We start from the raw sequence: 72,089 nt of genomic DNA on the forward strand, positions 1-72,089 counted from the left end.
GAAACAAGTAAAAAGCTTCCTGCATAAATTCACTTGCCATATAGCACCAACTCATTCCAAGCATAAGCTGTTGTATATTGCAATGAGCCCACAAGAATTAGAGGGCATATATTTCTATATGTTCTGATAACTGAGGAGCAAATTTGAAATAACCCTAAATATTTCATTCCCTTTAGACAGCTCTACACAGTCATAAAATTCAGATCTTTACGAACTAAAACAAATGACCACAAATGTATTCTGGGAGGTATTTTTACCTGCACGGTGATAAAATGATGTGCAAATGTCTATGAAGGAACTGATCTCACGTTTACAAAAACTGTAAAGCAAAGCACTTTATCAAAGTAAGGCCCACTGTTTTAACAAATTTATTCAAACATAGTAAATGCCATTTTAAAATTGGTATCTCAACATTTGAAGTTACTTACATAAGAACATTTTATTGAGTATAAATGAGTCCATATTCAGCTCACAGAACTAGCCTAGCACATTGTCATCACAAGATTCCTGCTGCAGGTAAGGGAAAAAACAAAACTATTACTATCTAAGATTTCTTAAACTACAAAACCTTTCCGCAACTTCAGCTGCTAATAAGCAACAGCTCTGGTTTTGCAATGAACCCTTGAACCTCACCAATATTTTACAAAGAAAATAATTGATAAATTAAATTAAAAAACCAATGCAGGACAATCATTATAACAACAACACAAAAATAATCAAGATTGTAGTGATAATCATGATTCTAATAATAGACACAAAAAACAAAAAAAGCATGACAAAATAAATCACAGAAAAAAAAGAGAGTGAAATGTACATAAAGCCAGTCCTTGAATAATTCAACTGTACTAGTATTTGACTCATCCACAATTTTTTTTCTTTTTTTGACAAATCTTGGTGCCATATTTCACAGCACTAAAATATGTCTGGTTTCCTCCCTGCAAGTTAAATGAAACAAGACCAACTTTCACACATTGTACATGTACAAATACATTTTCCTGATTGCTAAAGTTTACATCTTACATGTGTAGGAAGCTGGCAAGCATGGTTCACTGCGTTTACTACAATAATGAAAGTCACATTTTACAACCATTCTCATTTTTCTTCCATACACATCTGATTAGCAACCATGGTAAAAACCTGTCGTTATACTAGATGATACAGGTTTACTGTTGCCTGCAGATTGGGGGGAGAAAAAATTGTGTCCATAAATGAAATTACATTTTCATTCCTTCCCCTCCCCCCACCCCCCCCACCAATTAAATGCCATGTCTTGTATTCACACATTGAAGCTTCACATGAGAAACAAGTATTACTGTAAAAGTGGAAATTTTCGCGTATTTTGCGCAACCAGAAAACTGCGTGAAAATAAAAGCACAAAAAATGTTTTTGCTTGTTACTGGTACATGTACATGTACCACTATGTAATGTCTTGATTCCGTGGAATTAAAAACATGCAAAATATATCTTACTCGGCAGAGCGTGAAAAAATTATTCAGACTACAATTTCCACTTTTACAGTATCTTGTCAGTGAAGGCAGCTTTACAGTGGTTTGCACATGAAAAAGTCATTTTGTGTGTGTGTTGTTTGGAGGAATTAAAAATCTATGTTAACATAATAAAAAATGACAAGCTATTGTTTTGATTCCTTCAAATTAAAATAGCACTATTACAAAAAACACACGAACACAATGATTAACAAGCAATGAGTATATATATTATATATATTTATATTCTTATCCATATAAATTAAGAAATAATCATAATGTAATAACATAACAGTAAGATAAGAGATTATACATGTGGAAGAGCATGCACACATACATAAGATCAAATAAAAGCCAACTATGCATGCTTATACTGATTACATGTCGTTACCTGTAATAAAACAAAAACAAAAATGCATGAGTTTACAGCTAAATTGTAAAAAATTATGTGGAGTGCAAACCTTTAAAAATAAAAACCAAAAATTTTCTCCTGACAGATCTTACAATCTGTAACTAGCAGTGAAGACTAGTACTCCAAGCTACAGATAAATATATACAAAGTGCTACTGTATATCAAAGAATTAAGGGTGGAAGGGCGGGGGGGGGGGGGGGGGGGGGGTTGTAGAGTGGATCCTGATTATCTAGAGCAATAATGTACAGAACACAACACTCAAATAGGAACATCAAGAAAGATAAATGTGACACTGACATGAAGGTTGTGAAAGCATAAATACCACACATAACCAAAGTTTGTTGCCACTTATTTGGTGAACTATTTCATTTTAACATTACGATGTATGAGATTGCCATTTTCTCTATTTGTCAAACATGCAAGAAATACCATGACATGATGTACACAAGTTTACAAAAACATTGCAGAGTTGAAGGCTTTTGTTGACTTTAATACACTATTTTTTTTTTTTCATTTCTAACAATACTGGTCCCAACATAAGACAAAGCATTGGCATGCACATACTGAGTAGGCATAACTGCCAGTCCCTATTGATTACAATGCCTGCCCCATATGTTCAACTCCATTCCAAGAATTCATGGTGCCTGATCAATTCAATTTTGTATCTTATGGCATGGCTTGGACAGTTCCTTGTAATTTTTTTAGATCACTTTGTAGAGTGAATGAATGACAGGATGGACATGGCATTCCTGGTTCATTCATATCATCTATTACAATTGATTTAACAAACTTGATGGTGCAGCCATCTACTTACTTTTCATTCCCAGAAATAGAAGAATGTTGCTTCAGCACGTCAACATTCCTAAATTCCAATTTCATCAAATCTGCACATGAAATCTATAACTCAGTCTGGAAAAGATTCACAAGGAATTTATACATTCTCTTCATAATGGCCAGGGTTTGTAAGTGAGCCGTGATATTAAAAAGTGAAACACAGTTATGATTCCCAGAATTCTGCACATCTAGTCTCTAGCACCAATCCAACTCTTGACTTCATTACTATTACCACTTGTCATGTCAATATAAGATGGACCCCCTTCATTATTCCTTTGGAAAAGTGATCACATTAAACAATTACACATTTACTCTTGCCATCCTTTTTGCCTTTGCCCTTGTTCTTCCGTTGTCTCTGGTGTCAGTCGGTTGATCTGTCGTACCAGGTCATAGAAGATTTCGTTGACATTTATTTTGGCCTTTGCCGATGTTTCCAAAAATGTGCTGCAAGACAAGTATAAAATAACAGTTAAAGGTAAACACAGTTTCCACACACTTACAGAAACTCTTGATTTTTTGCTCTAAAATGGACACATAATGCATAAGAAATATGTGAAATAATGCTTCAATACTAGTATCTAAACATGATGTTAGTTGGGTAATGACAAAAATGCAAAATATGAGCCAAAAAGGTATACCAACAGTATTGCAATCTGAGAACAAATATGATTTTGGTTGCTACGTAATGTTTATCCAGAGTATACTCGGGCAAGGTGTCTATGGGAAATGCATGTAGCAAAATCAAACCATCCTCAAGGGGTTAATAATCAATTATCAATAATCGGCACATTGGGCCATAGCAGTATTTATTGAATTTCTGTGTGAGGGTGAATCACATGCACTTTTGTCGGGCAAACATGACTGCTAGGGCATGATGGATCGTAACTCAACATTCTACCTACCTATTTCTGAATGGGGAGGGCTCCTCAGAAAAGAAAGTTGTATGCTACGATCCAAATCATTTTACACTTTTGATCACAAAATACTCCAAAATAACTCATATACTGGAAAATTATGTCAGCCAGAAGAAGCCTTTTGATACATCAAATCGAAATAATGGAAAATGAATGCTGAATTTTAAGAATTTAAGACTTTTAAATGGATTGTCCAATTTTCCTCTAACTTTGTGATGTGATCTACTAATATTGCTGCATTCACCCAATCCAAGGTAAGGTGAAATTTCATCATACTGTTCATATACTGTATGTATATATGAGATATATGTACAAAGAAACTGTCACATGGTTTTATTGTGTGCTAGGTCCTATGGAATATAACAATTTTCTTGAACTTTTTGCATTATTATATTTGTTTTGGTAGCACCAATAAGATTTGAATAACAAATTTATAGAGGAGTGTCTACAAATTCATATCCAAGGTTTAATATGTTCACTACTAAACACCTCAGATATGATATCTTTAAACTCACCAGCCACTGAACTGCCTAGCAAGGCTCCCTCCCTGGTCCTTGCCAACCACTCTCTCATCTTCCAAGTCACACTTGTTGCCTACAAGTACCATGGGAACCTTCAGAGCAAATGAATGAGTGGAGAAAAAAAAGTAGTTAACCACACAATAAAGAACAGAAAGCCATTAGTTTCTGCATCTGCTATACATAAACCTACAACTGTAGATACCACTACTATATAAATGCATGGCTGTTATTAAAAAAAAGAAGAAGAAAAAGACTATGACATCTTTAGATGCAACATTAAACACGCTAACAACCTCTCGAGTTTGAACTCATAAATTCACATTCTCTTTAGAGATCACTTTATGATAAACCATTAAGAATATCAAAACATGCTGTGTAAAACTGCTGTGAATTGGTGAATATACTCTGACATGAAGTTGATTTATTTCTTTTTTCATTTCTTTTCTGCTGGTATTCCAAAGTTGTTTGGGGTTTTTTGTTTTTGTTTTTTCTTTAAATCATTGATGGCAATTGATGGTATACATATAACATGTCTTGCCACAATGTCACAAATTGAATTTAACTTCGCTACCAGCAGAATGAGATTTACATTCATGAGCAATCTAAAACTTGCATAACTTAACAGTGCAAAACCATCCAGCCCGTGGCATTCAAACTGAACACACACTGTGCATTCTCCCGTCATCAACCAATGCATTTCCATTTGGGTAGGTTCTCAGTTTGTGGAATCAGCTTTCACAGTATAAAGTCTGAGCTCCACTAACACATATGTCCCATGACTTACATCTTCTGTGTCTTTGACTCTGAGAATCTGCTCTCGTAAATCGTGAAGGTCATTAAATGTGGATTGTGCTGTGATGGAGTAAACCAACACAAAGCCCTGGCCATTCTTCATGTACAGATCACGCATGGCTGTGAATTGTTCCTGTAGGCAAGAAGGGAAGATGAAAATGTACAGAAGATATGATTCATGACTGACATGGTGGCTGTCCATTTGCAATGAATCCTGTTAATCCCGTTAGCAAAATCATTACTTAATGTCAACACATTTATAGGCACTAACGAGAGTCTTTCAATAAACAGAACACAAATTCAGGTCTGTGACTTTCAACACTTCATAAGATACTCACCGCAATGCAATGTACTGTACACTAATAATACGTTGTCATGAAAACTGAAGTGATAAAAATGAAATAATATGCAAACTTCCAAAAATGGAGGGACCCGCTAGCAGTGTCAAGCAAATTAATGGAAAATATCAGAACATTGCAGTGAAAAGATCAGATTCAGACCACTACCATGAAACACACATTGTACATACATGTGCACCTCTAAATATTATTTACACATTCTATTGTTAAAATCACATTTATTACTAAGAAGAAATTATATTAGATTTCTACAAACAGATGTGAACAACCAGACCATATTATTGCAATGAGTTCCTTTTAATGTGTGTATCAGCATGTGTGATGGTGCATTAAGTTAGTTTCTCAAGGAAATGACGGTATATTAAAAAACCACAAAAATAAATCAATGCCATTGTACAAATTGTAGAAGACAAAAACGGAAAAAGAATAAATCTGTGGAATGAAGTCCAAGCTGATACTATAAATGATCATGAGCTTCCATACGATGTCTCTAGTTGACGCTTAACAGCGTGTATCATATGCATTATGCGTACATGTCACTAGCATCGATAAAGAATATCACATTTCCTCTACTTCCTGTTAGCACCAGTGTAACTTCCGCTCTAAACAACACTTTTAACAGTCCAGTTTTGGTTGTAATGCTTGCCAGGACAGTATTAAGCGGAGGTATAATTGCATTTGTACAGCAGTTTTAGAAATACGAGAAGGGATTTCTTTTTTTTTTTAAACATAACAATATGGACAACCCAGCCTTTAGGATGAGCTCATTGCTAATGTAGACCATACTTACTGTGCCTGCTGTATCAAGAATTTCCAGCATGCATTGCTGTCCATCAACTTCCACTTGCTGTCAAACAAAAGAAAACAAGAATATGAATACATTTTAGATTGTTTAGTTTCAATTGTCACATTATAACCTTCAATTCTTATACATGGAAGCAAACCTTAAAATCACATTAAAGGGATTAAAAAGAAAAATTGTTTCCTTTTTTTTTTACATGCAAAGTTGACTACTGTAATTGTAATACATGTTATCATACACGCTGAAAAGTAATCATTTTACATTTTGGGTTTAGTTGGAAAGGAGTACAAATACAAATGTACTTGCGATAGATTTTCATCACATACTCCTGGTGTAATACTGTATGCTGGCAAGTAACCATTTATTACTGTGGCTGCAGTCAGGAGGGAAATCCTGTTCAAGTCAATGTTAAAACTTGCCAAATGATAGACACATCATGGAATGTCCTTATTACCCACAATAAAACAGAATGGACATACCAGTAAAAACTACAAAAACATGTGGGCATGCATGTGCAAATCATGTGGTCTGCCCCCTTCTTTAAGGAAACTATCGATTTCAGACTGTTATGAATATGACCCCACTTCGAGTCTGTTTTAAAACAGTTATCTGTATAACATGTCAAATTGGAAAAATTGCAACAGACTCCCTTTTTAGATCAACATGATCAACAGCCATGAATAGGTAAGCCCCAACTTTTCTTTATATCATTTCAAAATTGCCTTCAAAGCCCAGGAAAGGCATCTGTATAACCTACACTGATACAACTGACCTACATTGTACATTGTATGCATCAAAAGTGATATCTTGAACATTTCTGAAATCACTGCACCCAAAGGTAAACAGGACCTTTAAATAGTCTTTGTAACAGGAAATTCATATGCCAGCAACTGAAACAATGTGAAAGGAATATTATGTTTTCTTTCTTGTATGTTCAAGGCAGTGAGTGTGGTAAAGGAAGTATGCCATCTATGCCTGCAAACATTTTCTCCATAGTTCCAATGCATTCAAAACTTTCCTTCAGGCACCCCATGACCAGATTTCTTTTCTTGTTGCTTCATAAGTTTCCAGTGAACGTGGCACTCCAATGCCCGAGAAACTTACATACACATACAAACTGGAATGCCCTAAGGAAAAAATTACGCTAACAATCATTTACACAGTTGAAGTACATGTAGCAACGTCCATAAAATTGGAGTTAAGTAAAGTACACCTGTTGTCTCAAAAGCACCTGGCAAAGTTCAATTCAAGTTAAATATTTCATAAATTTCCCCTTCTGTCTTCATCAAAGAGAGTCTCGTCATCTTGGGTAAGAATGATATAAGATATTCTTGTGTATAAGGTACCAAAACTTACTAATACTGTTCTCATTGCCTTCATTATTTTTTTTTAAACAATATTGAGGGAAATAACTCATTATTTTGGGAGATTTCCAAATCACAATCCAAATCACAATACTTTGTGGGATTTTTTGGAAATAACATGCAAAGTTGAACAGTGAGACTGGCGACTTCAGAAACGAAGAAAATTTATATTGTACAATGTACACTGCACTACATGTGTTGCTCCTTGCTATTTTTACCAGTTGTCGCATGCTGCAGTTATTGAATTGGCATTGTGACATAAAAAGCATGCCATTATTTATATTTATATGCAAGTCAGCTCTTCGCAAATAATTGTGACCCACGTTTCACAATTTTTTTCACAGAGAGAAAGATGAATAAACTAGAAATTTCGCTATGGCGACTGGTATGCCTCCGCCATAATGCATGATTCTCCTAATAGGTCTAAATAGTACATGCGGACAATGTGTGACTACATTTTCACAAAATTGGCAAAATGTTAAAATGACAAGTTTGTCACAAATGTGTTGAATGCTCACCTTCCTTGACCTAAGTTTAATTGGATGAATAGGAGAGCATGTATTTGGGATTTACAGACTTTAACTTGACTTTGACCCATTCATACATTTATGCATGGAGTAATTTTCAAGGTATGGAGAAAAAGTGCAATTTCTGTATTGAATAGTAAATCGTTACCATTTTCATCTGGCCTTTGACCCTGAAATTCATAAGATAATCACTGTCAGGCAGAAGATGCATAGATATGTATTACGTTTCAAGATAACTTGAGCCACTTCCGAGATATGGAGGAAAAACTTAGTTCAGCACTTTCACTTGATCTTTGACCTTTTGACCTTAGAGGCAAAAACAAAAGAAAAAAAAAACTTTCCAGAGAATCTCTATTAGGTTAAACATGCATACACCTAGTGTAAAAAAAAAAAATCCTGCTGGCATTGCATAAACATAAGGGAAATAGTAAAATTTTGAAGTGTTGCCCTTGACCTTTGACCCCTGACCTTTGACCCATGAACCCTAAATTCTCTAGAAAATCACTGCCAGTCAGTACATGTATATATACTATCTTCCATGCAGAGACCTTGAACAATTTCCAAGGTACAGAGGAAAAAAGGTAAAGTTTTAATATTTTTGCTTGACCTTTTGACCTTTGACCTTTGACCTCATGACCTAATCTTTCACCAGAGAATCTTAATTGGTTAATACATGTATACACTAAGTTTCAAGAAAATATCTTCAGGCATTGCAAAGATATGATGGAAATAGTGAAATTCTATGTATTTTGACCTTGACCTTTTGACCTTTGACCTTGAGCATATGCACTCAAAAGTTGATAGGCACAACTTCACCCCCTAATACACATACATGCCAAGTTTCATTAGGATACCTCAAAAGGTTTTGATAGTTACCTTGTCCACAAAATTCATTACGGACGGACGGAAGGACGGACGGACGGACGGACGGAAGGACGGACGGACGGACAACCCGAAAACATAATGCCTCCGGCACCACTTCGTGGCGGAGGCATAAAAAGACACAACCGATCCCGACCCAAATTTCAAAATGTTTGCAATGAGAATGGCACTGAAATACGTCCATAGTTCAAATCACTGAACATCATGAATTGAACACCTATTTCTGTTAAAAATCAACTGTTTTCCTTTAATAAAGACAGTAGCCCTCATAGGCAGGGACTGTAGGATGAGAAATGGGTTTACAGTGCAGAAACTGATATCTTGACAAGTTTTGTAAAATGTACAGGCCTACATTCAACACAGGTCACTAATACACTTACAAATATACCAGATAGCTTATACCTCTTTTATAGGCTTTCATTTGCTGAAGTAATTGACACAGTTGATTTACAGACATTCCTGGCATTACCTTGAACATTTGAAATGGACTTACGTACAGTAGTTATGTCATACTGTACCTATGCAATTCAGAGTCTAGAACACAGACTTCACATCATGTACAAAACACATGCTCACATCTGTAGGACACACACGCCAGCACTAAAGATCTGCTTGAACCATTCGAGTCACAATTTATTCCTTGGACAGAGTGAAGGCATTCATGGAATGCGCACTGACCCATCCAGGCTAACACACAGGCCTACTGACAATAAGATGACCAGCTAGAAGTACATGTACATGTACACTCTCAGTCAGAATGCTTCTGTAAGATTACATGTATGTTCAACTCACTAGCAGTATTCAAAGAAAAATGTCATTCCATGTTCAAGTTGACTTTAGATTCATGAGTAAAATCAAACAGACCAGGAAAGTAAGCAAGTCTTGATTAAATTTAAAAGTTGCAATTTATCCTCTTTTTTTTAATTTCAAACTATACAGTACTGCATTTGATTAAATTGCAGTTTAAAGAGAGAGAAAGAAATGCCATGTTCATTAGGCTACGACTCAATTTCTGTTCCACAGCATCCTTTCTTGTAAGGAACCAACACTGATGAATTTTCAACCCTGCATCCTTTGATGTGAATTAACAGTGAAATTCTGTATGTGCAGTAGACCTATATTTTGCAGTGTTTTTATTTTCACAAATCAAGTGATTAAATACCTATGGTACAATTGTACAAGTACACAAAATTAACAACTCACAAAAAATATTGCCTTGCGTAGCCAGAATGCTTTGTCCACCTTTTTCAAAGTGGGAAATTGCACACATGTACAATGTATAATGTACATGTCACAGAAGTGCTTTAATGACAAACTCAGTGTACACTGAAGTAACTTCAGCATTTTAGGACATTTAGAATGAGTATTATATACTTTTTCATGAAGAAATTCTGAAAGTTTTTATCAAAAGCTTTAATGTGCACTGTGAAATGCATTATCAATTGTGGGCCATCCTCAAAGTTAGATCTGGATCCGACTTCTCATGGCATCCAAAGCCGCCCATCCTATCATACTGTGCTTGCTGGATCATGTAAGCATCTTCATTAAAAGAAATGAAATAAAAAATAAAAAAATGATCTGGGTTATTGCTTCCTTCATGGCCCCTTTTTCCCATGCACATTTCTGAGACTTTCATCATAATGAAAGGCTACCAGCACTTTTTCCATGAGGTCATCTCGGAGAGCAACGATGTAGGCCTACATGTATCAGTCTTTGTAGGCTTGGTGAACAGGATATGCCTGCATTGAACCAGCCTGCATGGAATCAAAATAGCAGAGTGATATATTTGACCATATATCTCCATTTCCTCCATTATCCCCTTCTCAAAAAGATTAGAGAAAAAAAAAAGTGCTATCAAAACAAATAGTATGGAAGACGTGACAGACAGAATGACACATAATATCATGATCCATTTGTACAAGTCTGTCCTGAATAGATTTTGTCTGAATCTTACATGCACACATGTTATGCAATATTTTTGTTCGAGCATGTAAAATGTCGGGGGGGGGGGGGAAGTTTTCAGGTAATCTTTTCCTGTGATTGTCTCCAATAATACTATTCAGACATATACAACATAAATTAAAACCAGAGATACTCACAGCATGCAACTCTTCAAATTGGAGATAATGGCATTTTTTGCAGCATGAAACTTTCATATTGTACTATCATGGCGCTCAATGCATTGTGTAGACAAAAAAAAAAAAAAACCTACAACTTTCATGTGCATTGTACTTTCAGAAAGTGAAAGTTGCATCCACACACACACACACACACACACACACACAAATCTGGTTTTAAAGTACAGTGACATTGGGAACATTCACAGCCTCTTTTCCCTATTTCTTGTAAATCACTTTAGACGCACCAGGCAAGTATTGATATCGTATTATGATAGGAGTTTTATTTTGAAGTCTCAATATGTATTTACAAACACTTCTGGATGTGACACACTGAGAATGTCTATATAATTTGTCTGAATTGACTACGACAATAACAGAATATGATACTGCAGTAGTCTCTGCATAATCGGGCACTGTCGTGCAGGGCATTTCTTAACTGATTCAGTAACCGGTGTACCCGATTAACCTGACAGCATACAATGTACTTCATTCACATTACAGATACCACACATTAACTATGCATCCATCTGTATCACACACACAGCACAGTATGCTACTGTCTCACACTTAACAACTCAAGTCGCAAGGCAGTCTTCCCAGAAACCCCCATTTCCCACACAAGAGTTAGTGTCTGCAGGGTAATTCTATAAACAATCTGCATGTACATTGTACAATGTAGTCCCAACATTGTGTAAACCAACCCCCATCAAGCCCCATGCACGTGTTGCTAAACATGCGTCATGCGCAGCTAGACTCCAATGCTTGGCATGAAGCCACGTGCTGCCATAAATTCAACTGACCCCATAAGTTTATGGCAATTGTATGTTCAGTTTTGATGAACAGCCTGAAGAAAAGGCTAGAGTCTCAGCAGAGCTAGCCTATCCTTCATTCTTCTCAAGAGCTAGACGCTCATAGATATGTGTAGTGATTAACTTTAAAGTGTGTTACTGTGTGTGTACTGTGAAACAAGATATATTCGCGGCATGAAATTTTCGCAAATTGGAGCTGACGACCTTTTTCGCAGCATGAAATTTTTGCGGATTGCCACTGGCATTCAATGCATATACTGTAGACAAGAACTCTCACGTGCATTTTAATTTTGCGAATCTTGGCGCTCACAAAATTTGCAAAATTAAAATGCACGCGAATATTCCTTGTTTTATAATACTTAGTTTGGGTAGAGTGTGTGGTATTTATTGCTGAAAGGGTTGCACACAGCATGCTTGTTACATTGTGCGTCTACCTGTAGTGATATGGCGAGGTGATCGTACACTGCACATCAAACATATTAAAACTCAAACCTATGAAGCGCTCTAATGTCTGTAAGCACCTTACAGTTTCTTCAACATTTACTGTATGTTTAAACCCATTTTAATGGCTTTCTGTGGAAAACTACGAAAAGTAACCAGGTTTGTTTGGAAAATTTCTACCAACTTAACCAAATTGCCTACTTGATCATCAGGCAACTACAACATGCAATGGAACTGTTTGTTCTGCTTGTACGTCAATTAAGCTGAGAACCCAACAAAGTGGTACCTAATCATGCAGGCCCACACTTCTGTTCTTGTTGTTACCCCCTTCTTGGCTTCTGCCTTTAGTACAGCACAATTTCACTTCTTGTTAAAGTTGCTAAGTATAGTAAATTGCCTGAGGGAATTTGCATGAACCTGCTTACACACTAAATATTTTAAAAAGCTTGCAAATTGCTCCAAACTGATGAGACCATCCTTGGGCTTTTGTCAGACTTGCCTCATTAAGTTCAACCTCTGCTGACCAAATTCTGCTTAATTTGAGGATACTTTCTCTTGGCTCTAGAACACTTGCAGGTGAGCATTTAGCAGACAAGCCTTGAATGTTTTTCCATATGGTTGTAAATGTCAGAAAATGACAGAAACTCAATTCCAGGGTTACGAACATTACATTCAGTAAGATAATGTGGGCTTTACATACTTCACCAACTCAGCACGATCAGTCTAAAACCATTCATAGTTTATTCTAACCTGCTCATCCTGAAGTGTTAACAATCTGAGTTTTGATTAGTTAAACTATAAATCAGTTGCTAAGTATTACACAAAATGCTTGCTGTTAACAGACATTTTTTTTTTGACATGATTATTAAACCTCCATGTGGATGTGCTGAAAAATGTATGAATTGGAGCATTAAGTAAAAGAAATTTTCTTCTGAAATGAGTGCTCAGGTCCTGTTTAAGTTGCAGACTGACAATTGTGTATGTACAACAGATTTGGCATTTACTCAAAAGGTTCACAAATGTAGCGTTATGAACATTACATTTTTAGTGTTACAGACATTTAACTTTGTCCACTTTTCAAATTCTGAATATTCATACTTCGACACAGCTCTTATCTAAGACAAGGATAATAATAGTATTTTGGGTCCATAACTACTTTGAAATAAATTCTGAAGTGTTGATGAATATGGAATAATGAAAATCAAAGATTGTGTGTTTTCACACAAAAAAAAAATCAAAAATATTGCCCCAAAATGCAGTTTGTTTGTGTTTTTAAATGCCTAAATGTACTTCAATTGTATCAAAATATCACTCAAATGCTAAAACTTGATTTCTTGCACTTGATACTAAATTTGTCTCTGCACAAGTAGCTTGTTCAAATTATTGCAGATTTATGATTTCTAGGAAAAGCATCACTTTTCATGGAATTGCCACATACTAGTACTACATTAACAGTGCTGCCCTCTAGTAACAGTTATTAAAATGCAGAGTACACAGTCACAGACATCCAAAATGTTAATTTCACTTTTCAGCTTGTGTGCTTTAAGAAGCCTTTATCAATAGGATAATAAATAAGAAAGCATCAATGGTGAAATCGGAGCAAAATTATACCATTCATAGGAAAGCCATAACTATCAAATATTGTTAAATTGGGATAGAAGAATCTAATCAACATGGCAGAAGAGCTGTCTCTGTCATGAATCTGTATCTTTGGGTAATATTACTCGGGTAAATGAAGTGTTACCGCCAAAGTATACGTACATTCTCCTCAGTTTGAGGGGTGGGTCATTCATTTTCCTCCATGGCCTTCTCAAGACATGCAGTACTTTGTCTGTCATAACCACTTTGGTGTAATGTGATACTGTGGTCTTGAACCACAGCCTGTAGTAAGGTCTGTATTCCTCTGTTTCCCAGAGGCTTTTAATAAATAATTTCTTCTTGCCACAAGCCCATACCATCTCGCAACATCTGAAAAAATAATTTCTGTGTTCACATGAAAGATCTTTTACAGTGTATCACCAATGCCATATATTCCTTAATATGTATCTGTTTTGAATGAAATTTCCACTGTTATCTTTGATTCTTTTTTTCCCTCTTTCTTTCTCTCTCTCTCTCTCTCTCTTTGATAGCTAAATGAACTGATTGAAATACATGTTTGTATGTGCAGAAACATTTTTCCCATAAATTGTTTCCTCCAAATTCAGAATGGTAGGGAGGTTCGCATGGATGAATTTACAATTGCCTTGAATTGTTGCATGTTTGACTGACAGGCCATGATGTTGGCGACACAGCAATTCAATGGAATGTCATATATGTAGTTTGAGTTCAGTGAGGATTGAGGAGACTGTTTCAGCATCTGAGCAGCCTGTAATGCTTAACATGACCAGAAACATGTTGCACAAACATGAAATGATATTTTGCCATCTACCTTGAACAAACTGTGATTTCACTTGCTTCATCATGTCAACTACAGTAGATAGAATAGACATTTTTTTTTTTTAGTCATAAAGAACACTATTAAAACACTATTATCAGAAAAAAAAAGTATCATATCCCATGCAAGTTTAGTTTTCGCAAAGTTTGGAGCTGATGTATTAAAGCTTCATTCTAGTTTTAGATCACATCCACTGACTTACAAGGAAACATTACTGAAAACCAATCAGTAGAGTGAAATACTAACCTTTTATACTGGCGATACCACTGAGTGTCTAACTACACGTAGGTAATTGGGCTTTGTTGTTCCCATATCACCAAATAAATTGATCTGTAATACTTGTAGGTCTATAGATTTTTAATGTCCCATATTTTTGGTGTTATCATGTCTCAAAGCTGCAATAGACCAAAGTTGTATCCTTTGTAATGTATACTGTAATCAATGAGGGGCGATGGTTTGTTGTTTTCATCAAGAGTCTCCTTCTATTAAAACTAACCTTCCTGTAGCTGTCTTCAATTGTGGGGTCATACTTCTCAACGAAGATCCCTTGTACAAACTGTACCGTCTGCAATATGAAAAAGAAAAGAGAGAAATTCATAAGCAAAAGGTGATGGATACTACAATATCATAACATGTGATCATCATAATACAGCAAAATTAAATTTTGATTTTATGAATTATCATCATTCATTCGCAAATTGAACTGGGATTTGACACAGAATGCTAATACATTCCTTTTTCAGACATAAAATTTATTGTGTTAACACAGCTTCAAGCTGGCAGAAGTGTGGGGCAACCAAAACTACCATCTGATAGTTAATAACTCATTATGCAACATTTTGTGCACCTGACCAGAAATCAAAATTTCAAGTTAAAAGGGAGGGAGGCAGCCCGCCCGGGATCTGTAATGAACAAACTTGAAATTTAAGTCATCACTGTACAAACTCATGGAATTAACTTTGCTTATCACTTCTGGTTCTAGCTCAGATTTGGAAACATTCCCTAATGCTGGGAGGGGGATTGGGGCCCCTTGGGTGCCCCCACGGGGAGCATGGTGCCCAGTTGATCAAATTGAGATGTTAACCCCCTGGCATCCTACCCACTAAGTTTGGTGAAAATTCATCATTGGGTTTTCAAGAAGAAGATGGAAATGTACAATATAGGTCCCATAAGGACCCCTTCCCACCCCTCTATCACTTCTGGTTCTAGAAAAGAAGATTTTTTAAGATTCCTTAATTTTGTGGGGTTTGGGCCCCCCTGGGGCCCCCAGGTGGGGCATGGTGCCCATTTGAACAAATTGAGATCCTCTCCCCCTAGGGATGCTACCTGCCAAGTTTGGTGAAAATCGGTCATGGGGCTCTCAAGAAGAAGATGAAAATGTAAATTGTTTACACATGACGCACAATGCACGACGGACGATGCACAACGGATGACAGACGAAAGGTGATCGCAATAAATCTGTAGCTCACTTGAGCCTTCAGCTCAGGTGAGCTGATAAATAAATTAATCTATATACATGTATGCTCAAAGTGAGCACTGTAAAAGCGGTTGTCTATATTTCAACATTCAGGGGGTAATCAAGTAACACAAATTATGATTTAAGCTGCCTAACCAAGAGCCAAGAAAAACATATCATGAGCACTACATTTAAAAATTTTGATGTTTGTCAGTTGCTTATATGGAAAGAAGTACAGTACATACTGCTTCCACACAAATGCTCAGAAAGGCATCAGTCACATGTATCATTACTGTCACTACTTTTCACTGAGCACTGGGAATGTGATGAACAATCATGTCATAAAGTTTATAATGTACTGAACATATCTAATATCAAAGACAGCTATTGTTTTCTCCCTACGAAAGAGGAAGCATGATGAGCACTTTGCAAAGCACAAGTGCATTTCAAAACCAAAGTGAAGTACTTGTATAGCAAGTGGCATCAACATCAGTCCAGCAAAACTTCCTTTAGCATAATAACATGTACATGCTACTCCATTGTACGAAAGGGAAAGGCCAGAAAATAATGAAACTCAATAATCGAAAGTGACCCAAACATCAGTTCATGGTAAAATCTAGAAATGTACATTCCTAAACAATGCAAATTGTTTGTACCTGACCAACATCAATTCGATTAGTGTATGATATTGATTATTCTCTTCACATTATAACGAAATATCTGAGGCATGATACATCATCTGGGGACTACAGCAGGGTGCTACATAACTTTTTGTTACCACTTGCCCGATCGGGCAAGCAGATTTTCATATTGTTGTAGAACACTTGCCCGAACATGAATTTTACTTGCCCAAAAAGAAAGTCCCAAAATATAAGAAAATGATACAGAAAATCACTTGTAAAGCCAAGGGCTTGATAAAACCCAATCATTTGCATAAACAGCACATGTGGGGAGTTACATACTTGGTTCGATTGAGTGTTGGTGTCGGATTGTTGGGACTTTTTCACATAAGTATTGGGAAGTAAAGATGGGTTCAAAACTTTTTGCTTGCCCAATTCCGGCAAGCATTTTTTCTCATTGTTCCAAAACACTTGCCCGACTTTGATTTTTACTTGCCCCGGGTAATCGGGCAAGTGCTTATGTAGCACCCTGTACAGGTCAGATCACCACATCTAAGAGGGTACACCTTCACGTGGTACTGGTCCAACACCGACGGTAAGATTAATGAGGCAATACTGATCAAAATTATCGATCCCAACACTACATTGTAGGTGCTAGCATCACACTACCGCGAAGTCCGCAGGAATTGCATGACGAAAACTTGAAAATGATACTGTAATCCCTAGGGGCTAGTGTTAGCCAATGGGCAAAAAGTATGTAGATCGCTAGCATAAACCAATGCTGCACACTGGCGCCGGTCCAACGGCCCCAGACCGGTAAAAGTCACTGTTCAGGCCAGTAACTTTTCAGGAATTGCCAAAGTTACTGGTCCGACACGACCAGTAAAAAATAGCATTGGCGGAGTCAGTTGAAAGAAAAAAAGCAGCCCCGATCAGGGAGAAATAGAATGCAATCGCATCTTTTAACAAGTTTTATGCAAGTTTTCATTGATTTGCACCAGCGCATGTTGAGAATGAGCAGTCGACGACATGGTTACTCAAATTCGCGCTCGCTTCATCATTCATAACCCCATGTGCATTGGCATTGCTCACGCACTGCCATGCAATAGTACATGCAAAGTACAATGTATGCAAAGTACAATGTATACAAAGTACAATGTAACGGCTGAAATGCATGTAATTTCCTGACCCTTGTTCGTTCGTTCGTTTGCTTGCGATCGGCAGTCATGCCAGCCAAAGAGTATAGAAGCGCACGCATTTTGTACTCTGTGGTCATTCTTAAATGCAAGATCTGATCCTGGCTTCGCAGCAGCGTGGCAGTGGACAAGTTAATTTACTTGTACCGATGTTTAGAAAAAGTAAGAACATATTCAACAGTGTCAAATAGATCTGATTGCATTCATTTTCATTTTACACATTATTTTCACAAAGGAATATTTTCATTCTTTCAGAATGGTCTCATAGTGGAGATATGCACAAAAGGATCACGAATTCGGCCCCGCCATGCACGCATGCACAAAATGCGAAAAGACTATTGGGAGAAAAAATAATTCATGAAATCATTGCAATCGGGCACCGCTGATATTTGAGGTAGAAATTGGCCTAAGCAGGATCGTGAATTCGGCCACTTCATATACCTTTCAAGAACGCATACTGTACAAAATGCGAAGAGATTATCTGAGAAAAATAAAGAACACATTTTCAACCCCTTCTGGTGCGTCACAAAAGATTACAGCCAAAATAATTTATGAAGTCATCTTAATCCCGCTGATATTTGAGGAAAAAATAGGTGCAAAGAGGATCATGAATTCAGCTGCATCGTATACCTTTCAAGAGCGCATGTACGAAATGCGAAGAGATTATCATGAGAAAAATAAAGAACACATTTTCAACCCCTTTTGGCACATGCAACATAAAAGATTACAGCCAAGATAATTCATGAAATCATCGCAATCCCGCTGAAATTTGAGGAAAAAATAGATGCAAAAAGGATCACGAATTCCGCCCTGCCATGTACCTTTCAAGAGAGCATGCACAAAATGTGAAGAGATTATGGGGTGGGGGGGAATTCATGAAATCATCACAATCATGCACCACTGATATTTGAGGTAGAAATCGGCCCAACAAGGATTGTGAATTTGGCCACTTCGTACATGTATACCTTTCAAGAACGCATAATGTACAAAATGCGAAGAGATTATCTGAGAAAAATAAAGAACACATTTTCAACCCCTTCTGGCGAATGCATCACAACAGATTACAGCCAAATTAATTCATGAAATCATCACAATCCCGCTGATATTTGAGGTAGAAATCAGCCCAAAAAGGATCATGAATTCAGCCACGTCGTATACCTTTCAAGAACGCATGAGATACACAAAATGCGAAGAGATTATCGGGAAAAAAATAAAGATGCATTTTCAACCCCTTCTGATGAGTGCATCACAAGAAGATTACAGCCAAAATCATTCATGAAGTCATTGCAATCCCACTGATATTTGAGGAAAAAAAGGCGAAAGAGGATCATGAATTCAGTCATGTCGTCGAGTCGTGTACATTTCAAGAACGCATGAGATATACAAAAAAATGCAAAGAGATTATCGAGAGAAAAATAAAGAATGCATTTTCGATCCCTTCTGCCGCGTGCATCACAAAAGATTACATTCCAAATAATTCATGAAATCATCACAATCCCGCTGATATCTGAGGTAGAAATAGCCACAAAAAGAATCATGAACTTGGCCGTGTCGTATACCTTTCAAGAACGCATATGAAATGCGAAGAGACTATCAGGAGAACAAGAGACCCGCGGGTCTAGCGCTCACCTGAGTATCGCAAGTTCACCTTTCACGCAGTCACTAATCTAAATTATTCACAGCTCTACCAAAATTTGACCAGGCATTCTCAAGTAGAAGATGAAACTGTACAATAAGGGCCCAAATTTTTTAAGATTCCTTAATTTGGGGGGGGGGGATTGGGGCCCCCTGGGGCCCTCTGGGTGGGGCATGGTGCCCATTTTTATAAATTGAGATCCTGACCCCCTAGGGATGCTACCTGCCAAGTTTGATGAAAATACATCATGAGGTTTTCAGGAAGAAGATGAAAATGTACAATTCAGGTCCCCATTTGGACCTTCCCAACCAACCCCCCCCCCCTGCCCCCAAGAGGGGCACCCCTTGATCTCCTATGAACAAACTTGAAAATACAGTCATTAATGTACTCACTCATAGTATTATCTTACCTCTATAACTTCTGATTCTAGAGAAGATTTTTAAAGATTCCTTCATTTTGGGGGTTTGGGGCCCCCCTGGGGGCCCCCTGGGTGGGGAATGGTACCCATTTTAAGAAATTGAAATCCTAACTCCCTAGGGATGCTACCTGCCAAGTTTGGTGAAAATGGGTCATGGGGTTCTCAAGAAGAAGATAAAAGTGGGTCTGATCCAAAAATCAAGGGAGCGCGACGGGACGGAATTTGAATGGGTTTTTTATTTAAAACAAAAAAAAATTAAGTGTTAGCAGCCATTTATTACTACAAATGTGTTAAGCTTACATGAAGACATCACACTGCACTATGGACAAGATCGGCATCTGTTTTGTTTCCATGGCAACGGCAAATTTTATTAGCGCGACGGGACGGACTGAAAAAATCACTGGTTTTTGTGAAGAAAATTCAAAGGAGAATTAATTCAAAGTTAATGAGCAATACAGACCATGTCATGTGGTGTTTGTTTGTCAATGTTCCAAACATTACTTGCACAAATAGAGAAACATCTAGATCTAGTAGATTTTATTTTTTAGGTAATTTTCTCAAAAGCTGTTGAAGTCCGTCCCGTCGCGCGACGGGACGGACAAAAATGAACTATGTACAAAACGAATGGGAAATTCTAGAGAATTGGCTAATTTTCATCAAAATGTATTTAAACTTTGGAAAACACATTTTTATAACATCTTAGTGTAGATTAAGCACACCAAGATTCAAACTACTAATGAATGCTGAAAAATTTGATCAACAATTATTATCATACGGCCAAAAATTCTCATTTTACAAGAATTCTTACACTTTTGGTACGGTAATCCTTGATTTTCTTTCTCGAGGAAAATTACTTTTCATGAATAATAATGTTGCAATGGCATCTCATTTGCCCAAAGATTGAATCTTTCCACCAAGATTTGATCACCAATGCAAAGGCTGTCTTTAATGACGATCTTGGCAACTGTGGATACTCTTCATTTTCCCCTCCATTTTTTTTCCAATTTCCAGCGAGAAAAACAAAAATGTGCCTCTGAGTCTGATCCAAAAAATCAAGGGACAGCGATGAGACGGAATTTAAGAGAATTTTTTGCTCACAAAGAGAAATGTTAGCATTATAGCAGCCATATGTATCAAGTTTACATGAAAGCATGAAAGTGCACTATAAACAAGGCAGACATTTGTTTTGTTTCCATGGAACCAAAAATTTTACTTGCGTGACTGGACGGAATTAAAAAAAAATCACTGTTTTTTTAAACAAAATTCAAAGGAGAATTCTATCAACATTGATGAGCCAAACTTGCCATGCTATGTGGCATTGTTTGCTACTATTCCCTACATTATACTTCAACAAAAGAGCTAACATACAGGTCTAATATATTATAGTTTTTAAGTAATTTCCTCGAAAGGTGTTGAATTCCATCGCATAGCGCAACTAGACGAAACGATATGCACTATGTACAAAACGAATGGGAAATTTTCAACACTGACTAATTTTCATCAAAATGTGTTCAAACCTGTGGTTAACACAGTTTTATAACATTTTAGTGTAGAGTACCAAGATTTAAACTACTGAGAAATGATGGAAAATTTCAGTAACAGTTATCACTATTATAGTTAAAGATTTTCATCATACAAAAGTCCTTACACTTATGGTACAGTAATCCTTGATTATATTTTTCCCAAGAACAAATATTTTTTTTTTTTTATGAGTGAAAATGAGACTCATACATTGCACGTCATTTGCACAAGCTTTGAATTCTACCTCCACGATTTGACTGACTGCTATAAAGTCTATACAAGTTTTGAGCAGCAACAATGCCACTCAGAGTAGTGGCAAATCATTTTGGGGAAGTAATTTTGTGACAATCTTAGTATCCAGACGCTGTTTTTTTTTTTTCAATTTCCATCCACAAGGGGTCGAGCATCAAACAACAATTAGGATCACAGTTTTTGACAACCATGCTGAAGTTTTTCAGTTTTAAAACTTCACCTCTTCTTTGAGTTGAATTGAAACAGGTCTATGTAATTATTAGATGAAAATTTTGAATTGTCAATTCCCCATGTGCATTCCAACATGGGGATGCTCAAAATCAATGTTTCAGTATTGAAATGCAAACAACTGTCTAAGAATGCTTTTTTCCCATTTTTCTCATAAACTTTCTGTGGCAATTTTTCTTCCCCATTTCTCAGACATGGTAAGAATCTGCATGTTGATAGATATTAATCTCAATAAAAAAAAATACAGTTAGAACACATGAACACGAGACTCAGGTTTATCTAATGCAGTATTGACTACCAGAGTAGACTGTGCATTTGTAATTTACAATTAATTTTTTTTCTATAATGGGAATTGCCTTGCTAAAAATAAGTTGGTGAATTACATCTTGGACAAATATGAAACAAAAAGAACTGTATAAAGCATAGATCTTAGTGCATTACTCCAAACAGTAAAAAGCTTTTCATGTACATGTAAAATGAATGCAATGTTCTACAAATCAGCAGAACATCAAACTTTAAGGGAAAGTACAGTATCGGTTGAGATGAAGATTGAGCTTTCACACTGATACCTTCCTTTGACCACATACAATGGTTACTCTTTTCACAAGTTTGCCAATTACATTGTAGTCTTTTCATTTTGTTCCAAGTTAGGGACACTCTTTTTCTAGCCCATTATGGTAATTCCGTCCCGTCGCGCCTACTATTGTTTACATGTGCAGTCCGTCCCGTCGCGCCTACCATTATGTTAAGTCCGTCCCGTCGCGCGACGGGACGGACATTATGTTGGACAATTATAATTTTCTTATGAATAGAGAATTATTTAATTTAGTGTCATGGATATAGAGCCCCACTAATTCATTGATACATTATGGAATATGAGTGACCAAACTCAAGTCTATCATACAGAAAAAATAATAATTTTGTGTCAAAGTACTGAAAAACATGTTTTTTCAAGAAAAAATGAAGATTTTGGCCCGAAATTTAACTATAATGAGAAAAATGAATACCAGATATGACTTGCTCCTAGGAAGGGTACTCTATGATGAGAATTGATGTTTCCCCTACTTTTGTAGTTTTTGTGCAAATTACTTGAAAAAGTAAAGTCCGTCCCGTCGCACAAAGAGGGCGCTTTTCCTGTTTTACCGCTAATTTACGGAAAAGTCTGACGTCAAATATATTAGACACATACTTTTCTGAAAACTGCAGATTCTCAGCTTTTATATGATATATAACATGAAATACAAGTGTCAATATGAAAATTTAGTCCAAGTGAACACTATTTTTGGATCAGACCCAAATGTACAATTTAGGCCCCATTAGGACCCCTCCTCACCCCCCTCCCCTGGGTCCCAAGGGGGGCACCCCTGATTCTGCCATGAACAAACTTGAAACTACAGTTATCAATGTACAAACTCATAGTATTAACTTAGCTCTATCACTTCTGGTTCTGGAGAAGAAGATTTTTACAGATTCCTTAAGTTTGGGGCGTTTGGGCCCCCTGGGGGCCCCCTGGGTGGGGCATGGTGCCCATTTTAACAAATTGAGTTCCTAACCCCCTAGGGATGCTACCTGCCAAGTTTGGTGAAAATGGGTAATGGGGTTCTCAAGAAGAAGATGAAAATGTACAATTTAGGCCCCATTAGAACCCCTCCCCACCCCCCTCCCCTGGGTCCCAAGGGGGGCACCCCTAATTTTGCCATGAACAAACTTGAAACTACAGTTATCAATGTACTAACTCATAGTATTAACTTAGCTCTATCACTTCTGGTTCTAGAGAAGAAGATTTTTACAGATTCCTTAATTTTGGGGGGTTTGGGCCCCCCTGGGGGCCCCCTGGGTGGGGCATGGTGCCCATTTTAACAAATTGAGTTCCTAACCCCCTAGGGATGCTACCTGCCAAGTTTGATGAAAATCGGTCTTGGGGTTTTCAAGAAGAAGATGAAAATGTAAAAAGTTTACACACGACGAACGACGGACGATGGACGACGGACGACGGACGACGGACGACGGACGACGGACGACGGACGACGCACGACGGACGCCGGACGAAGGGCGATCGCAATAGCTCACTTGAGCCTTTGGCTCAGGTGAGCTAAAAATGAAGAATGCATTTTCAACCCCTTCTGGCGCATGCATCATAAAAAATTACAGCCGAAACAATTAATGAAATCATCGCAATCCAGCTGAGCACTAAGAGCGAGAAATATGCAGCAAGTTAAGTAATGCATATTACTCTACTTGCGCTAATGTTTAGACAAAGTAACCAACTCATTTGATACAATCTGATTTTATTCATTATCATTTTACGCTTTAATTCACAAACAAAAATTCATTTCTTTTAGAATGGTTCTATACACGAGGAAGAGATAGAGCCTGTGTAAAAAGCATCACAAACTCGACCCTGCTGTGTACCTTCAAGAATGCATACAAGATATGCGAAGAGATTTTCAGAAGAAAATTAAAGACTGCATTTCAACCCCTTTTTTTTTCTTCTTCCTTTTCGTATCAATTCGCAAATGATTGACTTTTTATTCTTTCTGAATCTTAATGAAATGATCCACAAGGCTTTCTTGTTGAATAAACAAGGCATGATAACAAAATATTTATCTGTAAAATGTGCATTTTTTTGGGGGGGGGTTAACAGTAGTCGACAAAAAACATGAAAATAAGTTTGCAAGTCTTTTTAGTGATTTTTGCTGTTGCTGTTGTTGACTAGTAAACTTTTTGATTGGATCAGTAAAAAAATAGTAAATCTAGGTATTTACTGGTCTGACAGAGACAGGTTGGACCGGTAGAAAAAATAAGTTTAGTGTGAAGCCCTGCATAAACAGTGGAGCCCGGTTCAACAGACAACATTCAACACCAAGCCCAGCACCAGCAACCGGAAATATGTCATGATTTTGAGGTCAACCTCCCAACACCGACTGATTTTAAGTTCGGTTTTATCGCTGGTGCTAGTGCTAAGATAGCATTAGCACTAGCACTAGCACCGAACTTGAAATCACCCATTGTATCTTCTATACTTTTTCATTCAAAATTGAAGAGGACTCACAGAGCAAGCATTTGATTTAGTAATTTGAAGCAGACACAAAAGTTTATCTTAGTCTTACAAAACTCACCCTTTTGTACAAACGTAAAGTACTACATTTTGTACCATGTATTTCCATGATACTCCACAGCAAATATGAATGAAATTTGCTGAAGAATGTAGTAAGTAGTGCACACACAAGAAATGTTTACATGAAACACATGTACAAGCTGCTGTGTGCACATCCAAAGTATCCTCCACTACAGCAATAGCACTGAAGCAAAGGCAGTCTATCCAGTGAAGGCAATGTTCCTTGCCTTCATTTGCAAAAATATTACTCCTGGCAACTAGCCAAGATTGACCATGGTTCTGATGCCTCTGAAAACAGAATCAAAACAGAAGTGTTCACAACAGCATAACTTTCCTATGAACTTTGTATTGTGTTTGACACCAATATGTGCCAGTTCTCCTGGGAAATTGTAACACCTTCCTTGAGGCAATTAATGAAAGCTCTATTGATCAGCATGATAACCCACACACTGTTTACAAGCAAAATGGGCGACAATTAAAGGACAAGTTCACCTTCATAGACATGTGGGTTGAGTAAATGCAGCAATATTAGTAGAACACATCATTGAGAGTTTAAGGAAAATCGGACAATCCGTTCAAAAGTTATGAATTTTTGAAGTTTCTGCTCACTCAAGACTGGATGAGAAGACTACTATACATGTAGCTTGTGATGTCACATGAGTACAACGATATAAAGAAAGAATAAAGACAATTCAACATATTTTCACTTTTCTCGCCTAACAAAAGAACACTTGACTTCTCTCTTTCAGAAGGCAGGGGGAATAATATTACCCTTAACATATGTCAGTAACAAGTCGAAGAAATGTGCACTTTATTCAAAAAGTAAAGTTTTGTGAAATTCTCTTTTTATTTTCTTTATATGGTTGTACGCATATGACATCATACAATGTAGTAGTCTTCTCATCCAGCAGTGACTACGCAGATACTTTACAAATTCATAACTTTTGAACGGATTGTCTGAATTTCCCCAAACTTTCACTGATGTGTTCTACTAATATTGCTGCATTCACTCAATCCACATGTATATGAAGGTGAACTTGTCCTTTAATGCCCGTTCTGATGATATATTCATACTTCACAAATGTGACTGATTCATCTGACTGATTGGTAATTGAATTTTTAATGTTAGCATTTTTCAATATTTATTGCTAATTTCCAGTATATTCACAATTTTCAACCAGGTAGTTGCGTTAAATGTAACATGCCTACCTCACAAAAAGGGTTATTTCGTGGATCAAATGAATAAAGGTTTGTTTTTATCATGCATTTGCCAAAATTATGAGACTGTTGCCTCCTTTTCTTGTCGCTGTTTTGTGTCTGCGTGTCGTAGCACGCATGTACAGTGCTTGTTGCTGTGGTTATCGGCAGGTTTGATAACTGTGCATGGTTTTAGTGTAATGCCCATATACTGGGCTTCATGTTGTGTGGTTTGCATGGGCCAATATCAGCCACCGCTTAAGCGGGAGCACCGCTTAAACAGGAGAAAAACTTGTCTCCCAACCCCTCCTGATTAAGCTTTGAGCACTGTAATAGAATTGCTACAAAATCATCCAAACCAATCCTTTATAAGTTAATGCTGATGCTACAATGTACTGCATGCTGCTCAAGTGTTCATCACGATTAACATTCTTGCAGTTACCATCTTCATCCATAATGATCAGTAGTTATGAAGAATTTTTGTTTTGAGCATTGGTGACTATCCATGCTGAGATCCTAGCATAAACTGTGCCCAACAATTTTGTCTAAAAAATAACCACACTGTGTACCGTAATGATTGGCATGCACAAAATGTTACAAACGAAGTTTTATGACTGGCTCTGCCACTTAAATTACTTACAAATGTGTGTATGTACAGGTATCATCATGTATTACCATGTGTGCCAGTTAATGCCTTATTATTCAGATGGAAGGTCCCTCCTACTCATAAGGTCTGCTACTACAGTCTGAGTGTATTACTGTATGTACACAATCTGCATCAGCCACCTACATATATACATGCACATGAGTAATCGCACTTGCAAACAGAGATGACGCAGTGCTCTATTGTGACATAACAATGAGGCCACTCCTGACAGCAAAGGCTAAACACTGAGCTGGATTTTGATTTCTGTGCAAAATTGGCAAAGCAATGTCAGAAAACTTACAGTGTTGGCATTCAGATAGTGTTCTTTACAGTGAGACATCAAATAAATATGTGCCCTGTGGATGCCACTCTATTCTAAGTCTAAAAACTTGTGAGATTTAGCATAAACTAGATTGTAACCACACCCCCTCTGTGCATGAATGAGTAGGTTGCTACGAAACTTACCCAGAGAGGGTTTTCAGTGTGTGTCTGTTAAAAGACACACACCAAAGTTTGTGTCTTTTAACAAACTTCGGTGTTTGTTAAAAGTTTCGTAGCAACCTACCCAGAGAGGGTTTTCGGTGTGTGTCTGTTAAAAACGCTACCCCTTGCTCTCTCCTGCAGTTTTTATCGCCCAAAGCGGGGAATTTTTTCTTCAACGTTGTCCAGACATTGTCTGGATAAGGTCTGTTAAAACAGGGTTTTTTGAGCTAAATTTCAGTATTATTTGTATAGGTTCACCTCTATTGAAACCAAAATTACTCATACTGCAAATGAGAGAATTTCCCCTTCCAATTTGATGTTCAAGTTCTATCTTTCAGTGGTTCTGTAATTGTCGTGCAACACTTCTACGCAGTGGTTTGGCATAAACAACATGTTCCTTTATGCAAATTACGCAGCACTGGCAAAGCTTTCCAAGAGTTAACAATACCATATCGCCACACCTGGATCAGTGTTGGCTAACTTGTAACTCTCAAACACCATTTATGTGTCTAACAAAGAAATACCATGCAGTTGACTCTGGAAAGCAAGAATATTGGACTCCAGTACTTTGTGCTGGTGGATACATGGCAAAAGCATTGGGTTGGCAAAACAGGAAGGAGCACGGCAAGACTTTAAGAGGCTCCTAAATAGGAAAGCCTCTTCATAGCATATTATGTAAAACCACTCCCTCTATTGGGACAGGGGGGGGGGGGAAAGTTGCTGGCAACATGTCGCAAGAGTATGCAAAGACCTAACTCTTTTCAAGGCACAGTCCAAACAGCTGGTATGGGAGGCAGAGTTTCATTGACAGGAAGTTGACAAGTCACAATGCTATCAATAGACAGAGATTAGCACAATGCTGCCAAAGAGACTGCCTGTTGCTCTTCATGACTAATTGTTTAAACTTATGTTCAATCCAATATACTGTAGATTTCCTTCTCCTCCCAATAGCAGAAATACCCAGCAGGAATGCCCTAGTGAAAAGGACAAATATCTTGCTGACTAACCAGACAATGCTGTCTAATAATCAATTAATTGATCATGCAGTTATAGTCAATTTTTACTCACCAAAGCACTCTTGCCTACACCACCTGATCCAAGAACCACAAGCTTGTATTCTCGCATTTTGTGAAGCGTTGGTCAACAGCCACGTCCAAAGATAGATCTGTAGAGAAAAAAAAAAATGATATGACAATATTAAGGTATTTATATATCATTCCATCAGAGTTTCACATGGGAAGTAAAACTAATACTGCAAAATAACTGAAATATTTACTCGTCTGAGATGGTTTGAAGATGGCACTACTTACTAGCAATATTTTTACTAGCAGCTGTAGGCAAATTTTATCTACAATGTCTCATTCCTTTAAAATGGGACAGCACTGCAAACATGAAATACAACAAATCAAATGATCATCTCCATTACTTTGTTGAGGATATAATTCCTTAGTTTATATCTTCTAATGCAATTCAGTAGGCTCATGAAATCATTTTACAAATAAGAAAAGTATTATAACTGAGAATCTATGATTATACAATACCATGTTTGTGGGCCTTTGAAGCACAAAAAAATACTGTGGAAAATTAAAGATAATATAAAGTTTTGGTACCTCAAAAGTTTCCCTGAGTTTCCTTGCCTTAGTTTGTGTTTCAGGTTAAAGTACCTTTCATATAACTAACACTGTGAGACTTACTCGCCCCAAAGTTCACTCATGTCTTAGTAATCATGCAGTAATGGTTTCGTACCAGAGCAGAGCGGGCTCCAAAAAATTCGAACGAGCAGTTAGTTTGACTCGACGCGGTACCGCGACAATCAGTATACACGTATTGTACGAAACCATTATTGCATGATTACTAAGTCTCGAGAGCACTTTGGGGCGAGTGAGTCTCACAGTGTTAGTTATGAAAGGTACTTTAACCTGAAATACAAACTAAGACAAGGAAACTCAGGGAAACTTTTGAGGCACCAAAACTTTATATTATTTTGAATGCAAATGACAATGCACTTCACCCTCATGTTCCACAGTAAGGTCACAACAGGCTCCTAGAGCTACTGTTATTCCTGGGCTCTGTTTTATGAAGAGTTATATGATTATATCATTAATTTCTATGGTAAGTTTATGGCAGTCTGTGTGGCAAGGAAATTTATAATCTGATCTCTTCAATAATATACTCTCCCATTGTCAATGCTTGCATGTTATGAATCAACAGTATTACCATTGCTGGTATTGATAGAGACAAAGAAAAAAAAAAAGAGTTCCAGTTTCCAGTTTACCCATGATTGCAGTTGATACATTTATGGAACATGAGACACACACAGGCACACATCATGGGTTTGTTACAAGATCACACACAATTATAACTACCTTCAGTATCTGCAACTAATACGTCTACGTGTTTGTAAGTGGGCACAAGGCAACCACATTACCAATCACCGAGCATTGTTGGTGTCTTTCTTTGTTTATCAAGGCATAGTTTATACAAGCGTACTACCAGTAGTTGATTTCCTAGAGGCAATCAACACAGGATTTCCCCAATTGGAACCAAGAAATTATGTTCATGTAAGCAAATTGTTGATTTGTAAATGTTCAATTGCCAGAAAATTCCATGAGTAGCAACAACAACAAAAAACAACTACAACACTGTGTTGACTCAAGCGAAGTTGACTTCAGCAATGTCTACTGTATATCTTTCCTTTGGAGCAAGAACAAACAAGAACTAGAAATGTCGCTATGGTGACTGGTATGCCTCCGCCATTTGCATGATTCTCCTAATAGGTCTAGATAGTACATGTGGACAATGTGTGATTACATTTTCACAATATTGGCAAAATATTAAAATGACAAGTTTGTAACAAATGTGTTGAATGTCCACCTTTCTTGACCTAGGTTTCATTGGATGAATAGGAGAGCATGTATTTGGGGATTTAAGGACTTTAACTTGACTTTGACCCATTCATATGTATATATGCATTGAGGTATGGAGAAAAAGTGCAATTTCTGTATTGAATAGCAAATTGTTACCATTTTCATCTGGCCTGTGACCCTAAAATTCATAAGATAATCACTGTCAGGCAGAACATCCTATATTATAATCGCGTAAGGATGGCCCCCATGCCTTCCCGTGGTTTATTTTGTGCGGCTATCTCCTCCGAAGCCGCCGGCTCCGGGCCCCCGAGACCGGTGCCGTCGGCAGCGGGAGGGTCTCTTCTATTTCCCGTTCGGGTTTCGTCCGCGCTCCTCCTCCGTGTCGACGTCGAGAGCGGTACAAAAAACAAGGAAAAACAAAAGACAAACACCGACATGCAGCGTTTGCGCGCTGGTATCCCGCGTCAGTGCGTGGCGAAAGCTCTATCATCGTTCTTGGACGCACACACACGCACACGATATATAAAAAACGGGTTATATGCAGCTCGCGCCAGCTCGCAGGCTCAGGTCGCACACACAGAACTCTATACAATCTGTGGCGGTAGCACAGTGAGCATTCTCGCTCGCCCAGCTGATCGTTCGCGGAGACATGACACACACACTATGGGTACCGGGTACGGGCAATATATCGCAGAGAGATATGTGTATGCATTGAGCCTGTCGCTGTGTTGCATTTATTGCATATCATGATGCGTACTCGGTACACGGGAAGCTACGAATGCCGTATTTTATTTCCAAAACTGCAGGATCCTCTGCAGCTCAGCTACGTCATTCAGTTTGCTCTCAAGTCGGGTATCATTGTACTCAGACCGTTTAGCAGTGATGTCGACGGCTAAATATCCACTTAAATTTTGTTCTTGCCGATCGTTCCTTTCCATATCAGATTACAGGCCTGCGCCTGTGTGTGTATGTGTATTGACGATGGTTTATATACACGAAACACACTATCTGCGTGCACGTTGATATGGGCTCTCATATGGTAATACAGTATACGGCTCGGTCATACTTGGGCATTTACGTACAGTTCGCCATTGGCGTGCCCAAATGAAAACAGTGAATGCTGCTATTTTATTGTATTTTGCACAACTACAGGATACTGTGCAGCTCAGGTACGTCATTTAGTTTGCTCTCACTTCGGGTATCATTGTCAGACTGTTTAGGACGGCTAAATATCCACTTAAATTTTCATCCTTGCCGATCGTGCCCTTCCATTTCAGATTACACGCGCCGCTGTCCATTCGTCATAGCCGCTTTAACATGAATATTCATAAGATATGTGCGGACGTAGAGGAAAACCTCGCTTTGCCGACCACCTATTTTTGAAATTACCGTACAAGTGGAAATAAAATGGGTGGTTCTTTATGGTCCATCAAACCAAGTTTTGGTGATGAAAATAAAACAGAGGGAGCAAATGAAGACAAAAACATTTTTCTTTCCCCCCATAACGTGGGAAAAGAAATATTAAAGAAAAATACGAGGCCCTGAGACCCATGGATTCCAACGGGTGCCTACTTATTAACATAATGACTTCGGACATGTGTCATGGACAAATGAACTATTTCCTTCCCTTCCCTAGAATAAAATAATCATTCGTCCCTATAGTATACTTTTGTTCTCTTTTTGTGTGTGTGTGTTGTTGTTGTTTTTTATGCACATCCAGACCCTCTCGATCCTATTCCTCCAAATAAAGGGGGTAAAACAAAAAAAAATGACAATACAAACAAAACACGAAAATTAGTAAAATAAGGAAATAGAAAAAAAATTATTTGAAGTCAAAAACAAAAAACATCAAAAATCCGAGTCAGATTGTCAGGTCATTTTCTAAAAGGCCTTATTTCGTTGATGCAGACACGTGTTCTCACACTCTTATATCCTGTACAACTGAGCAGTGGAATACTTAGCGTACTTCCAGTGAAAATTCTATAAACACAAAACACCACAATTTTTTTGATGAAAACAAACAAACATGAAATATATAAAACATGAAGTAAGAAAATACCACAAAAGTCCGAGTCACATGAATGGGTGGTTTAATGAAAAGTCTGACTTTGTCTATATAGACACATGTTCTCGAGAGGAAATTAAAGAACATCAGAATGAGAGAGAGAGAGAGAGAAGGGGGGAACAATGAATGATCCATCAAGTGCATTTCGTTCAGAAACAAGTCATAACCGTCAGATGAGATTGTCATCGGGTGGAAGGAGCACAGACGGGTTTTTCAAATAAAAACGTCGGAAAAGGGATATAAATGATGATATATAACCCATTTGCATCTTTTTATTGAACCGAAAAGGTGTTTGTGTGTGTGTGTGTGTGTGTTATTATGTGTGTGTAATGATCGATCAAACAGGTGTATTAACATTAGGAACGGACGACAACTTATTAGATGGGATTGCGTTGGGAGGGAAAATGATTTTATAATGAAAATGTGGTAAAAGAAGTATGAATCATGATATACAATGTAAGCTTCTTTCAAGCTTACAAATGAAGAGAAAAGATGTGTGTCTGTGGGGGCCAGAGAGGATCGACTCATGTATATTAAAAAAAAACACATAAACAAACACGAAGTTCTTTCGCTTCAACTAATAAAACGGGGCGAAAGAAATATATATAAATCTAAAAATATGGGGCCCTCAGACCCGTGGATTTCCACGGGTGCTGCTAGTGCATAAATATGTACGTTTCAAGATAACTTGAGCAACTTCCGAGATATGGAGGAAAAAGTTAGTTCAGCACTTTTCACTTGATCTTTGACCTTTTGACCTTTGAGGCAAAAAAAAAAAGAAAAAAAAAACTTTCCAGAGAATCTCTATTAGGTTATTATGCATACACCAAGTGTTAAAAAAAAAATCCTGCTGGCATTGTATAAACATGAGGGTAATAGTAAAATTTTGAAGTGTTGCCCTTGACCTTTGACCCCTGACCTTTGACCCCATGAACCCTAAATTGTCTAGATAATCACTGCCAGTCAGTACGTATGTATATATACTATGTTCCATGAAGATAACTTGAACAATTTCCAAGGTATGGAGAAAAAAGTGAAGTTTTTACATTTTTACTTGACCTTTTGACCTTTGACCTCATGACCCCAAACTTTCACCAGAGAATCTTAATTGGGCAATACATGTATACACTAAGTTTCAAGAAAATATCTTTAGGCATTGCATAGATATGGTGGAAATAGTGAAATTTTATGTATTTGACCTTGACCTTTTGACCTTTGACCTTGAGCATGTGCACCGAAAAGTTGATAGGCACAACTTCACCCCCTAATACACATACATGCCAAGTTTCATTCGGATACCTCAAAAGGCTTTTTGGTTACGCTGTCCACAAAATTCATTACGGATGGACGGAAGGACAGACAGATGGACGGACGGAAGGACAGATGGACGGACAACCCGAAAACATAATGCCTCCGGCACCACTTCGTGGCGAAGGCATAAAAACGGTAAGTGAAATTCCTGCATTAATGAATCATTCAAGATTTATATAGGCCAACATTCACGTCACCGCAAGTCACCACACACGCTAATTTTACGAGAACATACACATTTGTACACATGAAGTAGTGACTGAGCAGTGTACAATTTTTTTCGGCCGTAGGCAAATTCAATTTCATAATTTATGGCCAAAGTAAGATCACATTTGAATCGTAAGGAAGCTGAAACCGGACGCAACGTGTCCCAAGCATCATATAGTGGTGACAGTCATGCCCCATGGATTTTTCTCACACTATAAACACATCTGACAAGCTTTTCTTCATAACTCAAAGAAAACCCTTTCTTGACCAGAAGCCATTTTATAGACTTTGTACAAGACCATGTTCAATACACTGTAGGGAAGCACACAAAAGGTGGCACACCCGCAGAATTACTGTACATCTACCAGACTGTACATATCCAGATGTCTCTAAATTAAGTATGCACTAGATTGCACAATTTATAGCTTTATAGTGTTGCAAAATCTCACTCCTTGATGCTCTCTGACCTTACATTACAGAAAAAAGGATGTGAATCCACACTTCACTTGTAATAGCTTGCTGTGCAACAACTGAGGTGATTGTGCGGTAAGCCGTGCGTGAAAAAAAAAACATATATGAAGACCATTTTACAATCTCAAAATATCAATAACTATCAAAAATGTCAAAAGGATCCTAGACCCTGAGATTACCATCAGTATTGAATTCTCTGAGCTTTCTAGTACATGTACTACTGTCCTGAGAAGTATACAGTGTAGGCTACATTTCAACCTTTCGTGTTTGCCTTTTGTTCAAACTTGTGGATATGCTGCATAATATTACACATTAGTTTATTCAGTGTTTGAGTCACATGAAAAACATGTGTAGCATCCCACCAAAAGCCTGAGAATTACAATATTATTAATGTACCAATCAACATCTCACTACCCACCTCTTTGCTCCTCTAGTGCTATTTATTCTTGTAAAGCAGGTCTATGCATTCAAGTTTTGTAAATGCCACAAAGATTCTTGCAAACCAACACTGGGCTACACATGTCATCAATTACTTCTGATTCACTTTTAATTTCTGAATTCTGCTCTCTTTTGAAAAGTGGAGCTTGGTCTAAGAAAGGCCCAACTTTTCAAGCAAAGACAATATACAGTGTAGGTAAATACAGGTAGTCATGGCCAGCGTAGCACTAGCATACAGTATGCACATGTCCATTATTTTTCACGCACGGCTTACCACACAATCACCTCAGTCGTTGCACAGCAAGCTATTACAAGTGAAGTGTGGATTCACATGCAATCCTTTTTTCTGTAATGTAATTTGGTTTCACCACTCCAGCAGTGGTTTTTCCAAAACAGAGATGTGCCTGAACTTACTATTGCTGGCAGTGATTCTGTAAGCAGGGAAAAGTCGTAAAATTTGATCAGTTTTCATAGTCGCTGCCATACCCGAGCTAGTGTGAGAGCTTTTTTTTCATCCCCCCCCCCCCAAACCCCAGTTGCGCCACCCGCACATATAGCTTGCATCAGGGCCCCGTTTCATAAAAAGTTGATATGATAGCAACTCTTGCTGGGATGGCAATTGTCATGGTAACAGCAAGAATCCAGCTTCCTGATTGGCTGTTGCTATTGGAAGTTGCCATTCCAGCAAGAATTGCTATCCTAATATCTGTTATGAAATGGGGCCCAGCAGATCACCTCTACTCTGGTCCTGCTCAGCTGGAATCAAGGACAAAGGGGAAATTTGGGTTAATTTGGATTCGACCCTTGGGAGTGCTTTATTACAAAAGTAGTAAATTTTTTTGTTTATTTATGAAAGAATGAAAGAATCCTTTACTTTCATGTTTGACTGATGTATGGGGAAAAGAGGTCTTGATAGAATTAAAGATTGCAATGAAGTTCTCTCCATACACATTAGAACCTTGTGTAAGCTGAGACAACACTGCCTGCACAATTACTTGCCTGCTGTCTGCACAGTAAACATCCGAGTCTGCTATGGTGCACTGGATGCACTATCTATAAGTCCGGCAAAGACTAGTGGCAGTGCAAGTGGCCAGTGGCAGTGCACTGCAGCAGTGGGAAGGATAAGGGTTGCATTGCACTTCCACTAGTAGTAGTAGTAGAGTGTCTGATCGCACACTGCCAACCTTCAGACAAAACATGCCCCTATCTTATAACACGCAAGTTTCACAGAACACAATGGAGCCACGAGCCTATGCTGTTTTGACCCAGCATTTTTGTGCCAAATTCGCCTTTATTGCCAAATCCCCAGACCATGCCATTAACAAATCCTGACAAATTTGGTACCATATGAAAGAGGAAGTTTTTCTCCAAATTTTATCAGAACGGCGGTACATGAATCCGACAATAAATTGATGTAAACATCGATAGAAGCCCATCTATCCCCATACAGCGTCTGCTTCGGTACTTATATCGCCGTGAGACATGCTAGTAGTTGAGGATATGCTGAATCCGATGGTGCGGTTAGTTTTTCGCTAGCTCCACGTCTTGGTGTGGGGATATCGCCTTGAAGATACCCCTTGCAATAATTTTTTGGTCACAGCGAACGTTTTAGGCGTGGCTTCATATGCTAGAATCCAAAGTAACTTAGCGCGAAGGTACTCATGCATATATATGTAAATTCAACACGCATTGCCGTCTACATGGCCTCTGCGGTGTGTGGATCGCGTGTGCATGCAGCGCAAGCAATGCAGCGAGCTATCTGTGTGTGTGTGTGTGTGTGTGTGTGTCCGATCAGTGAGCAGCTGCAGGAAACTGAGCTGTCGCTTGCGATAGCTCTACAACACGTATCACACGTACAGTATGTAGCACTCTGTAAATTGGATACAGCCACACTCACAAGTCACGTACGTCGTGGTTTGAAAACGGAGAACATCTAGCTCTAGACTCCACTAAAGTTCTATCTACTAGTATTAGTTTACATGTGGATTGGTAATGATCTTATCGTTGTTTATTTATATTTCGAAAGTGCACTCGCGATGCTCGAGTCACTGGCACTGAGAAGTCGATTGTGAATGTCCGCTTGCCAAGTAAGAAGTAGGCGTACTGTGTGGTTGTGGTACTTCTGCAAATTTGTATTACGAATACCCGATCGACAAAAAGGGCGTGCAGAAAATTTCAGAAGACTCTTACTTGGTCATTTATGCACGTACGAATAGTAGTAATGTGGCATTAATTCCAAGCCTGTAGAGGATGTACTACTGTAAAAGAGGATATTTTCGTGCGACCAATTTTTCGCACTCGGCGGGGTTAGAAGAGTTTAGCGTGTTTTTAATCGCGGAATCAAAACGTCAACTACTGGCACATATGACAAGCAAAAATATATGCGTGCTTTTATTTTCGCGTAGTTTCTGGTTGCGCGAAATGCACGAAAATTTCTACACCGCGAAAATTTCCACTTTCACAGTAGTACTACTAGTAGCTTACATATTTCACGCGAGCTACTTGCACCTGCTCTCAACAATCAACTGCATTTTCTTTGAACCATGCTCGCCACACCGGCTGCCCTGGCTGACAATCGCGATGCTCTCTCCGCTGCTCCCATTTTACCGGCGGGGCTACGCCTGCGATATGCGAGGTTACGTAGGGCGCTCAAACTACTGCGAATCGAATGTCTAGTAGCGAGCACGTACGTACGCACGCAGCGCACACGGGTATGACAACACAATTAGGGGGAGTGGCTTCTGTGCTGGTTACGCATTTTAGCTAACCGCTGTGCGCTCATCAACTGGTTGCTGGAGATCCGCACGCTCATGCAGCTTCTCAGCACTAATTCCGAACATGATTTGGACTGTGTTTTGCTCGTTCTCGGCGAGAAAAAGTTGTAATATTGGCGTGATTTCAAAGCTTAATTTTTTGAGATAGGAACATCATTTCGTCAATGAAATTTGAAATATGTCTCTTAGTACTGACAGAATTCTCTTTCATATGAAATTGTTCATAATCGGCTTTTGAAAGAATTTGAAAAGTTAGAAAAATACTCCAGACACCCTACTAGTACTACTAGGTTCTAACAAATTTATGGGGTCTACAGTTAGGCCTAACTGTTTAGTTAGTCTATCTAGCTAGACCGAGACACAGAAAAGTTCGCCTGTTTGGATGAGTTTTACAACACTTTTGAATACTTTGACGGTGATCCTTATTCCTTGAAGGCAGACGTCACCTAGTTGGTAATCATGTAGAAATGCACACCACGCACATCTACCATTTCCTTCCTTAATTTGTTAATGAAAACTTCTTGTAGCTATCAGAAATGTCAAGATGGATCATATCTGACGGTTTTATGAAATTTCATAGTCAATTACAGAAGAAAAGTAGCTGATTTTGACTCAAAAGTACGCCGATCGATGGCTGTGTCAGCGTAGCATGATGGATGATCGATTATGTGGAAGAGCGATATAACGATGATAATCGATCGTAGTAGTCTGTGATACAGCCACTTGTTTGGTGTTTAACCACAATAGTTACGTCGGCTCGACAGTAAAATGTGGAAGAAAGAAAGTGATCTTGATGCGTCTGTTTTTTTATCGTTTTAGTTAATTTTCTCCTGCGTGTGACTGTATATCTGTCAACATTTTTGCTGACTAAATGATGGACAGATATTATGTGTACAAAATGTCAGTAAAAGATACATGAAAAAATGGGAATTATCCATCATGAATATTGCATTTTATAATAAAATAGATTTTTACTACAAAACAAAAGCAAATACTGGGGTTGCAGTTTTTGTATACATAATTTTAAAAAAATGAAATGGGAAAAGTAAATGCTATCATAAAAACAATTACTTTCTACTAAATTTACTGTATAAGTTGAACCTATCAATTAAAAACAAATTACTATTTCAATTTCAATATTCTGTTTCAAGGTAAAATTGGCACTTTATGAGAAGTCCACAATATTAACGTTAATACATGATTGTATAACATAACATCAGTTCGGGAAACCCACTCACAAGGGGGGCCCCTCCTTATAAGTAACCCGTCCCCCTTATAAGTAACCCCGTCCCCCTTATAAGTAACCCCCGGGGCACCCCTTATAAGGAGTCTCCACGCTTTTTTGCAATGCAACGCGAAAATGAAAGGACTGCGGCAATTCGCTTGATTATGTCCATAAAGCTTCACAAGTTTCCTAGTTACTCACGAAATTTGAGCAAAATCGGATTGAGGCATCATATCTAAAATCATGGATTTAAATGCGATGTCAAACGACCCTTGCGAATGCTGAAATGCGAGCGATTACTGGCGCGAGTGTCGCCAGGCGCGGCGGCGCGGCAATGCTTGAGTGCAGACGTGGCGACTGAGTACGAGAGAGTCTCCGTACTCAGTCGCCACGTCTGCACTCAAGCATTGCCGCGCCGCCGCGCCTGGCGACACTCACGCCAGTAATCGCTCGCATTTCAGCATTCGCATGGGTCGTTGGACATCGCATTTAAATCCATGATTTTAGATATGATGCCTCAAACCGATTTTGCTCAAATTTCGTGAGTAACTAGGAAACTTGTGAAGCTTTATGGACATAATCAAGCGGATTGCCGCAGTCCTTTCATTTTCGCGTTGCATTGCAAAAAAGCGTGGAGACTCCTTATAAGGGGTGCCCCGGGGGTTACTTATAAGGGGGACGGGTTACTTATAAGGAGGGGCCCCCCTTGTGAGTGGGTTTCCCGAACTGACATGCACTTTTGTAATACTATTCTCATTAATTTATTATTTAAATTAGGCCTATAAATTTTGTAGATAACTAGAAACAAATCCCCTTTGAATTCAACTTCCTTCTCATCTTCTTTTCTCTTTCTCTCTCCCTCCTATTACCATAATAAATAGCCTAACCTTTTTCTTCCACTTTTCCTTCAACCTCATTCTATTCCCTTCAACAACTTTTGTCTTGATAAAATTAATACTTGCCACAATATTTAGAGAAAGGATCAATGTCTAAATCCTGGTATGAATAATCTGTATCAATAATTTGAAAAGTGATAATTATGATAGTGGCAATGAAAACAAAGAACTATCACAATACTATAGCTCACTTGGACCTTCGACTCCGGTGAGCTAACTAAAAAAATACGAAAAAGAAAATAGGGGCTACCATACCGCTACATGTATTGCACGAGTCAAGTTCGATATTGTTAGTACTTAAGACATCTAAGCGGCTAATTAGAGACTACCAGAATCGATTATAATCGTTGACATCGTTCTCAGCGAAATCGGTGCACTGCTAACATCGGAGACTATGTTCGCGACCGACATACTTTTCAACTCCAATTTCTCATTTTTCTTACCTTTTCGGCTTTCTAGAAATTCTAATTCCATGAAAACTCTCTGATATGGTTCAATTTAGCATCTCCAATAGCTGCACAAAATTTTATTGACAAACGGCGAAGCGAACGGTAGGTGTGCATTTCTACATGATTACCACGTAGTTTCCGCGGAACATATCCCTGACGATACAGACTGGTTTTTCGGTCTAGCAAGATCAACAGCTAGCAAGCTCCACTTCGACTGCTTGCCCATCATTCATCAATGCAATGAGAAAGATCGGATCTGACAGGAGGACGCCATAGGCATAGCACAGGTCTAGTACAGTAAGGAGCGGCCAAAAATCGGCATACATTGCATTGTAGGGCCTACGACGTTACATCTAGTATTACAACTTACATTACGAGGACAATAGGAGACGTCCTACAGTGCAATCAACAGTGACAAAATACCCACACCATGGTGTCAATTCAAATCATGCAGAAGCGTGTAGGTAAACTGGGGAAATTCATCTTTTTTCATACTTACTCGTCACCAAAACGACGTTCCGAAGTGAAAGACTCGGCCAATTATTCAGGTGATCTCCACTCCAGCCTGTGACACTCTGCGCGGCACCAACATACAGCTACTTTTGTCGCACGCGCACGTACTATACGTTGGGTGTACATGGTCCTTCCATATCCATCTGCGTAGCACGTACGCGTGCGTGTGCGTACACCCAACCGGCAGCGATATCCGTAGATCCCATACACACGCTGCATGTACCAGTACGGATTTTGGACAACACGCCATCCCATTTGGGACAACATACTCAAGTACTCTTCCGCCGCCCGCGCCCGCGACGCCCACAAGCGCAAACGTACATCACAAGCCCCGTGAAGGTCTGGGCGAGGTCTGGTACATTGGTGGCCGGTGAAACAGGGATGACGTCATCACTCAGTCAAATTGTCGGCGATTTAAATCTGATAGATAAATAAAAAGAAAGAAACTACTAACTTTGATAGCATGTAGAGTCCCTTTGACGGGACTCTAATAATCATTAGAATGTCTGGAGAGCATTCGTCCATGTGTATTACATAAAATGTTGGACCTTCAGTTTTGCCACTGCAAGTGGAAAAGTTCTTCATCTGAATGTCACACAACCATGACAGTATTTGTCGTGACCTCAAGTTCATCATGGCACTGCTCTTTGATTATCATCACCTGCGTGCGGTATAATAACAAGAGAGAAAGTGGACCGAAAACGAATTCTGGAATATTCAATTACATGTATATTAAGGGCTTTTTACACTTGTAAATTTTTGCTTAGCCCCGGACCAACGGTGGGGCTAAGGGGGGGCCTTAGCCCCACCGTTAGTACGGGACGCGTGTTTTTTTTTTTAGACGGCGCAGATTGGGGAAACTAAAAATCTATCGGGGACCCTATCCCTAAACCTAACCCTAATCCTAATCCTAACCCTAACCATCAAACCCTAACCCTAACCCTAACCCTAACCCCAACCCTAACCCTAACCATAACCATAACCATAACCAAAAACCCTAACCCAACGTTTTTCCCATAGGTTTAACACGCACCATGCCCCAATCTGTGCCGTCTTAAAAAAAAACGCCGTACGGGACTATCCTTAGCCCACTTTCTGTTTACACTCGTTTTTGCCAAAGTGGGCTAGCCCCACCGATAGTACGGTACTATCTGGCCCTGCAAAATAGCAGGGGTTAGCACCGCAATTGCGGTGCCAAGCAAGTGAGTGTAAACAGAACGAAAAAATAATCCTGGGCTAAGCGACGGAGACGAAGTCCGACCCTCACTGACCAATCAGAAACGAGGTGCTGCCGGTGCGTGCGTGTACGTGTACAGTACACAGCGTATAATTATGAATATTCGTGTGGTTTGGAAAGTCCGGGGCTAAGAAATACGAGTGTAAAAAGGTCAGTTTTCTCCTTAGCCCCGGACAAGAGATAGTACGGGACTAATTGGCGAGTGTAAAAAGCTGAAAAAATTGGTACGGGACTAACGATAGTCCGGGGTTAAGAAACACAAGTGTAAAAAGCCCTTTAGATTTTAAAGAATCGGTGATATTGATCGCAACCACTGTCATTTTTATCATCGGGCAATTCTCCGATTGACTCAATACTAGTATACTCGGGACAGTCATGAATTCTCGCTATCGCCAATGACGTAAAAAGTACCCGGATGTTGATTTAAGCGTCATTTACGGTGCATTATGGGATAGTCCGGTAGCAAAATCACTTCCGTTCGTACGCGCGTGATACGTGACTAATGCGATTTACACACACAACCGACTGTATTCTACGTGTACTTCCGGTTTTCTCGACTTGAATTACAGCTTTAATATGATTTGAAATTTCTCCATTCTTAAGAAATTGCTGTTACTACAACTATTGGTTGTTGCTGCGAAGCTGCCATGTGTTGTTCGCACGACAATAAATGAAAAAAATCTGCAGAAATAGGACCCTTACTGGCATGCGAGACGTGACGTGGCCGCGTGGGTGAAGTTTGCGGGTGACTCCACAGCGCAGTACGTGCACGCGCGACCTACTAGTAGTGGTAGTATAGTAGCACTAGGTAGTAGGCCCAGTGCTTACATACATTGTACGTACTTACTTGGAAGAAATTGCTTCGGAGACAGGATAAGTTCGAGATCACTGTTCGTTCCCGATTGTGTTCGCGACATTTCGACAGAGAACAATAAAAGAAAAAAAAAGATGGGCATTCCATGACGATATACTGTATATCCAGGCGGGTTAATATTTTCCAGCATATTTTCAGCGTATGCAGAGATGACTGATTTGTGATGTACGCCGTACCGGTATGTGTTAGCTTATGCGTTGCGTGCAGTGTGGTGCATGCTATTAATGCAAGGACGGCCGCCGGCGGCGGGGACTACAGTGTACGAGTACGGTATCGACAGGCCTGGCCACTCGCTGGCTCGGGCGGTATACAGCGGCCTACTGTATTAGTATCCGTGGTCGGCGCTGCGCTATAGGTAAGGTACACGTACGCGCACGCTAGCGTTGTGCAAATTATGCCCCGCGCCGGAAGTGCCCTTGCTACCAAGTGAACTAAATCTTGACGAGAAAGCCACATCCGGGTACTTTTTACGTCATTGGCGATAGCGAGAATTTTGCGGTATAGTATAGGTTGCCTACCTATACTTTGGTCGACGATTTCCAATAGCAGATTATACCCTCGGCCCCTTGAATGTCATCATTGCTTTTTAACAAAGAATATTCAGAGAATATTAAATCCTAGATTATGCGAATAACATGAAGTATGATTGGAATTCTATTCATAATGAAGTATTACAAGTCGATAAGGTTTTGCATGTCCCAGGGGGTTCAAGCAGGGAGGTGTTAGAAAAGGAGAGACATGCAACTCTTCGTAATTCATGCAAACACATGTTTTGGTTCAAAGCGTTACAATGGGATGTCTAGCATTCCACTATACGCTTTGAAGTCATGCTCTGCACCGCTCTAGTTGCAAGGCGAAGTTCGGAGACGAAGAACGCATTTCACCTTTCGTTGAATTACAAGCTTTCGTATTTCCCCGTGAAATTTTAAATGAAATACTCGAATTGATTAAGAGTAGTTTAGGAAAGAATTCAATATTATGAACATGTATTTCTAGTTTCTTCGTAATGCGCAAATTGAAATGAAATGAAAATTAGGCCATCTTAAAAACCTAATGTTTTTCTATAATGCGCACATTTCCGCATGTTATAGTTTTCCATCCTTTAATCTAATCTAATTTATAGGCCGATATCCTTTGATCCCATATAGAGTCCGATGCCATCGCTCAAAAATTTAGTACGGGTGTACCGACTGTATACGGCCTATGTAGGCCTATACCAGATTGGATCTGCCCCACAGATAGGAAGACAATGGATTCATGTATCATTGCATAACCATCGATCCAACACAATGACCACAGCCACTCTCAAAGAAAATAATGTATATATGTTTTTGTGATGGTATTACTTTTCGCTATCCTTCATGAGCAATAGGGTCTATAATGGTAAAGAAAGTGGATGTGGGAGTAGAAATTGCGCATTAAAAAAAAAAATCTTAACAGGGCGGGCGTCCGGGCACTAATGACACATTGATCTGTAAATAACTATTTTTGAAGATTGTACCATTTCGAGTTTTATTCGTCGGAATTGCGCGGAAAAGTGATAAGATCGTGATGTCATCGACTTTCTAGGACGACAGCATTTCAAACACTTTATATTATTATTGTGGGTTTTGCAGGTATAACGCTTTAAGTTTAACGTTATCATTTTACTGTTAAAAATGTACATTTGCATTATGTCAAGCATTATATATAAAATATTTTTCAACATTCGAATGATTAATATGGGTAATTCTAATTTGATACATGCAGATATGGGGATGAAAAAAATAGCATGATTGAATTGTACACAATTTGGTAAGAGAGAGGGAGGAGGGAGAGAGAGGGAGGAACTGGAGGTGAGACTTATTAGGTTTTCCCGGCCAATTTCGCACTTTTGTCAGTCCATTTGATAAAAGGTTCATTCAATTTGGCGAAAATCCTCCTCACTGCACATTCTGTCATTCAAAATTGCAAGTTGGTCGTTCAATTTAGCATTTCGATCAATGAAATTTGCACTTGTGCCTTTCGAATTCGTAAAACGGGCATTCAAATTGGCACGTGCTCTTCAGTCATTCAAATTCGCCAGCACTGGCCGAAAGGGGTATTTCAGTCATTCAATTTCGCGTATGGGCAGTCAAATTCTAAACATGTTCATTCAAATTAACGTCATGTTATTTCTATTTTGAAAAGGTGATAACATTAAACGCGTATTTCTATGTGACTTTTTGTTTCATCCACGCACTGTTAAGCAGCAAAAGTATCATATTTTTGACCCTATAAACTCGAATTTGTTGTGCTGTAACGCCCCTTTTCTTTCACGCATGTCATTTTTATTTTTAGGCCTACATGTACCAATACTACAGATTAACTTCATCTTCTTTACAGTCATGACAGCACAAGACATAGTTAGATACAGACGTATTTCTCAAGAAGACAGAAAAAGAACTATAGGAACATTTGATGATCATAACCTTGACTTTCTAGAACTGGCCGACACACTCGGAATAAAGCACTCAACGGCCAGATAAGTTGTGGTACAATAATCATGATGTACTATCTTCGGATTGGAAGACTCACTAAGCACATTGAAGAAAAAAAAACTGTTGCCAAAATCTCTAAAATGAGTACGAAAATATGAAATGTAATGACGCTTGCAAAACAATAACTATGTTGAAGAGAAAAAAAAATTAAGAAAGAACCAAAGCATAAATATGCGTGCTAAATTGACTGCAAAAGATGTTAAATTGGATGCCCAAAAATGAATTTGAATGAACGAGTGCAGCATGTCCGTGATCACGAGACTATATCATTCTAAATTGAATGAACGAATAACGAAATGGTGCTTGTTTTACGAATTTCAATTGAAAAAGTGTTAACTAGAATGAGGCTAAAGGTAATTTGAATGCTCCAAAATGAATTTGAATGAAGAGATCATAAAATTGAACTACCGAACATGATGATTGTCATCTATGCTAAATTTTGCTAAATTTAATGCAGCAATATTAGGAATTGGACTGACAAAAGTGCGAAATTGGCCGGGAAATCCTATATTATCCTTGTTAGTTCGTGTAAAATAATTATGTATGTACCATGTGCAGTTCTTCTCGGTAGGCCTATTCCCCTCCCAGTATTCAAAATTCTCATATTTACCGAGCAATTTACTCACTAAAAAAAAATCGAGTGAAAATATTCACTCTTAAAGGAGTGAATACAAAAAGAGAGCGAATTTAGAGTGAAATTGGAGTGAATTTTGAGTGAAAATGTTCATTTTCACTCGTTTTAGAGTGACCTCATGGTATAATAGGACTACGACACAGATCCTGCGTATTAAGAGATATTTCTATATCTATAGGCATCATGTCCAATTTAGTATTTTTGGGAGCGAAACCGGAACTTGAAAGGGCCCTTTATCCACTTATGTAATCCACATTGTAATAGAATTCTATATGCATAATTTCGGAATTCTAATTTTGTTAACCTTCTTCCAAGTCTCAACTTGGGTTTGCCCGTTCAAAATATTACTATTATTATCATTATCATTGTTATTATTATTATTATTGTTATTACTATTGTTATTATTATTATTATTTATGATAATTATTATTATAACTATTATCATCATCATCATCATTATCATTATAAAATGACCCGACTTGGTAAGTGAAATTCAACGGAAGGAATAAGTCAGAGAGAACTTTCATCTCCAGTTAGTGTCATACCAAACCACTTGAAACACAAGGTTCATAATTTTATCTTTAACCAACATCGGTTATCCAAAAACGTGTAGCAAGTTATTAGGAAATAATACGGTGGAAGCTATATTAGCGAAGTTATTACCACGCATCATATCCGGGTCTATATACGTGTCATGATTGTATATTGGCCAATTGCATGCGAATCAATGTTGCCTCCTTGGATAATGGCCGCTGTACGTCGTTTATAACGAGACAAAAATTAATGGCTATAAAAGATGGCATTAATACATTTTTTTTGGGGGGGGGGTCATCATGCAATCGGTTCAGACAAGCCTATTGCCGTCAGGTGTCTGCAAAATTAAAGACATGATCGTAATGTATAATTAGGTATACTATCGTCATAATTATCATTTCATATCTCACTATGTTATCATGCAGGTGATACGCTTTCCCCAAGAACACTGAAATTGAGTTTCCAGTTTCATCGGGCTGTATAATAGCCGCGTCGATATTAATCGAATGAATCTAACGAATTAAGCTGAGAACGTGACTAGAGGCAGGTTACTGTTTGCCACTGGCTAATTCTAATTCTTTATGAATTCAACATTCACGTATTAGCCCAGTTTCCAGTTTTTATTGTCATTGATTGTATACTCTCTAAAAAAATCGAGTGAAAATATTCACTCTTAAAGGAGTGAATACAAAAAAAGAGTGAATTTAGAGTGAAATTGGAGTGAATTTCAAGTGAAAATGTTCTAATATATTCACTCATTTTGGAGTGACCTCAGGGATCACTCGAAGATTTTGGAGTGATCCCTGATGTCACTCTAAAACGAGTGAAAATGAACATTTTCACTCAAAATTCACTCCAATTTCACTCTAAATTCACTCTTTTTTGTATTCACTCCATTAAGAGTGAAAATTTTCACTCGATTTTTTTTAGAGAGAGCCCTGTTGATCGAGAGCAAAATGTCATACAATATTATAGAGGCACCAGATAAGAATACGGCTATATTCCTAAAAGCTATATGAGTTGTATAAAGACTGAAGTATCGATACCAGATGCTGCTGAAACTTCTTTTAGCCAGCGGACCAAAGTGCATGTGGTTGTATCCTACATACAGTGGATATGAAAATCCTGGTTTCGCCTTTTTCACTGCATGGATAACTGCCGTTTGAGACTATAACGTACTCGTTAACGACAATAAATAATACACAGGCCACTATACTTGCCGAGTGAATAGCGTTCAGTGTATAAGAATTCCTTATAGGGGATGCTGTTTGAGGGGGTTCTGGAAGTGAATGAAAGGTGACAGTATTTTCCGAGAAATTACAATCGGACAGGTCTAAAAACTGCTCTAAGAGACTGCTCAGTCGTGATAACAATCAAAGACATGCACTGCTAAGCTTCTGACTTCAACGAATTAAGGCCATATTATTCTTGATTTCCCCAAGGGAAGAAAAGATGTATATAGTTCAAAACTTGCGTATGGAATGTCCTATGTATGTTTCAGTATATTTTGATGTAATAGGCGGATGTCAATTCACCCTTGAAGAGGAAATCCACCCCAAAAAATAAATGAACTTCAAAAGAAAGAGAAAATATTCCCTACAGAAAGATACAAGTGACAAAATCGGATGGGAAATAAGGAAGATATGACATTTTTGAATTTCACATTTTTTCGGAAAAACATTCTTGACCAGTCCTTATGAATATTCAAATGAGCAAGTTGACGATTTCATTCTCTCACAATTTCTTATTCATTTCATAATACAGAAATAACGACAAAAATATCATATTTCAGCTGTATAAAAACTTGCCTTAAAAAACAACAACAACCTAATATAAAAAAGAACAGACTCTGATATATCTTGATATGAGAACATTGCATGCTTTTGCTTTAGCTGAAAATAAAATTTCTTCAGAATTTCGATACGGCAATTATATTTAATAACATACATGAAAAATTGTGAGGGTATGACATCATCAATTCGCTCATTTGAATATTCATAAGGACTGGTCAAGACATGTTTTCCGCCAAAAAAGAAATTTCAAAATGTCATGTCTTCCTTATTTCTTGCCCGATTTTTGTCATTTTTGTATTGTTCTGTAAGGAATGTATTTCTCTTTCTCTTAAGGTTTATTCGTTTTTAGGGTGGATTTCCTCTTTAAGGCATATCATGCACAGAAAGGATGTTTTCGCACAAGTAAGTGTGGAACAAAATAGTTTATCTTTGAATGAGATTAAGCGACAGAAGATTCATGAACTAGAAAATTTAAGACGGTGCATAATGGATTAACCGATTGTTTTGCAGCAAACAAGCCAGTGTTACCACGCTGATTCATATTGTTTACTGGTCAGATCTCTCTGACCTCGAGAGGTCTACTTGGAGTTCGGCATAGCGCTCACAAAAAAAAAAAAAACCGGGTAAATATTTCCCCATAGAGACGTGTGTTAAAATTCAAAATTCAACAAATTCTGTAAAATAGCTTGGAAAAATATGAGGTGTTTCATCTTCAGTAACTTAAAAAAGTGAGATATATCCTTTCATCCATCAAATTTCCAAGGGGGGTTCTTCAGCTTAACCTCTGTCCAAGGGTTCGCAAAGCCAGACTACGAGTTCTCTTTCTGTACATGCACCCAATCAAATACTAAGTATAGTCCCTTCAAATTCCATTACAAAAGCTTTCACCTTCCAACCGAAATGCAGTTTGTAGAGAAATTCATACTTAATATCTGCAGCTATTTAGTGTTTTTTTTTTTTTTTGCCAAACTGCATTTCTGATTTTTAATTAATTTTTTCTCCATTTATTTTTGTTATGCGGTCAGGGACATTCTATTACATTTACAGGTGTGAGCCCTGGAGTTTCCTCCGAAATACCTTCTGAGCGCCATCTTTCGACGAAATGACACAGGCGACGAGGAGGAGCTTGAAATTAGTCGATGCTTGTTGGGGATCGAGTTTTGGTGGTACGTGAGAATACGAAGTACGCAATAGTGGCACTAACCAGAAATAGATAGAGATCTTGAAGTGTGAACGCGGTAAGGTTATGTTTGTGTGTGTGTTTTTTTCCAGTGAAGACCTTTTTTTTTTTTTTTTTTTTTGCTAGTCAGCTGAAGAAACCCTATATGGTAGGGGAGAGATAGTTTGCAGGCACAAACCCTTGTTGGTCGTAAAGGAGTCTGCGCCAAGACTACTACATGCACCACTTTGGCACTGTCCCATAGGCCCTGTGTTGAAGCTTCTCCTGCAGTGTAGTGGTGCGTGTATTAGTCTTGGCGCATGCAGACTCCTATACGACCAACAAGGGTTTGTGCCTGCAAACTAGGGGAGAGATGAGCTGAGGACTTTTTTTTTTTTTTGCTTGTTAGCTCATGAAACTCGGAAGTGCCCCCCCCCCCCCCCCCCCCACACACACACACACTTTTGAAAACGCTCCACCGGCCCTGTCATCGATGGGAGAAGACAGTGTTTGTACGAGGGCGTGGCTGTGAGGAGCTGCATAGATAGATATTAAAGCACGCCCGAAACTAACCCCGTCGCGGGGCGCTGTAACACAGTAACAGTCCGTATGGGGTCGCTGCTGCGGTTAGCCCGAAACCAAGGTTGGGTGTATTATTATTTTGATACGCCATAATAATGGGACAATGATAACCGTATACGGCTCTATGTATAGTTTGTTGAGGAATCTATAAATGAGACAAAATAGGGGAATAATGCATGTGTGGGATACAATTTGACCTGCAATAGCAAAGACATCAACAGCTGTCCCTGTCAGGGGTATACAGAAGGCAAAGGAAGCCGTGCAGTTGGGCACTATAATTAGATGCAAATAAGTCCATGGATAACAACTGGACATGATTAATTGCAACGAATATTCTAGGCTGAGATTGAATTTCCTATTCATTAATTTCTATAATATACGAGACAAACCATTGGCCATAGTATGCACACCTGCAATGTGGGAGGCAGAGATCCAAATTCCACATGAAAGTGTCCATTCCCATCAGATATTGACGGCGCACAATTTCATGTAGATGTAAAATGTTCAGTTATACACACAGGGTACTGTACACACACATACGCATTTATACCTACACATGATATCATACAAACACAGTCCTGATACATCGGTACATCAACTAAAACAACATTACAAGAAGCCCGTGAAAAATCACGTTACCCTTCCCATCCCGATTGCCAATATTCTCTCCCCACCCACAACCCTCCCCATATAACAATAACATTGTAGGCCTACATAAGGATACCCGATCACATAATCATAACATCCAGTGCAAAACATAGTTATTTATTGCCTTATAGACTATAGTAAATGAATTACACGATGGTGAGGATATTTTATCCAAGGGAACATTATTGAACACGGATGCCCCACGCTTGTATAGGCGAACTGTTCTTGGCTTTTACAGCGATGGATTATAACGGTGGTGTAATCTTAATAACATTCCACAGTTTTGAGCTATATGACCATGACCAAATTCATGCCACAGACATGGTCCTGCATGCATCACTGCTATATGCCGGTCAAGTTCGAATGTCTGTGAATTCCAAAAAGGTCAAAGGTCAAATGGTCTTTGAACTTTACCCGATTTAGACTTTAGGCCGCATGTTAGTTGTGGTGTAGGCCTTTAAACTTCTTAGAGCTATAATGACCACCAAACACTCGCACCCGCCGGTAGGCCTATAAACATCATCTACAGATTCCAGTCAAGGTCGAATATCGGGTAATTCCGACAAGGTCAAAGGTCAAATGTTAATGAACTATCCCTGATTTAAGCGTATTGTGTACCTTCAATAACTTTGCATAGCTTAGAACTATACAAAATACTTAAATACGTCTGTCAAGTTCGAATTTTGGTCAAGTCGGACTAGGTCAAAGGTCAAAAGGTTAATGAACTATTGATTTACACTTTATTGTGCAACCACTTTCTTAATTCATGCAACATGTACACAGGATATTCTTCCACCTATCACCCTCTTCCCCCCCCCCCTCTCTCTCTCTCTCTCTAATAAGGCTCCTCTTCCTTGCTCTTCTATTTTCTCTCTGCTTTTCTTTCATCTCCCTCCCTTCCCTCCTCTCTCTCTCTCTCTCTTTGCATATGGATTTAGCGTTTTTTCCGTAGGCCTACTCACAGGAATCTTGAAAGCAATCTTATCACAATTCTTATAGTGCTCTTATTTCTTTTGTTGCACCAACTTTCTTTCCCCTCCCTTCTCTCTCTCTGATCTCTCCCTCTCCCTCTTTATGTTCATTTTTCCTTTGCTATTTTTTTTCATCGTAAAACGTCTCCTTTCTATCATTATAGGCTCTATAGGTGCTACTTTTTAATGTATAGGCCACATTTTTAATGTGTTTTGATGTGATTTCTAATTGTATAGATTTGTACATATGTTATATATGTTTTATAACTTTGCAATTCTGTTGTGAATTTCACTCTTTGAATTCATTTCTATGTCAGTTTTATGTAAACTCACACTATTGGACTTTTTTGATGAGTGATATAAGAAACCGAATTGAATGATTTCAGAATGAATGTTGAAAATGTATGTTACGCGGACTGCACTGGCGAGACATCGCTTAGGGCGCGAGCGCACCCCCATCCTCTCCGGTCCATCCACAGTTAGCATTCTGTATCTTATGTACACTGCACTGTATAGTCCGGGAGCCAGCGGGGGTCAGCCTAGCTGAAAAGGTTACCAATTTTTATGTGTATAGCAATTTAGTACATACGCCCCTGAGTATGGAAATGCACGTCTGGCTGGTCATCGGTGGTGGGTGTGGCCAGGAGGGCCAAAAAAAGGACCCCCCAAAATTAGGCTAGCCTAGCTGGAAAAGTAACCCTTTGAAAACAACTGGAACTTGTTCGTTACACTTACAGGATAAATGAATGACCATTGCCAGACGTTTTAAGTGGTGGGGGGTAGCCGCCAGACGCTCTTAAAGGCCCAACTCCAGCTAGGCTAGCCTAGCTGAAAAAGTAACCTCATGAAACCCACTGGAACCTGTTCGTTACACTTACAGGATAAATGAATGACCATTGCCAGACGTTTTAAGTGGTGGGGGGTAGCCGCCAGACGCCCTTAAAGAACCAAATTTTTCCAGCTAGGCTAGCCTAGCTGAAAAAGTAACCTCATGAAACCCACTGGAACTTGTTCGTTACACTTACAGGATAAATGAATGACCATTGCCAGACGTTTTAAGTGGTGGAGGGTAGCCGCCAGACGCCCTTAAAGACCCAACTTTTTCCAGCTAGGCTAGCCTATTTAGCTGAAAAAGTAACCTAATGAAACCCACTGGAACTTGTTCGTTACACTCGGGATAAATGAATGACCATTGCCTGACGTTTTAAGTGGTGGGGGGGGGGGGGGTAGCCGCCAGACGCCCTTAAAGACCAAACTTTTTCCAGCTAGACTAGCCTGTATATAGCTGGAAAAATAACCTCCTGAAACCCACTGGAACTTGTTCTTGTGATACACTCAAAGGATAATTGAATGATTGTTGGCAGACAATAGGCGCCAGACGCCCCAAAGACCAAACTCTTACCAGCTAGGCTAGCCTAGCTGAAAATTAGGAAAGTAACCCCATGAAACCCACTGGAACTTGTTCTTTTGATACACTTACAGAATAAATGCATGACCGTTGCCAGACGCTTTAAGTGGTGGGGCGTAGCCCCCAGACGCTCTCAAAGATCCAATTTTACCAGCTATAAGGTTCACATATTTCAGAAATGATAGCAGTGTAATTCCATAACAATATGTCCTACAGTATCTATTCTTATATGAAGGCTTTTTTTTTAATAATTAAGTTTCTTTCCTCTATGACCATGATAAAACAAACCCCTGATGATTAAAACAAAAGACAATCAAAACTTGGCAAATGAACTCTTTGGACATTAGCAAAAGGGAATACATCAACAGTTTTTGCAAACACTTTATACAATTGTCTAATACTCCATCAAGCTCATAAAAAATACAATCATTAAGACTCATCCTCGGTGTACATAGCTTAAACTGCCAAATTTACTTTAAAAAGGGGAAGTAAAGCTCAACACCTTTGGCCTATGACTTTTTAGGTACCGTATCACCTTACACGGTTGAGGAGATGGGTAAAGAAAAATTACTAACGAAATAAAACTTATAGGAACATGCTTCACATGACCTCACCGTTTTCTTCTCTTAAGAAAGAAACGAAATATGAAAATTGTTCAAGAGTGTTTTTGAACATAGTACATTACAAAAGCAGACAAATTCAGGGTTTTTAAGAAACATACAACTCACAATTACAAGGAATTCCTGTCGTGTCTAGTATTGCACGTTTTTGGTTTGGAGGGTTTTTGATGCTAATATTTCAAGACAAGTTTATGCTCCTGCACTTCAATGAACTTAAATGTAAAGTAATGATCAACCTCTCTTGCCAATAAACTCAACATTTGCTGTTCTTCAGTAAAGCATATGACAGAAACATATGAGAAACATGTCTAAAATTCATATGAATAAGCTCACAGCAACAACAAAAATATTATGTTATCTATAAACTAATACTGCATGTACTTAGTTTCGAGGGATTAAGATGCAAAATGTTATGACAAAAGCCCCTACGTGGCTACCAGCAATTAAACATCCTTCAACTCCTTTAGCAAATGAGCTCATGTGTATCATCTTCTTGTTGAGAAGACGAAGATGAGTAACGATAAAATAACCAAACTATCAACTTTCCTTAACATGTTTTACGTGAAATCATTATTGCTTTCTCGTAACGAAATTGAAAAAAAAACAGAACATCTGAAATTGTTCAAAATCGCTTCTTGATAACGATGAAAGCAAAGGAAACTTAGTGTTTGTAACCACTATGACACGTGTCTACAGATCTGCCATGCTCATAAGAAACGTAACTCACAGGAATATAATTTTATACAGTAAGTACTTGGTTTGGAGGACATTTAGATGCCAACTTTTCAAGAAAAATACTCCAGCACTGACATTAACTGATAAAAAAAGGAATGCTCAGCTTCTTTATCCAATTAGCTCATAGGTAAAGTTGTAGTTGAAAAAAAAAAACCGAGTACACATAAAAATATAGACTTCCCGTAACATGTATCACAGGTCATGATCTCCACATTTGCTCCTCTTAACTTAATCAAATATATATTTAAATTTGTTTTAAATTACCTTTAAACAATATGAAGAAAACAATTCTGTGTCTGCAAAGGCTTGACACGTGTCTAATACTGGGTCACGCTCATATTTAACGTAGCTCACAGGAACAAGGAATTCACGTGTGTATAAAATAATACTGCAGAGAGGGTGCAAAGTTGAACCCTTTATTGAGGGTGAGAAAATGTTCCCTTGGGTACATCTTTCCACCCACACTAAGTGGTGCTAGATTGCACCTTGAGGGTGCATCTTTCCACCCACACTAAGTGGTGTTAAGTTGCACCATTCTTGAGGGTGCGATCTTGCACCCTTTACCTTTCGGCGTACCTTTGTACCCCGTGTAGCCTTTACATCTTGGTGCAACTTTACGTCCTTTCGTGAGGGTGCAAAGAAACACCCAAAGTTCCAAGAATGTGCCTTGTTTTGAGGGTGCAATCTTGGAACTTTGGGTGCTGCTTTGTACCCGCAAGAAATGGTGAAAGTTACACCCTCGGGAGCAACTTTGCCCCCTTGAAAAAGGCGCAACCTCGTACCTTTAGGTGCAACTTTATGCCCGAAGGATGCAAGAATGTACCCTCTCTTGAGGGTGCAATCTTGTGCCTTATTGGTATGATGTTGCACCTATGTGGTGCCTATTTGCTCCATGACTGCTGCATAATTGCTCCTTTAAAGGAGCAAGTCAGTGTCACTGCCTGCTCCTTTATAGGGGCAATATTGCCCATCATCTCAGGGTGCAACTTAGCATCACAAAATCGGGTACGATTTAGTTCCTTAACTACTCTAAACCTTGAATAGTGCGAACTGATGTAAGCCTATTTGCTCAGTATATAACTTATGTTGTTGTTGCACTCTGCAAAGTAAATAGGATTAGTGTAACTTGGATCTTGTGAATCATGAAATGTGTGTGCGTGTGGAATTTGTGAGTTGTGAAAATGTTAATGTAAAAGTTAACTTAGTTGTGTTTGAATAATATACTGAAACCAAAAATGTACCCAATTACCTTTTCAATAAGGTGAGCACTATATCTATCAAACAGTTAACCTTCTCGGCAAGAGTATACATCTGCACGAACAGAGATGTGAAAATATGATATGCAGTTGTCTGGATACGTTTTATTCAAAACGTTCTTGAATGCGTACTTATTCACATAATCTATAAGAATAACATATGCTTCTTACAAGTACTCAAAGCCTCTAAAACAAGAGCATGCTTCTTACACTTCTAAAATATACACCATATCTTAAAAACAAAGAGGATTTAAGAAGCTGTTTGTATGCATTCAAACGAATCCATATTTCTATCTAAAATCTAAAACGTGTCTTGTAAAAGGGGAATTCGTTTTATGATGACGATGCCAATTGTCTTAAAGTCCTTATCACGACATGTCTTGGAGTTCACGCTTATTGAAAACATGAGATTCTTGTACGTAGATTACAACTAGGGTTTAAAGAGTTCACTGAGATACGCATACCGTATACGGGCATTTCGATGAAAACATTTAAATACAAGGTACTGTAAATAATATGAAAATCAAATTCGATACCAGCCCGTATCGGCAACCAATAGAGACTATGGAGAACTGCAGTTATATTGTATTCAGATATTGTTTTGGGTGATACACGCATGCCGACTGATCTGGGATCAATTCGAGTCCCTCGAGCTGAGATTCCGGAACTGCAATGAGCAAACCATCATTATGCATAACAAAGTGACTGAGAATAATGCATGCACCAGTTTCTGTTTCGTTGTTCTATACACAGAAAGTTGTTTCGTTTTCCAATCCTGTGCAGGCACACAGAGATTTACAGAATTCAATCATCTTTGGCTATAACGCCATGGTCGCGTGCAAAGTGAATGCAGCTTATCTAACTTAACCTGTAGTTACTGAATAGGGGACTACTGTATATTCAATTTATACATTATTAATCGGATGATAGAACCTGTCAAAGAGTAAATTGCGGATATTATATACCATTGTCAAATTCACTTTCTGTTCTATACATAATATCAATGGAATGTTATGAACCACTTCAGCATTACCGAATCATTATCATAATTATTTCCCTGAAACGGCTGCATTTATGAGCGGGAAGAGTTTGGCATCATACATAGCAAGAGTCGTGACTACAAAACTAAATACATGTATTATACAAGGTGTTAGGACACTTTGAATCACCCCCCCCCCCCAAAAAAAAAAAAAAAACAACAACAACAACAACAACTTAGTTAAATGTTGTACAATGTATGCCCTACTTCCATTAACCAATGATCTTTGACCTTTGAATACATGGCCCGCATTTTTTCAACGAATAGGCATTTGGATGCAACGTAGGTATTATATAAAAGAAAAAAATGTTTAAATAGGAAAATACATTTAACCACTTCAGAAATGATTATGGAACAAATAGCAAAATATTGACACGTTCACTTCTTCCGTAATGACATGACAGAAAACTTTCCTCACCGAATCGTTCTGCCGTAATTCAGGAGCAAGTCATGGATATATACTTAGTTCGATTAAAAGAGTCATTGCAAAAGTATCTAATGAAAAGTATGCTTCAGAACTACATCATTGTCATTTATTCTATAACACTACTAATATAGAGCTATTGGTCCGCCATATTGCCTAACAGGTCGTTGTCCTCCTACCACGTTTGTTTAGCAAAATAAGGCACAGAATTTAATTTTGCGCTTGTTGCCAGAGACTCTGATCTTCTTTACCGCTATTCTCAGACATGTATATGCTGGTGCTGTATGAATTAGAAACGGAAGCTTACAAATATTCACCATCTAACAAGGCAAAAGCGAAGTGATGTCTCGTCCACGTATCGACTTTGTGATTACAGAGATTTTCAAATGGTATAGTTCATTGACTTTTTGACTGTTGGCGTACAGTCGGACTTCACCAATATAAACACTTGACAGCAATCATTAGATGATCTGAGGAGTGAATTTGGTGGTCATATAGCTCAAAAGTGTGGAAAGTTATTTAAAGAACACCAGAATACTATGTCGACAGTGTTTATCAGGTGAGATACAAACATAGAACAAGTTCCAGTGGGTTTCAGGAGGTTACTATTCCAGCCAGGGCTATAGTGTAGCTGGTAAAATTGGGTCTTTGAGGGCATCTGGCGGCTACCCCCCCCCCCCCCCTCACTTCTTAAAACGTCTGGCAACGGCCATGCATATATCCTGTAAGTGTAAATAACAAGTTCCATACAGTGGGTTTCACTAGCAGGGGCGGATCCAGGAATTCCGTAAAGAGGGGGCGCGTTTACAAAATTAAAGGACAAGTTCACCTTTATAGACATGTGGGTTGAGTGAATGCAGCAATATTAGTAGAGCACATCAATGACAGTTTTAGGAGAATCGGACAATCCGTTCAAAAGTTATGAATTTTTGAAGTTTCTGCCTAGTCAGGGCTAGATGAGAAGACTACTATAGCTTGTGATGTCATATGAGTACAACTATATAAAGAAAGTATAAAGAAAATTCAAGATATTCTCACTTTTCCCACATAATAAAAGAACACTCGACTTCTCTCTTTCAGAAGTCAGGGGGAATAATATTACCCCTAACATAAGTCAGTAACAAGTCGAAGAAATGTGCACTTTATTCAAAAAGTCAAGTTTTGTGAAATTCTCTTTTTATTTCCCTTATATCGTTGTACGCATGTGACATCATACACTGCAGTAGTCTTCTCCTCCAGCAGTAATTGCACAGATGTTATAAAAATTCATAGCTTTTGAACGGATTATCGGATTTTCCCCAAACTTTCACTGATGTGTCCTGCTAATATTGTATATAGCCTTCACTCAATCCACATGACGAAGGTGAACTTGTCCTTTAAATGGGGGGCGCACGCACCCCTCCCCCATTTTTTTCTTTTTATTTCTTTTGTTTCAACAAAAAATGAAGGGGGGGGGGCGTGCGCCAGTTGCGGTCCTCCCTGGATCCGCCCCTGATTAGGTTATATTTTCAGCTAGGCTAGCCTAGCTGGAAAAGGTTGGGTCTTTGAGGGCGTCTGGCGGCTACCCCCCCCCCCCCCCCCCCCCCCCACCACCACTTAAAACGTCTGGCAATGGTCATTCATTTATCCTGTAAGTGTAACGAACAAGTTCCAGTGGGTTTCATTAGGTTACTTTTTCAGCTAGGCTATATAGCCTAGCTGGAAAACGTTGGGTCTTTGAGGGCGTCTGGCGGGTACCCCCCACCACTTAAAACGTCTGGCAATGGTCATTCATTTATCCTGTAAGTGTAAGTGTAACGAACAAGTTCCAGTGGGTTTCATGAGGTTACTTTTTCAGCTAGGCTAGCCTAGCTGGAAAAATTTGGGTCTTTAAGGGCGTCTGGCGGCTACCCCCCACCACTTAAAACGTCTGGCAATGGTCATTCATTTATCCTGTAAGTGTAACGAACAAGTTCCAAGTGGGTTTCATGAGGTTACTTTTTCAGCTAGGCTAGCCTAGCTGGAAAAATTTGGGTCTTTAAGGGCGTCTGGCGGCTACCCCCCCCACCACTTAAAACGTCTGGCAATGGTCATTCATTTATCCTGTAAGTGTAACGAACAAGTTCCAGTGGGTTTCATGAGGTTACTTTTTCAGCTAGGCTAGCCTAGCTGGAAAAATTTGGGTCTTTAAGGGCGTCTGGCGGCTACCCCCCACCACTTAAAACGTCTGGCAATGGTCATTCATTTATCCTGTAAGTGTAACGAACAGGTTCCAGTGGGTTTCATGAGGTTACTTTTTCAGCTAGGCTAGCCTAGCTGGAGTTGGGCCTTTAAGAGCGTCTGGCGGCTACCCCCCACCACTTAAAACGTCTGGCAATGGTCATTCATTTATCCTGTAAGTGTAACGAACAAGTTCCAGTTGTTTTCATGGGGTTACTTTTTCAGCTAGGCTAGCCTAATTTTGAGGGGTCCTTTTTTTGGCCCTCCTGGCCACACCCACCACCGATGACCAGCCAGACGTGCATTTCCATACTTAGGGGCATATGTACTAAATTGCTATATACATAAAAATTGGTAACCTTTTCAGCTAGGCTGACCCCCGCTGGCTCCCGGACTACTATGGAGTGACCTTCACGCCCCATAGACTCAGTGTGGGGCAGCGGAGCGGTTGAAAAAAAGTGTCACGTGACTGAAAGGCCTAAAGCAAAGATAGTGTAGTGTCTCTTCCTTTTACCTTATAAGAGGATTTTATCAACTACACATAAACTCAGGAAATTTTCCATAGTCCCATCTATACAAATTCCATGAGCTTGACATCATGAAGTCATATAGGCCTTATCTTTGATAAATGCACAATGAATATATTTGAAATTTACTTTCTCTTCACTGGCATCAATGCCTTCTTGCCACAAACATCAAAATTCTTGATTCTGCTCTCACACCACAAGTAGAGCAAACTAACTGGACTGAACAATTAAGAGGTCCTGGAGGTGAATAGAGGGCATATTTTGAACCCCACGGGGAGCTTCACCTTTGACCTTCTGGTGCACCACTGGGCTCTAATTGCTCCACTGCAACACAGTTACATTTTTTTTTTCATAAATAATTTAAAAATTCCAAACGATATTCCTTGGCTATTTTATACCTACTGCATGCAACTCCCAAGATTGTTGTAGGCTTTTGGAAGACTGTGGCCACTTTATATGAAGAGATATTTCAACTTACAATGGACAAGAATTTAAAGCATCAATTATAATGTTAAAGTCCTTACTTTTAGAACAAGTCAGCCATAGATATAGATATCATTGTAATGAGGGGAGGAGTTAAGTTGAAATAATGACTTGGATAAGAACATTCCATTTTGTAATTTGCTAAAATTTCAACTTATAAAAAAAGAAAAAAAGTTGTTGAATGGCTTCTGCTTGCAACAGCAGTAGATGTTTTCCTTTATGTTTCGATTGTGCACAACTCAAACAAAGAACTTTTAAAAAGATCCTCAGGTATCAATGTTGCAGTACATTATCACTATGATGCCTTGATGATAATATCGTGATGTCATCTTGGTCAAGAGCCTCTTCAGTGTTAGCACGGCTCTTTGACAGGACCGAGAGGGAGGGGGGGAGGGGGGGGGGGTAAAACATCTTATCCAAGGATATAAGCAGCAGGACAGATATGAACTATGGGAACTCCTAATTAAAACTCTAGAGCTTTACAATGTAGGCCTATTCACTATACCAAAGTGCTCCCTTATGACCTTGTCCAATTACTTCATCAATCATACTCACATCACATTAGTGGTGAATAAACACACACATCTGAGGTGAGAAATCATCATTCCATACATCACTAGCATTCTCATTCAATCTCAATGGGGAAAAAATGTTTAACAACAACAACAACAACAACAAAAACCACTTTCAATATATTAATACACATTCAGACATCTGTTCCACACAAAAAAAAAAAATGGACGAAAATAATGTCAAGGATTGCGGGCTATCATTAACCCATCGAGGATGGGCTGATTTTGTTCGTCCTCAAATGAGTTAATGGAGCCGGGCCTACATGATATGGAACATCTGGACAAGAAAAGTATAGGGTGCCATATTGTTTGATGGAGATGAACCACAATAGTGCTTAAGAAAAGTTTTCAACTATTCAGTTGAAGGGGTGGGAGTGAAAAATTGATGATTTTACACCAAATGATAAGGAGGCCATTCAATGTAGCCTTCAAATCAAATTATAAAACAAACACATCACTGCACAACGCGATATCCAATTACAATTTTTGACCACCACATTTCTTAAAGAGAGAAATATCATCATTTTTCTGGATTTCCAATGCCGATGCTTATGAATATCCACATTTAAAAAAGTCTGCGGCACAAAAAAGAAAGACTTACTTCTTATTGCGTTGCAATGGGGGTAGCAAGCTTACCTTTAACCAATGACTCTATACCAGACAGGAAATCAGCCCAGCATCAATCTTGGGGAATAAAAGAAATATCCGACTTCCAAACAGCGAGCCTCAATAATCCACAGTGGGGGGAACCTAAATAAAGCACAGCAGCACTCCAGATGAACAGGTAGGTTTCTATTCCACAATCTCCAGTCCACACCTTGGAGTACTGAGCTTCAGTCTGTGCAGACTTCACATCCAAGCCATGCCAACGCATTACTCACAATGCCAAGATACTGAGTACATACACGTTCATCCACACATGGACGCACACACATAGTTGTGAACCTACTGTATACACACGCTCAGCGCCGCGCACAATACAGGTGCATTCTGCTACAACCAATCAAAGAGCTGTATTTGCTCCTGCAGAACTTAACTCATGAATATGCATTTTGGTTGTCCAATCAAGTAACTCATTCACAGCAGTCACTACTGGATTGCTCCATTTGATGGGGGGGGGGGGAGGAGGAAGAGGGATCGAGGTACACAAGAACTTACAGGTTGAAGAAGAGCTGAAAAAATAATTGTAATTCAATCCAGGAACTATAAAAACGGAAAATAAAGCATGTGCAGATAATGCCTGATATTCAGATGGGCCAGACAGACATTTTTGATATAGTGATTTGTATCAAAACAACATGTGGAACCATGGAAATAAATACTGACATTATTAAATGTGTATGTTCCAAGGCAATTCTTGAGCAGAGATGAATGAAAATGCTTCCTTGAGCTACTTCAAACAATGCTTATGGAAATCAAATGGGCTACTAGTATGCAATAAATGATAAACTAGAAAAGCACTCAGAGAGTGCAGACCTCTACCATTTAGCTCATTTCCATCTATATCATTGTCTATATGTGGACAATAATATAACAAAATTTAAAGAAAATTCAACATATTTTCACTTATCTAGCATAATAAAAGAACACTTGACTTACCTCTATCAGAAAGCAAGGGGAACAATATCACCTTTATCATACATCAGTAACAGGCTGGGCAAATGTGCATTTTTTAATGACAAATAGAATTTTGTGAAATTCTCCTTATATTTTGTTTATATTATTGATTATACATGACGTCATGAACTATGTGTAGTAGTCTTCTTCTCCAGTGATGATGGCAATGAAAATGTAAAAATTCATATATTTGATTCCACTGTCCAATTTTCATCAAACTTTCACCAATTTATTCTACTAATATTGCTGCTCTCTCTCAATCAACATTTATACTTGGGTTTTGGTTCCCTTCAAATCCTGCCTTGTTTGATAGGAAACACAAGCACGTGCAATTACAATGATATTTGAGATGGCGGCTCTTACGTAGCAAAAGACGAGGAGCTTACATCACTTCTACGAAGGAATGACTTCTCGCCTCAGGGAAACATGCCCAAACAATACATCCGCTGCAGAAAGCTCAATTTTTTTTTTCACACAGTCGCCCACGGTTCTGCCTCGTTAAGTCCTAGCAAAATCCAGTAATGAATCACTAACAGTCTTGCGGTCGACTAACTCCCTCTGTACAATGCTATATAATGTCTGGATTATACTAGCACCAAACAATTTCAGTCTGCCACTGATGTTTTCTATTTTGTTTTCTTATTTTCATCAGAGTGCATATAGAGACCCCTGTCAATTCTATTTCTCCACGCGCACGTCAAATTAAGGCTGACATTCGCACAAAAGTCCCCCGCCTGTTTCGCGTCAATTTTCAGCCGAGCTGAGGTGCATTACAAGAAGGCAGGACATTTCCAGGAAAATTATTACCTGGCGTCTGACAACATGGGTAAGGAAATAAACTATGGATTTTTGGACCTGGCCATTGGGTTTGTTGATTTATGTACTCATGCATGCATCTATGAATTCAAGTTGTCAAAGCTGCTGATTTGAATGATTGTTTTTATGCGAGAGCAGAACCTGCCTTGATGACAAGAAAGCATAGTGAGATGTTACCATGGCAACAAGAGTGGAGATTGTTACAAATCGACTCAATGTCAGTATGAATTGGCGTCAAATCTGGAAATTTGCGATCATAGTCATGACTTGTCTTACCTCCATGGTTTGCATCTTTTCTCATATCTTTCAATTTTCACTACTTGTACCTTTTTCCCCTAAATGATTATTTCAACAGAAAACAGAAATAAAATGAGAAAACTGGCAAACAAACAAACATAAAAATTATCTCTAAATAAAAAATGCATGCCCCTGGTTGTTGTTCCCTGCATCTCCTTCACATTGAGTTTTCTCATTGCAAGTGAGAAATTTCATATGACTTTGCCCCCCTCTTCCTCCCCTCCCCCCCCCCATGACCCATCATTATTATTATCATTTTTTTTTAGTTACAATTATTCTATCTTTGAATCACGATCTGCAAACATGTTGATACTCCAGTTGTTCTGAAGTGATCATAGTTACTCGCTAAACATACTTGTAACAAAAGACCATTTTTTTTTTAATTCAATGCATACGTTTATTACAAACACTCTTAATCTGATAATCGGACAGCTTGCAAGAGACATGCTAATACAGCAACCAATGCATGCAAAGTGCTTTCAAGTATTGAAATGCATAGAGTATGTACAGATCGATGAAAACGCTTGTTACTAAAAGTCCTTTGATAAAAAGTAGTCATAAATTTCTATATATCTATATAGATTAATTGATAAAATGGATTATTGGATGAAAAAAAAAGGGCAGATTTCTACTACCATAGGAACAGGGCTGCACACTAATCCATTTTTTCTACTGGTCTGACCTGCCTGTCTGACCAGTAGGTATCCAGTTTTTACGTATTTTACTGGTCCATTCCTGAAAAAGTTACTGGTCCGACAGTGATTTTTTACTGGTCAGGGACCGTTGGACCAGTGCCATTGTGCAGCGTTGCATAGGAAGATTGGTGATATAGAGACTACGTAAATTCATTGCAAATATGCCTCCCCAACCCCACCAAGCACACTTCCTTAAGTCTGATACCACTTGAATTAAAACCTTGACGGGTACAACATATGATTTACACCACATTTAATTTCTTTGACTCAATGAGTGAGGAAACCTATGGCTCTGGTCCTAAGTCTGTAGAAATGGGAGAATCTTGTAGAGGAAGGGTTAATTTTTCCTTGATGCAAGCTTGAATGTTTCATTCCTGGTCTAACATGCAGTTGGAAAATGGGACGTATGAATCTTTTAGTTGCCCAACATCAGTGGCAATCGCCTCTAGTTGCACCTCCGAGAGTTCGTCATTCCTGATACCATTCCCTCATCACCAAGGTGATTAAAGATTAATACGTTCAGTTCAACTTCCTATTAATCGTGTGCATAATATGCCAAAGGTATTCGGTATCAGCTGGCTGGATCTCTCGTAATCCAGTAGGGTGGGGGGTTGAATGAATAACCGCTTGGAAGACGTCAAACTCTGAGGGCAGGCTGCGGCTAGTGACCTGGGAGATTTGTGAGTGACAGACTAGTTTCACAACCATCTACCACCCCCCCCCCCCCACCCCCAAGTCTCCACATCATCCCTATAATACCTTTTCACAAGCTGTCATGCTGCATTTATACCATGTTCTCGGCAGCCAAGACAGCCAGGTACGTTTCAGGCCACCGTGGACAAAACGGGATGAACGTGAAACAACCTGGTGCGACGGGATTTATAGGCAAATGTGACAAGACATGATTGCCTTGAATGCCGTGTCAGATTGTCCAAAAAAAAAAAAAATTGCTACGACAATCCCGGTGCTAATGAGGAATCTTGTATGCCGTGATAAAACGGGCTGAATGCAACAAAACATGCTGCCATGTGATAGGCCGTAACAAAACTTGGAGGCGGTCCGCAGAGGGACGTGATGGAAAATATTGGTAGTCTAGCCTGACCAGATGCCGTGAGAACATCGTCTGATAGCAATATGCTCACCGGGGCAAGGACTGGAACGAACAAGACTAGAATGCGAAGGGCAAAAACAGGAGAGTGTCTCATCTGCACAAAACCAGAAATCAAGGTTTTATATGCATTTTAATTTCACAAATTTCACAAGAGCCACGATTCTCAGAATCGAAATGCATGCAAAACTTCTCATCTACACTGCAATGCATGGGATGCCAGCGACAATTTGCAAAAGTGTCATGATGCGAAAAAGGCCATACGCTCCAATTCGCCACATTTTCATACCGTGAATATTTCAACAACAGACCTGTGCATTCTTGTTTTTATGGTGAAAACATTCCATGGCCCTTGCATGGTCGTTTCACAAAGAAGAACAGTACCGGTACCAACAAATTACTATCGTATTTGATACCATAGTAGTTCCAATGTGAATGCGACAACTCCTACAGTAATATTGTCTGACATTGAACACAATACCAGCTTCATTATACTGTCTATACTACTGTCATATACAGCATGGGTCTTCCACTAATGTGTAAGAGTGTAATAATTGCCCTAGTGCTCAACTCCTCCACTGCTTTCTTCGCAAGATGTCTGTAAACTTCAACTTTTGTTTCACTCGAATGAAGATGATGCCTCCTTATACCTTTTTAACAAAACTTTTTAAACCAGATTTTTAAAAAAAATTTTGAAAAAATTATATGTTTCTGGGTTTAGTAAATGTGGTAACATCATCAGAAGGCATCATCAAAATTTGAGGAAAATCGGACAAGCTGTTCAAAAGGTCATGAAGTTTTACAGTTTTGGTGCAGCCATCGGTGGATGAGAACACTACAACAGTTGTGACTTTATGCACAGACGACAATAAAGAAAATCTACAGAGAACTCCACAAAATTTCAAGATTTCTTCAGAAGAAAGTGTTGCATTCAACACACTTCAAACGTCTAAATGGTATTCGCAAATGACATTACAAATGTGATAATTTTGTGGAGTTTGTTCATTTTGCTTTGATTTCAATTGATCCCTCAGTTTGAGTACATACAATTTCACTTAAAGTCACTTCCTTTCTAGGACAAGTCATATTTAAGACGATTTTAGAGGAGACAAATATGACTGATGACATATTCCCTGGGTAACAAGTTCTCTGCATGCCTTTTTTTTCTCTTTTTACATTTTTTCTCCTACATACAAATTTTCTTTCGAGGGACTGTCCTATATCTTTACTACAACCCTCCAAATGATCTAAAACCAAAACAAGACAAAACATGGGGAGACATCCGGATGGATAGGACATTACGGAGGCAATCATCGAGCCGAAGAAACTGGTCAATATCCTCCCAAGAATTATCTGAAGAATAATACAAATAAATGGCTGGATAACGAGGGAAAAGAAGAGAAAAAGCACACGAGAGGACAGGAACTTTAGTGACGCGGGGGAGAAAAGTATCCACTAAATGCATATCTGATATTCATCAATAATTCAAGAGGCCGTCCCGAGGGGCGTGTAGCATCCTGAAGAGATGGAGTCTGCCCCCTGGCTGCGTTCACACGAGAGCCATGCGTAGCGAAGAGCCTATCTCTTCCAATGTATCACTGTACGAGAGACTAAGTGTAGCCTTCGGAATAAAACCATCACTACAAAAGTGGCTGTCTAACACATAGTCGTGGTTCACTGAGTGTGTGATTACACATACCAAAATGTAGAACAGAACTTGGTGGCCTAGATGGAGGAAAACTATTCCATGCAAAGAAAAAGAAAAATGGTGGATATCTGGGATGACAATGTGACTTTTCTTGTAGAGAAGTAATGCCAATTTCTGGCAAACTTTGATCGAAATGATGACAGGGCATGAAAGAAAGAACAGTTGCAACTGAAATTATTCTACCTATGAATTTAGCTGCAAGAATTTACATAAATTATTCTGACCACGTCACATACTCCTGTTACTGCTCTTTTTTAGTTAAGTAGGGCAAATAGTAGTGCTTTAAACATCATTTTTTTTCTCAATTTCTTACTGTCTTGATTACAATCTGCAGCCTGTGGTGAAGTTAGCAGAATTGTGAACGCATTCCCCAAAGTTGTTTTATGGAGAGAAGAGGCGTGAAAAGCTACAAACAAGATATTCGTTATCTGGACCTGTGCGAAAGGCGTCAGAGTTGTTTTTTCCCCCCTCCCATTCCCTAAAGACTCTCTATGACCACTCATTTCACACCTATCATTATGGATGGGGAAGGGGGGGGGGGGGGGGGGAGGTAGAAATAAATGTTTATTTATGAATCCCAAGAAATGGCAGGAACAGAGAAAAGATATTCCGAAAGGTTTCACATCTACAGAAAAATCTGTTTGCCAACACGTTCAGAAACAAGTTTCATGCTTATTAATTTACATCATATCCAACACCACACTTGCTTCATGTTGATCCTAAAAACATATTAAAAATAATGTTTGGTTGCTCATGGTCTGGTGCGAAAGCATTTTCCAATCACATTTTGATTTCGCCAAAATATGATTGAGGAGATATAGTTAGGCCTTGTTCTGTAGTCACTTGTCCGATGGTGCATGTGCATTCGCATATTGACACCTAATTTACAGGATGTTGTAGAGTTACTCATGCACATTCAGTCCCACACATGATTATTTGTATTGGTTATAAAACAGACAATTTGAAGGCTACTGGTGGCATCAACATGTTTTGGTTGTGGCAGCGTATACGTCCACGCCCAAGATTTACCAATTTATCAAAGTTGGGTGTTTGGACAAGTCAAGGAGTTGGTAACACAGGAGATGAATGCATGGGTTCTTATTTTTAGTGTGTAGTTGGGATATTAGGGAATTTCGACTGTTTGGACGAGGGCGCTGTTCTCATTCTCAAGCAGTGACAAGTGGTTGCAGTTCAGTTATTATGTCTGCCTAGTTAGTACCCATTTCTGTCCACAACGTGAACACCATAAACTCATGCCCCCCCCCCCCCCCCCCAAGCCAGCCTAATTCACCCAATGGCGTCATTCCTCCAAGAATCAAGGACACTGTAAAATCCATAATGGATGCATTCTCGATTCTGATATGGAACATGTGAGAATGAGGAGCATGCACAGTTTCGTCAATGATGTCATCATGTCATAGCTAGTCCACTGTGAGGATATAAAAAATTGAGAAGTCCTTAAAAACTCAATCAAGTGTGTGAACACCCAAGCCTAACGACACACTAACTTTAAACATTTGGTCTGGAGGTGGCTTAGCTCTACTTTCTCACACTAATTGAAAAGTTTCACTCAGCAATCATAACAGAAAAGCATTTTAGAAACATGGTTACAGTCCAGTTTATAGGTAAGTCTAAATCTCCCCTCTTCCATCACTGATGAGATGGCCGCCTTAAACCCCTCCACTCTTCCTTATTGCCCATGTCCTGATGGGGGACTACACAACTTGGTCATTACCCACATGGATTTATTGATTTTCATGCATTTTTCAAGGGGTAGTCATCGGTCCCCCGCCGCCTCTTTAAAATGCAATCAAACAGACTGAAATCTCGACCTACTAGCGTAAAGTCAGGAAACATTCACAGCCAACCAAGTGTCTCCAAACAAGTGTTGCCAAACAAGTGTCTCTTGGCTCACTGAAAAAAAAATACAAACCTATAAAACATCAAGGTAAAGATGAAAAAAGCCATAATAGCACAGATGATACAGTTTACACAAAATGCACCCCCCCCCCCCTCCTCCCAATAAAAGAAAAATGATCAGAAGTTTGGTATTACAGAAAGTTCAACCTGCTAAGGGGAAGATATTCTTTGGCAAAACAGGGGGGGGGGGGGACAAGGAGGGGGAAGGGGAGGGGGGGGATGGGAAGGCCGAGGGAGACTGGTAGAAACAACAAGAAAAATAAGAGAGAAAATGAATAAACAAACAGTCAAGATATTACAGATGTTATGAGACATAGTAATACATGAAAGAGCAAACAAGAAGAATATGGAGAATGTTGAAACTGCTATGTAATGACAGAAATGTTAAGGTTAAGACACGGAATAGGATTATACTTAATGAACTTCGCGCTAAATCCGGACAGAAGAAAAGAAATGCAGGATATCACAGTCTTAGTGTGACAGCAACCATTCTATGCAGTTATTCCAGTCATGGAAAGGTCAAGTCCAGAAGTGCTTCTAGGGCTTGTTTTCCTTCCAACATTTGCTGTGAGCACTTCAAAAGAAACAAGAAGCAATAGAATAAAACCTCTTGCACAATCACAAGGCACTCATACTTTTCCATTTCTTAGTGTGTGTGTCTGTAAATATGCATTTTTACATTTCCCTGTTCAGACACAAAGTGTTCGTACTGAAACTCGATAATCAAATGTCTTCAAGATTTCAATGTATAGCCTACGGACCGTTCAGACGCATATCATGACCAATTTGACAAAAACATTGTGAAGATATATGCAGATTTCTGTGCAGTTTTCCACTGCGTATGTTGTTATAGTTGCCGCTAGCCCTTGCAGCAGTGAAAGGGATGGTTACATTTACCCAAGTGCTCATATTATCAAGCCCTGCCCAGTTTTACTGTTCTATGATCCCAATATGTTTAGACACACATGAAAAGATGATTAATTTCATTCAAGTTCTACTTTTAAACTATGCTCTGCCCATTGTGTCATTAAAAAAAAATCATATGACATTTTGTTATACAACATATTGTTAGTCAGCATTCAGACATATAAATTCACCATACAGCTTTACAATTTTTGGTATGACATTTTATGAATTTGAATAATTACGCAGTACCCACTGCATGCTATAAGGATTAGAACCAACACTTGCTGTCGGGCGAAAGCTCGGTGGTCAAGTGGAGATGACGCCTGTCCGGTGATCAGGAGGTCATAGGTTCGAATCCTGCTCGAGTATGTATGCCCATGATTTTTTTTATCATGGCTACTACTAAAACACTGATCAATTCAGTGCTTATTTACGTCGATGTAGGGCAATTTGTCAATCAGTTGCAATGAATTTTGGTATGGCTATACCATTCTGGTATACTGCAAAAATGAGGAATGTTCATGTGTATTTCAAGTTTGCAAATTTTGCGAGGCCAAGTTTTGTAAAATTAAACTTCACACAAAAGTTCCTGTCTACAATATGCCATGATATGCATTGAATGCCAGTGGCTATTTGCAAAAATTTCATGCCACTAATATATCTTGCTTTACAGTAAATTATTTTGTGTCTGAATGCTCTGTCCATGAACCTGCAGGTACCATGGTAGTTCTGTGAATACAAGGCTAGGCTAGTTCCACCTAAATCTTAGTTTGGAGGTAAAACTTTTCAGATTTACAGGCATGCACCCAGAATTGTACAAAACTCACTTGACAACCATTGTGGGACAACTAGCAGGCATGTGATAAGGGCAACATGTTTGTGAGAACTATGATTCTAGTTTGCTTTCAAAATTATTGATATAAATCGTTTAGCAAGAAAAATGCCTCTACACACAAGATCTTTGTTAGATGTGAAAACCCTTCAAATCGCGGGATTCCTTTGCTCATTTTGCCAGGGATTTGGCTTCCGCTAATCTGCGTCGAGTTTGTGTCCGTGCATCCTTGTCAAATCCGCGGTCCCTACCCCACAGTCGTAACGCGATCCAGGCCGTAATCTGGCCAAGCTCCAAAGCAGCTGGTGCCAGCGATTGGGGACTCGTCTTGAGCCAACAATTCCGCTCCGGAGCTCCCGTTGTCGTGGTGGTGTACGCTTACAATTCTGCCGCAATTCGGCATTTCAGCCGAGTCCCCAAGTGATCCCCCTCGTATCGTGTTCCAGTCCACTGATCTGACAGTGTATCTGTCGACTTCTGAAAGGAAAGCACTCGTGTGTATTAAGGGTCCTGTATCGTCATGAATGGTTGCAGCATTCATTTTCACAACGATTTTTCTTCCATGTCCTTTCTGAAAAAGGTATCGGATAATCATAATCTTCTCCCCCCCACCCCCCGACCACCAAAAAAAAAAAAAAAAAGAGAGAAGAGAAGACACGAGCGTACATTATTTCTGAGTGACAGAAGCAAATATAACCTTGGAAGAATCATCGGAGGTGGACTGAACTGATACATACGAAAACAAGAACCTTGACGCCAGAATTCATCTCACTGCGGAATTGATCATGACACATCGGCAATTTTCATGTGAAATAAAAAAAAGAAAGAAAAGAAATGACAAATTCTCCTGACAGGTACTCTTCTTCTTGACATTATCAACACCAATTGGCGCTAGCTCTTCTGTACATAAAAACTTCAATGTCTCATGACACAATAGATATGTTCGTCACGCAACCTGTATCTGTAGATCTGTATACTATTATCTGTTCTATCCACAGATTTCAAAGTACTGTATTAAAGCTGTTATTTTCGGGAGGGTTTAATTTTCGCAAATTTCGCGAATCACAGATGGACTACGAATTTAACAGCACGCGAAAATGTCACCATGCGCTAAAAGGTAATATTGCGCTTAAGATATGAAGGCCTCTGTGTCAATTCGCGAAAAACAACATCTCGCGAAAATGTCCGTGACCTCCTCATTTGCGAAAATATCTGTACGCGAAAATAACAGTGTATACATTAATGTGACTCAAACTCAAGTATTCCAGATACGGCTGACTCTACCTCTTCGACT

The 72,089-nt window shown here is 38.8% G+C and overlaps 1 protein-coding gene across 1 annotated transcript; it reads right to left on the minus strand.

Annotated features, from left to right (window-relative positions):
• Positions 1-2,462: 2,462 nt before the first annotated feature.
• Positions 2,463-40,751, minus strand: LOC139745577 (ras-related protein Rap-1b-like). Its single transcript, XM_071655971.1, is given in 8 exon segments — positions 2,463-3,079; positions 3,081-3,174; positions 4,160-4,257; positions 4,950-5,090; positions 6,107-6,163; positions 15,192-15,260; positions 28,535-28,631; positions 40,669-40,751. Coding segments are annotated over 7 exon segments (573 nt in total). The 5' UTR covers positions 28,592-28,631; positions 40,669-40,751; the 3' UTR covers positions 2,463-3,022.
• Between the last annotated feature and the right edge of the window lie 31,338 nt (positions 40,752-72,089).

Source organism: Diadema antillarum, unplaced genomic scaffold (assembly GCF_040938485.1).
Source record: "Diadema antillarum isolate AM-2024a unplaced genomic scaffold, OU_Dant_1.0 seq00001278_RagTag, whole genome shotgun sequence".
NCBI classification, from domain to species: domain Eukaryota; kingdom Metazoa; phylum Echinodermata; class Echinoidea; order Diadematoida; family Diadematidae; genus Diadema; species Diadema antillarum.